At 36.5% G+C, this 62,942-nt stretch overlaps 4 protein-coding genes and 1 long non-coding RNA gene across 19 annotated transcripts in view; 4 read left to right on the top strand and 1 right to left on the bottom strand.

The window, feature by feature from the left end:
- The first annotated feature begins 1,000 nt into the window (after positions 1–1,000).
- LOC136237651 (uncharacterized) lies at positions 1,001–7,799 on the top strand. Its single transcript, XM_066027868.1, has 3 exons — positions 1,001–1,139; positions 6,422–6,605; positions 7,655–7,799. The coding sequence occupies exons 1-3, from the start codon at positions 1,001–1,003 to the stop codon at positions 7,728–7,730; spliced, it is 399 nt and encodes a 132-aa protein (XP_065883940.1). The 3' UTR covers positions 7,731–7,799.
- A 143-nt stretch (positions 7,800–7,942) lies between these two features.
- On the top strand, positions 7,943–10,870 carry LOC136238786 (zinc finger MYM-type protein 1-like). Its single transcript, XM_066029383.1, has one exon. It carries the CDS (start codon positions 8,026–8,028, stop codon positions 10,642–10,644), a length of 2,619 nt encoding a protein of 872 aa, XP_065885455.1. The 5' UTR covers positions 7,943–8,025; the 3' UTR covers positions 10,645–10,870.
- Positions 10,871–18,053: 7,183 nt separating this feature from the next.
- LOC136238940 (uncharacterized) lies at positions 18,054–40,526 on the top strand. Of its 3 annotated transcripts, XM_066029654.1 has the most exons (3): positions 18,064–18,158; positions 33,250–38,393; positions 38,499–40,526. In XM_066029654.1, exons 1-3 carry the CDS (start codon positions 18,098–18,100, stop codon positions 40,383–40,385), a joined length of 7,092 nt encoding a protein of 2,363 aa, XP_065885726.1. In that variant the 5' UTR covers positions 18,064–18,097; the 3' UTR covers positions 40,386–40,526. The 3 variants fall into 3 exon arrangements, 2 of the variants coding, with proteins under 2 accessions (XP_065885726.1, XP_065885725.1); XR_010693296.1 differs by lacking the exons at positions 33,250–38,393; positions 38,499–40,526 and adding an exon at positions 18,442–18,602 and having other exon boundaries at positions 18,054–18,158; XM_066029653.1 differs by having other exon boundaries at positions 33,250–40,526.
- Positions 40,527–59,049: 18,523 nt separating this feature from the next.
- LOC136238046 (uncharacterized) overlaps positions 59,050–62,942 on the top strand; it is a 7,805-nt gene continuing 3,912 nt past the window's right edge. For 3 of the 5 annotated variants that reach the window (XR_010692735.1, XR_010692734.1, XR_010692733.1), the window contains exons 1-2: positions 59,053–59,294; positions 59,562–59,617. This is a non-coding gene — a long non-coding RNA (uncharacterized lncRNA). Of the gene's footprint in view, positions 59,295–59,561; positions 59,618–59,677; positions 59,776–62,942 lie in introns of all 5 variants that reach the window. The other 2 variants (XR_010692737.1, XR_010692736.1) reach the window with 2 other exon arrangements.
- Positions 60,739–62,942, bottom strand: part of LOC136238045 (uncharacterized) — a 5,080-nt gene continuing 2,876 nt past the window's right edge. For all 9 annotated transcript variants that reach the window (XM_066028365.1, XM_066028356.1, XM_066028357.1 and 6 more), the window contains 3 exons: positions 62,526–62,716; positions 62,381–62,468; positions 60,739–61,171 (listed from right to left, as the gene is read on the bottom strand). In XM_066028365.1, coding sequence (XP_065884437.1) covers positions 60,844–61,171; positions 62,381–62,468; positions 62,526–62,688 — 579 coding nt within the window. In that variant the 5' untranslated portion in view covers positions 62,689–62,716 and the 3' untranslated portion in view covers positions 60,739–60,843. The remainder of the gene's footprint in view (positions 61,172–62,380; positions 62,469–62,525; positions 62,717–62,942) is intronic.

The following is a 62,942-nucleotide window of genomic DNA, read 5'->3' as shown; positions in this document are numbered from 1 at the left end:
AACTTAAACTGAACTTAAGTATATTTGCAGGCATCTGAGGAGTTTCTACCAAAAACAATAGCTGGCTTAAGTGGCTCAAACATTTTCATCCATACTCATCATGAATACAGGCAACTCCTTAAGAATCAATCACCATGAATTCATGGAACACTATAAACCTGTCCACCAAATTCAGAAGATGAAGATGGGAACTGTGTCCACAAATGTAGCTATGCGAAACACTGCCTCCCAATGAACTAGCACTTGTGCACCACTCAGGTACTTGAGTGTACAGGCAAATTGAGGACTAGCAACCCACAGGGTGACTATTTAGCTGGATTGAGACTGCTGAACTCAAACTTCCACAATGACCTAAGCAAGACAAGGACAGTCAAATGTTAGCTTTCCCAGGCCACCTGATCACCACTGTACAGCTGGGTAGACTGGAGTAATGTAAGTAAATTTCTCACTCAAGGAAATAATAATACCAACTGGGCATCACTGACCTATACTACCTGGCTGTGATGACACACACGTGCATGCATGCATACGTACACACACTACTCAGTTTTGAAGCATATAAATTCCTTTTTAATATATCTACTGTAATATTAATCATATTTGTGGTCGAAGCAAGTTAGGGCAGATTTCATATAAAAATTTGCAACTACCAATAGCACCTTTTTATCATTAGATGCTTTCCAATGTTTATCTTCTTGATCCTTGATCTTACTTTCACCCATGTGACCTATTTAATGCATGCAGTTACACTTTTTATAAATAAATGATGAAATATGAATGTTAATGATTTATTTGTAAAACTAAAATTATATGATACAGGTTAACTGTAGCTACAATAGTGGGAAGCATTACAACCACATAATAAAGTATTATATATGTAATGTATTGTTGTATAAATATTTTGTGAAAACAATGTTGTTTGTAATTTTCATTATCAATGACTTCTGAGTATATAAATAGATTAGTTTTCTAGATCTCCATATGATAAGTCTGATTAACCATGATGATATCAAGGATTATGATTGCTGTTGTACTAACTCTGCTCTTCAAGATTGCTACAGTACATATGCTGGACACTGGTACACATGCTCAAGAGGTCTCAATCAGTTCTGGTATCACTAGCAGTGCAAGAGACCAAGGTGAAATTCCCTGTTGTATTGCTAAAAATAAATTATTTTATTCAATTGTTGATGCATTAAGTAATATTACTAGCCATACCATTATCAAACTGATAACCGAGATCAAGCTGCTTACAAGTGTGTCATTAGAAGGTCTTGAGAACATAACAATACTTAGACAAGGTTATCCTACTTTGGACTGCAAAAATGTTGGTACTTTAAAGTTTGTCTCTTGTAATAATGTGACAGTCGAAGGTATAAATTGGAAAAGATGTGGTTCAAGTAACAATCAATACTATCCAGCAATTAAATTTCATAAGTCATCAAATATTACAGTGAAAGGTTGCTCTTTCCAGCACTCAGTAAGAAAAATTATTGTACTATCAAAAGTGTCGGGAAGTCTGCGCATTAAAAATTGTAAGTTTGCAAACAACAATCATTATGAGGGTCATGGTACAGCTATACATTACCTTTCTGCTTCTACATATCATATTCTAAAAACATTGCTAATTGAAGACTGTAATTTTACAGACAATGGCGCCGACAGAGTTGTTGGAAGTGTGGTCTATGTTGCTAGTCCAACAAACAAATTTCATAGTAATTTAATCATAAGAAACTCAGTCTTTAGTCGCAATAAAGGAGTACCCATTTACATTTCACATCACAGTTTGCATATTCAAGGTGATGTATTGCTAGAACGCAATATAGCAATCAGTGGTGGAGGAATTTTCAGTAACAACTCAACAATGACATTTCATGATCAGTCCAACATTATCTTTTTCGCTAATTCAGCACTGATTGATGGTGGAGCGATCTTCCTTACTAATTCCTGTGTCTATTTGGAAGCAAATTCAAAAGTGAAGTTTGGAGGTAACTGGGAAGAATCTAGTGGAGGAGCTGTATTTGCTGTGAACATGTCTCACATCGTATCTGGGAGAAGCTTAATAGTGGCTAATTCATATCAGAGAGAGTTTGGGAATTATGAAGGTATTAATGACAGATTTCTTGCCTCACACCCAGTGATATTAAATATCAGTGATGTAACAAAAGATGTTAACCTACCTAATAGTTCTAGTGGTATCTCTGATGGAAGCTCAACCATGACTTTTATCAACAATAGAGCACAAAATGGTGGTGCTATATTCCTAGCACACCATTCTAATCTGTCATTTGGCAGAAGCACAGCAGCTATATTTAAAAGCAACTATGCTAAAATCATTGGAGGAGGAATTCGTTCTTTCAACAAATCCACTGTCTATATTCATGAAAATTCAGAAGTGATATTCAAGGAAAACATTGCTGGATTTGGCGGTGCTATACATTCTTCAGTTTATTCTAATATCATATTTGATGGACACTCTGAAGTGAACTTAAACAACAATAGTGCTACTAATGGAGGAGCAGTGGTCTGCAATAAACGTTCTATCATGAAATTTAATGGAAACACAATGGTGACTTTTAAAGGTAATAATGCTAAAGAAAGTGGAGGGGCAGTATGTACTAGATATCATTGCATGGTTTTATTTGGTGACCACTCAACAGTGACTTTTTTTTGACAATGTAGCTAAGTATGGAAGTGGTCTATATTCTAGAGATTATTCTGTTGTGTCATTCAATGGAAGAACCAGAACTGACTTTAAGAATAACCATGCCAAGCAAATTGGAGGAGCCATTCGTTCCTATAACCACTGTAATGTTTCATTTGATAGAGTCAACAGTGATATTTATGGATAACAGAGCTACACATGGTGGGAGTATAAGTGCGGCAATTTATTCCAACATATCATCTGAAGGAAAATCAACAGTTGAATTTAATGGTAACATTGCCAGGGACAATGGTGGAGCTATAAACTCAATTGAGAACTGTGCCATCACATTTTATAACTTATCATCACTGAAATTTATAGGCAACAGAGCTACACGTGGGGGAGCTGTAAATTCGGAATATTTGTCTGAAATAAAATTTGATGGTAACTCTACAGTTACATTTAGAGGAAATGATGTCAGCAGTAATGGAGGAGCTCTCCACTGTCATACCAAATGTATCGTCTTAGTTACAGAGCATTCTGTAGTAACATTCAGTGACAACAGAGCCACAGATGGAGGAGCTGTATTTTCTTCAAATTATTCTCAAATAACATTCAGTAATAGGTCAACAATAAAGTTTTTTGAAAACAGAGCAAACCAAGGTGGTGCCTTGTGCACTAAACTATATTCTAATGTATTATTTGATGGAAAGTCAATGGTCAAGTTTTACAATAATAGTGTACATAAAAGTGGAGGAGCTATCAGTTTTGTTCAAAATTGCAATGTGATATTTACTGGAAATGCAACAGTATAATTTGTTGACAATGAAGCACAATATGGTGGAGCTGTACACTCCACAGATTATTCAGATATGTTGTTCCTTGGAGACTCTACAATAATATTCAATACTAATACAGCAAAAATTGGTGGGGCAATGTACTACAAGGACAACTTGTATTTGTTATTTGAAAATAGCTCACGAGTAAAATTTTATCACAACTTTGCTACAGACGGTGGTGCTTTGCACTTTGGTAACTCTAATGTTTAAATCACTGGAAATTCACTAGTATTGTTCTATAACAATGTAGCTACTCGAGATGGGGCAGCTGGACATTTGTTTTCTAATGCTCACATTGCATTTAATAGAAATTGTTCTGTTAGTTTTAGAAACAATGTAGCAAATCAAAATGGTGGGGCTTTGTATTTATTTGACAACTCTACAGTGCAGTTTAATGGGAACACTACAGTTCAATTTCAAAGCAATACAGCAGTGAAATCTGGTGGTGTTTTATATATACATAGGCAGTCAACTGTCTTATCCAAAGAAAGTTCTATAGTATACTTTCGCAACAGTAGTGCCAGATGGGATGGTGGAGCTGTATACTTATCTATTCAAAGTCTTATTTACTTTGCTGGAAAATCTGAAATATTATTCCTAAGAAACAATGCTAGGTCTTATGGTGGAGCAGTGTATTTGAGAGATGAGGTAAATATAAATTTTGCAGGAAATGCAATTGTTACATTTTACAACAATAAAGCTAAAAGGAGTGGAGGAGCACTATACGCCATTGCAAATTCTGATACTACCATTAGGAGTAATTGTATTGTAGAGTTTGTTGGTAACAAGGTTACACAGTTTGGTGGAGCAATGCAAAGTGAAACTCACTCTGACATTTCAATTAAAGAAAATGCTTTAGTATATTATTCAAGAAACATTGCTGAATATGGTGGTGCTGTCTCCATCTTGCAATCTAGTTTGATGCTATCGGATAACTGTTCTTCATGGTTTAGCAATAACACAGCTATGAAGAATGGTGGGGCTATACATCTAGCAAGTGACTCTACTGTAGCATTCAATAATGACAGTAATATTACATTAGATGACAACACTGCTAACCAATTTGGAGGAGCTATATATGGAAATCTATATTGCAAGAGACGAAGAGTAAAATTCTGTTCAACACTGAAGAAATTAACTGTAATAATAACACAGCCCTAAAAGGTCCATTTGGTTACATTGACATACCGACATCCTGTTATGGTGAGTGTTTAAAATACAGTGTCATGGGAATTAGGAATGAAACTTTTCGATGTAGTCAATTAAGTTTTATTACTCCTCCCAGTAAACTAGAACTCAGCAATCCAGCTATGTGTATTGATAACAATAATAGCACAATTTGCAAAACATACTTTATTAAAGGTATAATGCTTGGTCAAGAACTTATAACTGATGCCTGTGTAAGGGACCATTACAATCAACCTACTGATGGGACAGAGTTTGTTGCGACTGGCAAGGATCAAGATCATTATTTGGATGGCTCCAAGTCTGTATTGATATTTTGCAATGTACTTGAAGGAATCAGTATAGCAGGGAACAAAGTTGCTCAAAGAAGTAACTTTTCAATGACTATCACTTCTCGAGATGGTAGTAAATCTGAATTAAAGGCAATTTCTACCAAATTAGTAATTGAGCTATCACCATGTCATCCTGGCTTCTACTATGACAATAAAACACACAGATGTGTATGCTACAATGGTACTGACATTGTGTCTTGTTCAGGTGTAACATCTTTCATTAAGATAGGTCACTGGTTTGGTAAGGTTAACAGGGAATCCACCATATCTATCTGCCCGATCAATTATTGCAATTTTACCTGTTGTGAAACAACTAATGGATTTTATCACCTCTCACCAGTGAGATCAAATCAATGTAGTTCACACAGATCTGGTGCTGCTTGAGGTAGCTGTGAGGAAGGTTATGATCTCTCATTTGATTCTGTAGAATGTGTAAGTGTTAACAACTGTACAACCAAACAGACTGTACTGGTAGTCACATTATCAATTATATACTGGATAGTCATAGTTATACTAGTGTTCATTATGACATACTATCATGTTGGGATTGGTTACTTGTATGCTATTACATACTATTACAGTATACTGGATGTTCTATTGGGCCAAACTTTGCATATGTCGAGATTTAAAGGATTATTTACAATCGTGAGTGTCATGTCCAGTATGGCTAAAGTCACTCCATAATTTCTAGGGCAGTTTTGCTTCGTACAAAATATGACTGGAATTGATCAACAGTTTATTCACTATATACATCCACTAGCTGTCACCATTATTGTGGCAATAATCTGTCAATCAGCAAGGATATCCTACAAGGTTTCAACATTTGTGAGAAAGGGCCTAGGGGATTATCCGTGTTATATGTTTCTTACTGTTGTTATCATACACTTCTGTGGCAACACCTTCATTACTGCTATTGAGATCACTGACATTTATCAACATTGATAAGGTTTACACTTACCTGTCACCTGACATAGAATATTTTCATGGTCATCATTTACCATATTTCACCATAGCAATATTATGTACACTAGTGATTGTGATTGGTCTACCACTTTTGCTTCTGCTTAAACCATTTCTCAACCACAAGATCAACTTTATAAGGTTCAAGCCATTGCTGGATCAATTCCAAGGATGTTACAAAGATGCGTATCGTTCATTTGCAGCTTATTACATGATTTGTCGACTGGTTATTATTTTGATCATCATTGCTAGCCCTTCAAATAACAGCATTGCACAATTTATATTGATCATTGCAAGTACTCTATTGGCACTCATTGTAGTTGCCTTGAAACCATATGAAAACAAAACTCTGAACTGTTTTGATGGTTTCATTCTGCAATTAGTGACTTTACTTTCAATTGTTCCACTGCTTACTACCTTTGATCAAACATTGTTGTTATCATTTATTTTCACTGCAATAGGGCTACCACTAATAATTTTCATTGCCATGGAAGTTGTGATAAACAAAGACACTGTCAAGAAAGTGATTTTATATTGTAGTCCTAAACCTGCTGATACTGTGGATGACAATGTGGAGGCACCTGTTGGTGAAATCGGTGTGATAGTGGATGATAACATGAGGAGAAATGCTATTATATGTGAAATGTAAGTAGTTTAAGTATTGGTATATGCATTTATCATTTTCCCCTTAGTAGCATAAATCATTTGCAGCTATATATACACCTTAAGAATTTTGTCCTGGTGAATATACATAAATCAAAGCTGCAATATATTCGGGTGTAAATTGTATGTAGTAGTTATATGAATGTTGCTTTTTAGGGTATAAAATGAATGAGTGTTTTGAGACTGTGTACTCAGAAAATTTTAATTGTGTTTAATATACAAAGGTTTAAATGTATGCAGCTATAGCTGAATCATTTGTTGAACCAGCATATGACATAAAAGAACTATCTACAACCCTAAAGTTCATTAGTTATACTAATAAAGAGTGGTCACAAAATGATTGAGAAGGAGCATAATAATTATAGACTATTTTGTTTCTCATTTAACTCCTATTATCATTATGCTACGTGTACTTGATCTGCAGATGGCACTGGTAGAATTTCCTTAGCATCATATATATATATACATATGCATCAATACCACGATGACTCTATATTTCTAGGCAGGTGTGCATTTGACACAAATCTGACTTGCAGATACCAATTGTAAATAGTAAACAATCTATCTGTGATTAATATTGTTTTAAACATCATTTGATATAACCAATCATGGATGTCAAATCACTAATCAATTTTTTCAGTTTTTAAGTCAGTCTCTTACAAGTATCCAGTGATATGGTATGTATCCGATATGATAGTGTAAATGTTTGCATTTATTGAATTTCACATGCCTGGAACTTATAGATAAGTACAGTATGTACGTACATACATTCGAGAGTTTTATAATGTGTTATACAGTGGAACCTCATTTATCTGAACACCTAGTGACCATCTAGTGTTCAGGTAACCCATATTCAACACTTTTGAAAACAATAAAACTTATGAAACTTTAACTACTCTTATAAAACAACTCACTACTCTAATAGAATGATCATTTCCAGGGTCAGTTAACTGAAGCTTCTGAATCACTGAAGTTCCACTGTATATGCATAGCTTTTGTTTTGTTAACCATTAATTTTTCTATTTGTGTAGTAGACACTCAGAAGCTGATGATATTGCTCACTACCGTGAGAGTTTTATGGAAATAATGGACGAGATTGTAGACTGATCTAGTAGTATAAATCTGAATTTGAAAGTGACAAAGTAACAATATGCACATCTAATCTTAAGAGATTCTATTAAATGTTCTGTGTATTCTTTGCAATTGCATAAACTTTTTGCAACGTGTATAAATAGCTATAGTTTTTGTACATACAAGCTCTATAGCTTGTTTTGTGTAGAGTTGTCACCACATACAGGGGCGTAGGAGCCACAGGTGCGCCGGGTGCTGGCGCACCCCTTTGATTTTAGCACATATCACGTGATCGTACATCACGTGATTCTTTTTGTATTGTACCCGAGTAATGGACAAGTGTCAGAGACGTATCGTCGAGTTTGTGGCAAGCAAGAAGAAAGCTGCTAGCACAGGTGCTAGGCCGAACAGCACAACCCAAGTTATAATCATCGATGATTCCGATCGAGATTCCGATAGTCAAGAAATGGATACAATTGAAGCGACCACGTTTTCATCCGTTTCCGCTGATGTTCCGGTTCGACAGTTAGACGAAGATTCGGATGAAGACGTTGAAAATGAAGAGGAAATACAGCTGATCCCACAGGTTAGTGCTGTTACACAACAATCACGCGAACAATTAAGCGAAGAAACGGTGTCTCAAGTGGACTCTCCAAGTAGTAATCTTGTAGGCACGCCGGAAATTAGTATTAGTGTAGCAAGGAACACAGCTTCTGACAGTGCCACTGTTTGTAGCACATCAGATGGCTGTGGTTGTGTTGGTTGTAGTGATTTAACTAGGCCAAACCAGCCATTGGATGTGTCCAAATCAAAATGTATGCAATCACATCTTAGCAAAGAAAGGCAGCTAGGGCAGAAGAAACAATACAATAGATCCATACAAACATCCTGGTATAATAAATACCCTTGGATTACTGTCTGCACCGGTCGGTATAAAATATACTGTAGGATCTGTTGCTTAGCAAAGCAACACGGACTATTGTCAACTTCAGTGCTTAAAAATTCATCATTTATCGGTGATGGATTTGGTAATTGGAACAAAGCCCTTGAAAGATTTCACATGCATGAAAATAGTGATATGCATCGTGAAGCAGTAGAGCGGCTTCAGTTGAGGGAGTCTAGTATCCACATTGGCTGTATACTAGACACCAGAGCTGCTCCTGAGCAAGAATTTCACAGGAGCATGCTTCTAAAGTTGTTACGGGCAATCAAATTTTTAGGAAAACAGGGTTTGGCTATTAGGGGTCACAATGAAAATGCAGAGGCTTTTCAAGGTAATCTGTACCAACTTCTCCTGTTACAAGCAGAAGATTGCCCAGGCATGAACGAATGGCTGAGACAACGTGAGTACATTTCACCAACAATTGTAGATGAGCTAATAAAATCAATGGGGAAAAGCATTCTCAGAGACATCATAAGTGAAGTCAGTAGTGCCCCATGGTATGCTATAATTGCTGACGAAGCCACTGATGTTTCAGGTACTGAGCAAGTATCTGTATCAGTTCGTTGGGTTAATAATTGCTATGAAGTTCATGAAGACCTCTTGGGCTTGAAAGAACTCCCTAATACTAAAGCCGTGACCATCCACCATGAAATCAAAGATGTGCTGATGAGATGTTCGTTGTCTATTTCTCAGTGTAGAGGGCAGGCTTACGATGGAGCTAGCAACATGAGCGGCATAAGGAATGGGGCCCAGGCACTATTCAAACAAGAAGAACCTAAAGCTCTTTATGTTCATTGCTTAGCACACAGTTTAAATCTATGTGTACAAGATGTTTCTAAAAAGTGCAAGCTTCTCCGAAACACCCTGGATTTTATTTATAACTTGGTCCAGCTTATAAAATTTTCTCCTAAAAGGCTAAACCTTTTTGAAACTTTAAAAAGCGATGTGACAGTGAACACAGGTGAAACACTGCCTTCATTGAGGACTCTCTGTCCAACTCGATGGACTGTGAGACATGGGGCTATAGCGAGTGTTTTAAAGAATTACAAAGTATTGTTAACTGCTCTTGATACCATACAGGAAGGGCATGATGAATATGCTGCAAAGGCAAGCGGGCTGTTAAATCGGATGGAGCAGTTTGATACTTTTTTTGGCTTAAAACTGGCTCACCAGATATTTGCTCCAGCTGAGCAGTGCTCCACCAATATTCAAGCAGTTAACATTACTGTTCAAGAAGCAATGAAGGCTGCCAATGTGCTTATTTCTCATCTTCGTTCAATACGAAATGAAAGCACATTTAATTGTTTTTATGAACGTGTCATCCATGAGTCACAGTCTCTGACTGCAGAACCCAAGTTGCCTAGAATCCACAAATTGCCTAGAAGGCTGGACCATGGGTCTTCTGCACCTCATCAACACTCGTGTACAAGAGACATGTATCGACAAACTTACTATGAGGCCATTGATACAGTATCAGAAGAAGTTAAAAGGCGATTTGATCAATCAGATATCCAATTGATCCGAGATATAGAGACCCTGTTGCTAACATGTGCTAATGGTACTGGTACAGACTCGTTGTCTCAGGCTTTAGTTAGGTTTCTTGAAGGAGATGTAGATGTCGAGCATTTGAAAGTTCAGTTGCGCATGCTGCCTGATGCGATAAAAACTGCACTCAATGGTACCATCAAAAGAGTCACCAATGTTAGAACTATAGCAGATGCCATGATGCAATCAGAAATTTATCAAAATATGCTCTGTGAAGTTAATAAAGTTCTTTTGCTATATTTCACATTTCCTGTGACTACTTCCACTGCTGAAAGATCATTTTCAAGTCTCCGTAGAATTAAAACTTACTTGCGGAATACGATTAGTGCCTGTAAATTGAACAACCTGTTGCTTATGCATGTTCACCAGCATAGAACTGATAAATTAGATTTAGTTTCAATTGCGAGGGAATTTATATCTGTCAACTCCAGAAGAATGAACTATTTTGGCAAAACAATGTAACAAACTATTTTGGTAAAACAATGTAACACTCTATTCATAATATGTAGCTACTTAGTTTTATTGTGTGTATTAACTTTCCTTTACAGCATGCATTCTCAATGCTCATGTACATAATGCCATTATACCAGTAGCTATACTACATATATATATCAAGTCAGTATTAATTCCATTGATTTTATGTTGTAACATGTTCAGTTTAATCTAATTACATGAATTTTATGCAGTATTTTTGCTATAATGTCGTCAGCGTCTGGGGGGCTGCGCCCCCCAGACCCCCTGCGGGTGAGTCGCCTCCAGCCTCAGCACCCTTGCCCTCAAAATCTTCCTACGCCCCTGACATAGATACTATCTTAATGTATTTATAGTGATGTTGAATATGTAGTCCATGCTGTACAGTGTATTAGTACATTTTTGATGTAACTGTGGTCTGTGGATATATAAATACTGCAAATTGTATTAGAACAGTCACATATGTACAAGAATTCATGTGAATATATAAATGGAGCTAAATCCAAGATTGTTTGTATGTATGTGTTGAAGACTCTCCTGAAAGCTTTGACATGCATAATTGCACCTGATTTGAATGACCTACTCAGTGGACATCCTGGGCATACAAGGAGAGGTCTGTATGTACAAGTAAAGATTCAATATGTCTGGTTGTGGCACTAAATTCATAATGAGAAAGTATCTTGATAAGCTGCAGTCTTCTCCAGTGATTCTGTTTGGTTTCAGCTATGTGGATTTCGAAATTATTATACGATAGACTGAAACTTTGATGTGTGTGTGTGTGCGTGCGTGTAAGTGTTTTATGAACAGAAGATCATGTTGGCTTTTTATCAACTCAGTCTGCCATTAGGCAGAAGGACATCACCTTATGGTGGTCTGCTATCTAGGTCCAGATGTGTGTGTGTGTGTGTGTGATTATGTTGCATTAACTATGCTCATGCATGCATCACTGGGGTATACATACTTATGCTTGCAGTCTAAGAAACATAGATCACAACCATTCTGCTTATCTATGGCTCAATAATCTCATGTTGTAGGCTTATCTATGCATGCTGTCTAAATGTCCATATTTAATTTATATCATACATTACAATCAAAAAGAAAGAGGCCCTAGAACCATAACAATACCTTAATGATTTTTAAAATTGTATTTACAATAATTATGTTTACTTAGTGAGAGAAATAACAGTATTTGTAACTGGACAATTTTGAAAGACTGATCCAAATTGTACATCAATACGTAGTTTCAAGATAAATGATGTTTGCTTTTTAAACAAAAGAAAATAAATCCTGACTGCCTGGCAGACTCCTGTAAGCGTTCAAGCATTAATTGGATGGCTGCAGATTCAAGGCTGCCCAGGTCCAGTCATGGATTCTTTCTCCACCGTTTCAAACATAATGACCTTAAACAGGCTGCAGGACCAGGTGTTCTACAGACCTTCAGTATTTGTGCTGTAAAACCTTTAATAATAACAAAAAAATGGAATGCAAAGAATTAAGGTAATTAAATCCATGATAAATTTTTTTGTATCTCTTGGCTGTAAGCCTGTGGTGTTGGCCATAGTTGAATTACACCTATCTGAAGGCATCTGTGTGGCAGAACTTATTAGGTACAATCAAGCTGAGATATTCCTCCAAAGCAACCCAAAACACTTTAAATCAAACCTTACACCTACACTGACTGACTAAATGAATGAATGAATGAATGACTGACTGACTGACTAAGCAACTGTCAAATAGACATGAACTTCAGAAATACAATAATTTTGATGAATAATGCAAACATTTACTGATATAAGCAACAAGCTCAGTGGTGTAGCCAGGAAAACTTTTTTACCAAGGAAAAGTTTAGCTATACATTGACCAAATTGAGAGGGTCTGCTTCTGACTCAACTGATTCACAAATACTTTCAAGTATGGGTGGTACAGCATTTGTAGGTTGACTATCTGGTTGGATAGAGGAAACTGTTTCAGAAGACTCTGAGTGTTTTTCTACATGTCATAAGCAATGCTCCAGTATAGCTAGTTAATGCTATACAGTATACCATGCTTCAATTATTAGACTAGTTTAATTGCATGCAACACAACTTACTCCAGAGATATTTTGAGTGGTCATGCAGGCCATCCATGGACTGCAACAGAAGTCATAATCATGCACACTACTTTTTTTTGATCTGGTGTGATGTTTAAGTCAGAGATAATTATCTCTTTCATGTGATGCTCAACTGCATGTGCTAAGCATGTCAAGCTAGGGAGCCTGGGGGAATGCTCCCTCAAGGAAAATTTTGAAAATATATACTTTGAAATGGCATGTGGAGGTTATTTTTTTGATTGTAACTGCTAATGCATGATATGCATGATCAATTAGCTCAATGTAATGCCATGCAGTTGACTCATTGGAACTTTTGAAAAATAATGTAAAGATAATAAATGTAAATGATCAACAGTGTAATGAGAACAGTAGCTATCATCTATATTGAATGCTCTATTAGAGTATATTACAATGACTGCTCTATTAGAGTATCTCGATCTTTTCAGTTCAAATTCAAGCCACACAAAATAGAATCTATGGCTGTAGTACTAAGCGGGCTGGAGCCTATGGTGACATAGTGCTGGACTACTTTTCAGCTACTGGGGTACAGTAATGCTGTCTAGTAACGTTTGAGTAGAAAATCCGGGGTGCCAAAACTCAGGCCTGCTCAGCCTGTTGTCGGGCATTTTTTTACCGAGGCAGCTGCCTCAATGGTAGCTACGCCACTGCAAGCTACTGAAATCATAAAGATTATCAAACAATTTAATAGAACATAAATTTATGAAAACTGCAAAATCATTTTAAAGTCTGCATTATTTTAATCTAAACTACTACAAAACATGTGCTATCCATTCCCAGTAAAATGTCAAATCTTAATGTAGCAGAAATCTTGTTTCAAATTGTAATCATATCTTGGTCATCTCAAATGCAGTTTAGTATTGAAGTCCTTAAATAATAATTCCTACATGTGTATGTCAATAACAAAAGCCAATTTCTGCACCATGATATTTTATGATCATTATGTGGCACTATCAAAATACTCAGTGTTGGGCAAGTTACTTTGTAAAAGTAACTAGTTACATATTACATATTACTTGCAACTGAACTATTTAGTTACAGTTACATATTACCCATAAAATAAAGTAACTATAATAATATTACATGTTATATTACTTTGTGTCCACAGCCTTAAGCAGTCACGTGTGAAACTACCACCTTATCACGTGACATGATTTCGTTGTTGGGCAATGTGCAAATCTTGGTTATAAGTAAGAAGCTGGTGAATAAGCTTCATTCAGTAGACTTCATTACTTTGTAGTGGCTAGTCGTTACTCAGTGGATTACTAACGAGATTAGTAACTTCGTTACTTGTAGTAATAATATTACGTAATATTAGACTCGTTACAGTAACCATATTACTTAGGTAACGCGTTACATTTGTAAGTAAAGTAACTTGAGTTATATTACCTGTTTTTATAGCGTATTTCGTTATATTACTTAGGTACCACAAAAGTAATAATATTACGTAACGCGTTACTTCCAACACTGAAAATACTGCTCATTAGCCATCATATGTTACAGTTATCATGAGGGACCACAAAGGAGTAGGCGTGGCCCACAAAATAATATCACCCAAAAAACAGCCTTAATTTCTCCTGATGATGATGAGGCAGTATTGGTTAGGTAAAACTAAGCCCAAACAAGCTTTCTGATTGACCCGAAACGTTTTCAACAAGTTGCTACAGAATTTTTAAAATATATATTTAGCTAACCGAATTTTCTAGTGACTGACTGACTGAGTAACTGACTGATGCCTTCAGACAAGCATAACTCAATAACGGCTAAGGCTACGGGCTTGAGTTTTTCACTGTTCAACGTTGCTTCGGCCCGACAGGTGCCTTTTGGCATACCGCAGTATGTACAATGCATTCTTCATGGACTAGCCAGTGTCCTCCTTTATATCCCATTCATCTTTGCTGACAGCGAAAAGTGTCGATTTGGTGATAGCACATGATGGCTTCCCTTTGTAGTGGAAATCATCCTTATTTGTCACAGTGGCTATTTTGATAGCAGAGGCACTTTTCAAACAGTTCTTGATTGTGTAACAGGTTGAACATAGCCGACAATGAAGCGTGATGGATAATTCATCTTTCGGATGATAATTATTGATATAACTGGGGCACATGGCACCATTTCTTTCTTTCGGTATACGTGGATTGCAGAGGTGCTTTTCAAACAGTTCTTGATTCGAAATGCTGCATAATGGATTGAACATAGAGCTGTGAATGCATCAAGTAAAAATCAGGAATTATTCACATCCAATATTTTTTTCCCTTTATTTAATAATATCACTACACAAGGCATTAGGTACATAGTATTAAGTTTTGATGTAATTTTAATGTAATAATTGATGGCATCATGTAAAAGTTTGACTACGTACATACATATTTTATTGAAATTCTTTATCAAAATACAAATGGCAACAACTTTCATATGCTATAGTGCACAGACTTGAAATAAAGTTCAACAGATTTGCTACATCATTTACAGCAAGATGCCATTTAGTTTTGTTGATAGGACTAACCATTCCAAAGATATGAATATGTGTAAACAATGTATGAACTTTGAGGTAATGAAGGACAAATTAACTTCAAGAACTTTTTCTCAGGATTTCTAAAACGTGTTTTATTCCTGAAATTTACTTGATGTGTTCACAGCTGACAATGAAGCATAATGGATACTTCACTTTTCAGATGATAATTGGGGCACGCGGCACCATTTCAGATGTGGTATGCGTGGGTTCACCAGTCATAATAATTATTTACAAAAAAAGTTAACAAACAAGTACACAGAAACATTTGGAATTTTCAACTAGAGTAGAGACCATAGCACGTTGATAAAAAGTCAGTCACTGAAACCAGCTGGAGTGGTGCATGATATTAAATCACAGTAAAACAATAAGAAATATATATATCCCTATGTGCTGAAGATACCATAATGGAAATGCACAGTAGGGATATAACACTTCTTATTGTTTTACTGTAATTATCGTGCACTACTCCAGCTTGTTTCAGTACTTTTTATCAATGTGCTATGGTGCCTACTCTAGTTGAAAATTCCAAATTTTTCTGTGTACTTCTATTATAAAGAACAGAGTATTAATGCCACAAAATAAGTTTCAGCCATGAGTTTGATACTATTATTGTGGTGGTACATCAAATTAATGTATGTGTGTATGTAAACTAGGCTGAGTTTTTTTAAGAATAGAATAAGTAATAACAAGAGTTTATAATATACAATATTAAGGAAGAGTGTCAAACTGCCAATATAGCCTGTACAAACACACTGTGTAAAATTAGACTTTTCAAAGTTTTGATCCAATTGACACATTTACTGGTGGAAGGCAAGTGTTGATATGTGTTGAGATGGTGAAACCTTTGTACAAACCAAGGTGTTGATATTCTATCTTACCCAGTGTATTTGGTCAAGAGTTAATAATGGGAGAGGAGAGTATCTAACGCAATAAAGAGCCGTTACAAATGATTCGGCGTGATTCAAAGGGCTTCTCTCCGTAAACCTTTGTAAATTATCGAATACCATACAGGTGAAAAATTACTGTGATCGTCACGTCTGCTTCATGCGCCAGTGCAGCCGTATTGTTGAATATCGTTTGCAGTAGTGTGGAGAAGAAGGTAAGTGTTCAAGCAAGAATTCTCACATGGCGGAATCCGTTACGCCCAATCGTGCGTATGCTTTTCCAGCAACTTCGAGGCTTTTTGTGCGTAGAGGCGAGAAAGACGACAGATACGAGGACTTAGGCAAGGAGGGAGATAGAGGTGAGGAAGACGATAGAGGCGAGGACTTGGGCAAGGGGGAAGATAGAGGCGCTACTGCTTTCATAATCTTAACCAGTTCAGTGCGATTCTTCTTCGGCAGCACCTTATCTACTCGTCGCTTCTTTTTGCTTGCATTGTCCGGCGCTGTCTTGCCATCACCACCATTTGTTCCTTTTCGCTTGCTGCCTCTCTTTGTTGAACGCTCTTTTGCACACGCTTTACTTGCACTCGACGCCATAGTACTTAGTTGATACTCACGTGTGAACACATTCGATACCAAGTATTTTTATTTGCTAATGCGTGCGCCCTTCGTAAATACTTTCACATGTTAACACATCTGATGGAAGCCCTTTGAATCACGCTGAATCATTTGTAACGGCTCTGTATTGCGTTAGACACTCTCCTCTCCCATTATTAACTCTTGATTTGGTGGAATGTACTCCTGTTGGACACTCTCTCTTACTACTTTATATTATGTACTCTTGGTAATAATGACCCGCTTCAAATGGTCCAGAGGTACAAAATCTTTGTTATTAATTTATTAAGGCTTTACAGCACAAGTGCTGAAGGTCTGTAGTACACCTGACCTAGTCCTACAGCCTGTTTAAAGTTGTTACAGAAAGTGTGCTTGAAAAGGTGGAGAAAAGAGTGACTGGACCTGCGCAGCCTTGAACCTACAACCATCTGATTAACGCTCGAACGCTTACAGGAGTCTGCCAGGCAGTCAGGGTGTTTTCTCCTTGTCAATTTCATGTATATGTATCCATATATATGAACTCTACAGAGTGACTTATTATCTCAAAGTACCCCATGTGGAACCAAGTTTATTTATTACTACTTAATACATAGACTGTAAAATTACAATGCACCATCTTCCATAAAAAAGTTGAATCTGTTCAGAATGTCTGACTAGCAACAAACAGTCAGGCCATATATCTTTGATCTATATACCATATTAATTATCATATTAATAACTATGTAGCTAAAGTGTAGAGAATTAATATTATGTTGTTAGAATTTCAATTTCTAGATTTCTAGTTCAGTTGTATATACATGTATCAATGATTTCTTGTTCCACTACTTTTTATTTCTACAATTTACAAGATCCAAGCTGCTGAACAAATATAGTAGGATAGACATATGTATATCACATGATTTGTGTCACATATTCAGCAATAGTCATGTGCATGTGAACCTATAACTCTGAAGGAAATCAACAGAATTCATATCATAATAATGAACACAATAGGAACCATATAAGTGAGATCATGAAGAGTTACTTATAGTCTATACATGACAATAGAAATGCACAAAAGAATATTCCCCTATAGTTGTGTAACTACACATTTCTTTAGTTAGTTTGCATGTACCAAACCCTGTATTTATTAATATTGTTGAAACAACACGGATAGACAGTCACACAATGTAAACAGAATGTTGTGCAAACACCAAAACATTATAAGGCTTTATGATTGTATGGATTCACAGGATATATAAGAACGCTGGTTAGCCAGACCTACTTAATTCTAAACATTGTATTATCACTAATGACACATCAAAGAATTTATCCCTCAACTACATGATGGCTGATGTTAACTCAGTGTTCACATCTCTGGATACCATCAGAACATCCAAAGAAGGTAATTAAATTTTGCAGTGTTAAAAGCTTTTACGTTGTTTGAAAGTACAGAAGTAGCTAGTATATACTTTTTAGTGACAGCTATATATAGCATAAATAAGATCTATCTGAAATGGAAACACAACTATATGTGTAGAGCAAATAAACATGATTATGAATGGATGTGTGCGTATTTCATAATTATCTCAAAAAATGAATGCAACTATATTGTTATGCTACTATAGGTGTATACTTGCATGTGAAGTTGTTGATGTGGATTAGATTGTGTATTTTGTCATAAACAGATGTCATGCAGAAGAAATTTAGTGGCTTTATAGAGTCAGAGACCAATTGGTTATGCATATCATACGTACACTAAGTAGTGCAGAAAAGAACTGTCATAGTATTGAAAAGGAAGGACTTACTTGTGTATTTGGTGTAAACAACTTCCATTAATATACTTCCTGAGACACTCATTTAAACCCATCACTGACCACAAATCCTTGTTATCATGGTTCACCTGCATAGGCGTAGCTAGCACCTTGTGGTTAGGGGGCTAGGCAGTGGTAAAGATAAAATGATGGTTGAATATGCAAAGCATGAGAGAAAGCCTGCTAAACTCAGTAGGGGATCTGGGGGCATGCCCCCGGAAAAAAATTAAAACTGAAATAATTGAATTTCAGTGTATTTTTAGCAGTAAAAATCATACCAGTACTTACTTGTGTAGATTACACTGCTGAACACAAAATTAATTTTAGAGGTGCTTATCTCTATCATTACTAAAGTGTTGCTGAGGAGTTGGGTCTGCATGTAGATAGTTTCATAACTACTTTATGGATTGCTGATTGGTTAGAATGGTGGTTATATAGTAATCTGAATTGCTGGTGGTAGGTAGATTGTTGAGTACTTTAGAGATAACTTGAAATGGCTAGCCAAATTATTTGGGGGAGGGGGGGGCTATACTCCCACAGCCCCCCCACTTCCTACACCTATGAGTCTTGTAGAAGGCAACCTCACCATAAGCTTCTGCTTGAATCACATGGTGGTCACTAACTGACCAGCATATTGTGAACACACATGCAGTCATTTCCATAGTTACCAATCTTCATAATAATAATACAGATGTCTTGAGCTGATTACTGTTGTTGGCAACTCAATATGAAGTGGTTTTAATGTTGGGTCGTTTGGCTGTCTATGGTGAGTACGGTGACAGTGTTGAATCTCAATTGTGTGGCAGTATGACATGGACAATCCAGTATGCTTATGTTTAATATGAAGATCAGTTGACCTGTAACAATATATTTGGACCTCCCAAAAAAGTGGACCCCCTGGTCCACTTTTTCTTGGCCCCTATGAAATATTTTATCCCCCTACAAAATTTCTTATTAACGCCATTTGCACAAAGTCAAAGTGGGGGGGGGGGGGGGGGGGGGGGGTCCAAATATTTCAGCTGAAATAATCGATCCTCCTGTGTATATTATCCTTGCCCTTACCTGTTGCATTCAGCTAACCTGCACCCCAGTTTCTTTTAGTATTATGGAACAGTGACAAGCATAAATTGTCTAACTATGCAAGTTCTCTTACGGGCTGCCTCTGCCAACGCTTTGGCCACTGCTGTCAATTTTCAATATCGATCCATGCAATGTGATGTGAAGTGCTTATTATTGTGTAATTCCATCTTCCTTACTACATTTAACATTTTAAATGGTTGTCCCCTCGGCCTGTCTCTTAAAGTCATCAGAGATACACTTACCATCACAATAAGGTGCTGCATATTCTAGCTACAAAATGCATTGAAATTTTGCTAATTTTTAGTAGCTAGCTATATATATGCAGACCTACAGAACTTCCAAGCTACGTAGCTACTGAATCACCTTAAAATAATTCCAATATCCATACTAACAACATGCTATCACTCAGATATATTATTCAATTCACTACTATGAAAATGTGAGGTTAGAATTGACTTGCCCTCTGGACTTTGTACATCATAACCAGGGGCGGATCTAGGATTTTTTGAAAGGGGGGGCTAAGCTGGACAGGGACATAGGTATAGCTAGCCAGACATTAGAAGATACCAAGCCTTCTCACAAGGCCCTGTGGTAAGATTCATGTAGTATCCATGCATGTTAAAATTAGCTATTTGGAATAATGACTAGCTACATTAGTGTGCTTCATGCCAGCCTAGAGGGTCTGGGGGCATGACCCCCAGGAAATATTTGAAAATTAGGCCCTCTGAAGGTGAATCTGAGAGTGTTTTTAGCAGTTTTTCAGTGGAAAACAATGGAATTTCAGTTTATCAAAACACTTTTAGTTTTCCATTAAATCAAGACTGATTGCAATATACATTGAGTAGTTATCAACTTATCATTACATGATAATCTTTTCATTTGTAGCTACCAAGCATTTAGATATAGCTAGTATATACCATAATGCATCAGCTCCTCTTCAACAGCCTCAACAGTCTTTCTTACTGCGGATAAAAATGGATCCCACTGGAAGGTTGGGGGTGGGTTGTTTCACAAGTCATAAAATTGGAATAATTGTGGAAAATGCTTACCCCAGCCTCAACATCAACAGATTCAAGGCAGACTCTCTTTATGGAACACTAGACTATCATCTTCTAATATAACGACCATCTGAGATTCATCAACATTGGGTGACTATGAGTCAACTACACAAGTCAGTCCCCCACGATCAAACGAAGCCAGATAACAGGAGAAGCCTTTGTGGGATAATGTGTGGAAGAAACATGTATAGCTAAACAGAGGCAGAAACATGTATAGCTAAGTAGTAGTGATGTTGAATGTCACAATTATTAGCATGCATGCTCCTTAGCCTAGTAACACTTTGTTAATCTTAGCACCAATAAAGTGTACTGAAAAGCAGAATGCAATGAAGGGTACTAGTAGCTATTAGCTAGTCCACTGGAAATTCTTAGCAAATTGCAACTATATTTGCATTTATGGGGTTTCTGAATTTGCTGTTGTGATAGTCAACTTATTTCTAGATCTGCCGGGTTACGAAGACTGATCTATAGCTAGCTACAAATACCAGCAGTCCAGCACCATAACCCACAGCATGGGGTCATATCAGAAGGTAACTGATACCGATTTTACATTCATAGACAAAAGTGCTATAGGTACCTTATAAACTTGCAAGAGAGTTGGTAGCCACATATTATAGCTATATACTAAAGCTGATAACTCTGACCAATTAAACCAACTAACACTTTTTGAATCATATAATAAATAAAAACCACACTAATCACGTCTGATAGCCATAGTGGAAAACACTGCTAATTATCTGAATAAAACAAAACCCACAATTAAAACTTTTGTAACTAAAGATGCAACCCACAATCGAAACCTTTTCTTGAAGAACTCTTGATGAAAAGGAAGCTAAACTCTCCTGGGACAGAGTTGAACAATAGGTATAGTTACATAGACATTATTTGTGTTGGTAGTGATGCATAATTCCTGAAATAAGTCTGCTTTTGATACATATAGAAGAATTAGGGTTTTATTGGCCAAGTACTAACTTAGAAAGGAAAGGGGGGGCTACAGCCCCCTTAGCCCCCCCCCCCCTACATCCGCCCCTGATAACAATCAGCTCTTTCCAAGAAACAATCCAAAGTAGAGTACCTTCAATTACTGCAGAGATTTAAAAGTATGAGACAAATGAAATTACTGTAACAGTGCTTGGCCACTACCAGCCAGTCTCCGTGAACAGTCAGCTGAATGCTGCCTGTATATAATAGATTTCATCTTCTGAAAGAATTTTCTTAGCTCAGTCAACCAAAGAGTGGGTGGACTCAGCCAACCATACTATATTATTTTACTGATGTAGCTGAAATTTATTTTTCTAACCACATCATGCCCACAGAGGTCCTTTATGTTGTGGTCCTGTTTGGTCACATGCGTCCAAAAATTTACCTTCTATTTAATTCTTTTTGTACACACTCAGCATCATTAATTAATCAACGGTGGCACCATTTATCAATGATGGTTTCATCTCTTATATGTGCTGTGGGAATGTGGGGAGCAAATAATTTCTTTTGAAATGTTTTATTCCCCTTTCTATTGACTTTATTGACTGTAGGGAAATTCACTTGAACTACTTTAATCCTCCTTTAAAGGTAAGGCTATGCTGCAAGGGAGCAAATAACTAGTTTATTTGAAATATTTATAGTTACCTCCCAGTTTGCTAATCGGTCTGTGCAACACTTCTTTACTGCAACACTTCTTTACTATAGTCATACGCGTTCACCTGAGCCCCTGCCAAATATAGTAATATCAAAGAGGTGAACATGTGTTCACTCCCAATGGTTTTGTACTGGAACAAGCATGTTTTCATGTTGTAAGCATGTTTGCGCGTCTGAATCGTCCATGCATACTAAATGTATGGGATATTTTTAAAGCCTCATAACTCACTTGTTCTTACCGTATCAAAGCGCTTTTTTGATTAACAGTTCTGGCATTTAAAGGGCTTCACAGTGCTACTAAATGTTTGGGCAGCTGGCCCATGTAACAAGTCAGAGTTATTAACAAGAAAGGAGGGCTCAGGTGAACGCGAACAGACTATACTAGCTACAACGTACACATGACTAGGCTAAGATACTTGACAATCGTCTAAGCTCTCACTGTGTTTTCATTGACTATGTTAAAGCATTTGATTCTGTTTCCCATGAAAGACTGTTGAAACTGGAAACTTGTGGAACCCATGGATTATGGTTCTGTTCATTCCTCGCCACCTGCAGACAAAGAGTTGTCATCAATGGTCATTATTCTGACTGGAGTTATGTATTTTCAGGTGTTCCTTAGGGATCCATTTGGGTCCTGGCTCTTTTGTTCATTCTATATATCAATGGGCTTCCCTCTGTAGTGAAGTCAAAGATTAAGATATTCGCTGATGATATCATCCTTACAGAAAGGTAGCAACACACAAGGACTGTGTATTTGTAGAGCAGCATAGCAAAATATTGTGCACTTTTTGCAGAAAGCATGAAACTTTGCACATAGTTCTTGCCTACCATGAAGTGTATGTTGGGATAATATAGCTAGACAGGGGGGATCAATTATTTCAGCTGAAATATCTGGACCCCTTTGAATGTGTACAAATGGTGTTAATACTAACATTTGTAGGAGGGATAAAATATTTCAGAGAGCTCCATATATTTCAAACATTTTTGTTCTGGGGGGTCCAAATATTTCGATATTTTTGGACCGGGGGGAACCAAAATAGGGGGTCCAAATTGTTCGTGATAGACCAATACAACTTTTACTCTACCTAGCTACCTGGCTGTCATGACCATGGCCAAGTGTACACATAGATTGCAAGCTAGTTCAGTTTTTCTATGTAAAGGGTAAATTAATTGTGAATGGTCTGATTAGTGGTATTTGAAAGTAGTACATCAATAAGTATAGAGCAACATTTGGTATACCTTGTAATACAATCTCCATGATACACTGAAAAATTCCTGCTGATACACCAAAAGAAAGATCGCAGAGAAGACTGTGTATACAATAAATTGAATAGTAGAATTACACTTATTAACAATTATGTAATAGGGAAAGCCCAGTCTCTGCCTGGATCAAATTGACAGCAGCTACTGGACTCTCACGAATGAACCTGCCAGCAGAAGAACGAGAACCACGTAGACATCTGATTTCTGAGCATAATAAAGAAAATGACAAACAACATCTAATCAGTCCCATTACAGTAGCATAGTGATCACTGAAATGAGAGAAGCTAGACGTTTGTATAATACACAATAGCTTGATCAGTCATTCCATCCCTTGCAGAGAAGACAAGAGGAATAAAGGTGCCTTGCTCCGCCTCACAAATTCAAGTTTCATAAGCATGCTTCTTCATATTCAGCTCATGATGACAATAAATGGACCTTGGAGCAGTTATAGGCGCATCAGGATTGAACACTTCAACATCAACATAAGACTTTTCACATCTACCACCCAAAAATCCATACATAGCAACATCTAAATGTGCCCTGTCTTCCATTTTTAGGGTGGCATGATCAAAATGTTCCCCAGAAGGGAGCTGTAAGTAATAGGCAATTCTCTATATTGCTTTGATCCATCAACTAATGGAAATTGCTGGTATGCTTGGCTGTGGAAAGTTTTAAAAATTTTCACCTGCAAGAGTGGCACACAGATCCTCTACATATGATTGTTCAGATACTTTGACAGATTCTATTGTTCCCTCAGCTACTAAGCAGTCTTCTTTCTTAACTTTGTCATGCAGTAATATAGGACAACTTTGTAAAACTTGTTTTGAGCTTTAAAGGAAGTCTTTACTTGAAAGCCTGTGAGAGATCCTATAGCTACACCTTCTTCAAAAACTTAAAAGTGTCTTTGCAAAATAGCAGCGATTTCTTTCCAGTCTAATTTGACCATCTGAAGCCAATCATATCCCTTCACTGGCAGCGTAGATAACAGATACTAGTAACATTTACATCAACAAAGCCCAAAAGGTAAAAAGACTTACCAACTAAAGTAAGCTAGTAGACAGCTGCAGTCTGTATTCAGCCTGCCAAGGACCTGCATATAGGCTAATCTTAATGGACTATAGCTGGCATAGATTAGAAATATATAGACTATCTAACTCGTCAACACTGAAAGTTGTTTCCTTGTAAACATAAAAATATTTAACTATTAAATATTTACATAGCATTCCACATAGTTAAGTTGACAGTGTGTAGAATTGGGAAACTTCACCTGCTGCCTTAGGATAAGAGTATTTTGATTGTCTAAGATATACAATACACAATCGTTGATAAATACAGTACAACCAGTCACAACCACTGAGATATAAAGTACAACTACACACAACCATGTCTAGTGTAGAACCAGTAGCTTCTACAGATTGCATTTTTTCTGCCACATATTACAGGTTTATAATTACATAATGTATTTACTTATTTTTATTTTAAGTTTAATAAGGTTTTACAGCAAAAGTGCAGAAGGTCTACAGGACACCTGGTCCTACAGCCTGTTTGAAGATGTTGCAATTTATATTAATTTTCATGATGCATGAAGAAAGGGGAGGAACAATGTTGCAAATAAATATTATATTGTAATATCCAATCCGTGCATTCCTTCATCAGGTATTTTCATTGGTTGTTGACATTCCCACTTTCCGTTTACCTTTACAATTTTTAGAGCTCAGTACCCTTTCAGACCAGTGTTTTCGTTGGAGGTTTCTGATGGGTATGACATATACCAAATCTAAGGATTCTGGGACAAATCCTTACACAGATTTAGAAGAAGAGCATTAAGGAAATTCTAAGAGTAGTTAGCTAATTCGGAACCCTTCAAATTTATATAGAAGAGCTTGATTTTCTATTTTTAATTATAAAGACTAAGGAGGACCTCATGCCCACATGAAAAGTTAGACTTTAGAACTAAGTGCTATGATAGAGATTTTCATTTTATAATGTTATTATTGGTATAAATATTATAAGTACAGTAACTACTATGATTTGCTTTTGTTCATTGTTGTAGGTACCATGCAAAAATTATACAAGTTTTTGCACTATTTTTTATTAACTAGCCAAAGACTCCAAGCACTGACTGTGGCTTACTGTCTATTGGCTTCCAACTAATGAAATATCAATAAATCTGTAGCTACAGTGTAGCTACCTGTGCTGCAAAAGATCAAGATACTCTAATTGAGCAGTTACAAAAAATTACTTGTTTAAAATAATTTTCATTCAGTGTGCTAAATCATATGAATTTTTTATCAGAAATCTTTTGCATGAACTAAAGCAAATTACGGTACATTCACAAGATATGGAATGTGATTGTTCTATTAGAGCATAGCAATCTTTTGTGCCTTACAATTCAAGTATGGACATGGCACTGGTATATTTGGAGTATGTAATTGAAGCTGGTTACTATTTAAGTCAGCATCAAGGGGTCGTCAATGCCCACGCAAACTTCTAAATTGTGTCCCAAGTATTTCAACACGTATTTCTGCATTATTTCAATAAATATTTCATGTATTTATAATTGGATTTCTCAGATAGTGTACGAGAGTCCCAAGACGTTAGCTACCCCTCGGTCAGCATGTTATTAAAAATTCAACGGTTCTGTGTGGTATTGCTGATTCCTGTTTAATCCTTTAATTCTATCTTTAGCCATGATGAGTATAATTCCTTGACATTCTTCACTGCCAATTCCATTCCTTGTATCATCCCTAATGTTTTCTGGAATGTCAAGTCTTTATTCTATTCAGACAACAAGCAATGCTGAATAACTACAACATTGTTGATCCCACGTGGTCTCTCAGCATGGTCTTGAGGAAGGGCTGCCATGTCTGAAATCTGACCATTAGGCCATTAGATATGCAACTAAAGTCTACAAGTAAGTGTAATAGCTTTAAAACCATCAAGATGATAGTTATTTTTAGAGGTTCCTATTGCGTATGAAGATGATGGAGTAGCAGTTTCAAGTGATTTTGCACTAAAATGAGTGATTTGTCACTAGTATTGTTTGCAATGAGTACTTATTTGAGTGTACTAAATTAAAGAAAAGCTTGACTGCAGCTCATCAATTAATATTAATTTAAGGCTCTTCCAAAAGGGGGGTTCCATGGAACCCTTTAAACCCCCCTGGATCTACCCCTGCTCATAGTTGTAATTCTTTGCAACAGAATGTAATTCAGGTTCACGGGAGGTAACTAATTCTTCTGGTTTTTGAAAGCTTGTGTGAAACCTGAAATGTTCAACTATTCAGGAGCAAAATGTGAAAGTTTCTCAAGCAGTTGAGGATACATTTTTCCCCCAAGATTTTCTAGGATAGACAAATTAAAGCTTATATTTGCTGATACCGATGACTGAAAGAAAAATGCTTGGTTCTTGGGTCCTGTTTGCTACAAAAACATGTCAGTGTACAATCTGATAGCAGAAACTTTGCCAATGCTATCTCCATCTTTGTTTGTCAAAAAATGTATGTAGTATTAATAATCAAGACCAAAGGATCATTTAACGTACAAAACTACAAAGCAATAAACACAGCAAAAATGGTGTTCTAATACTACCTACTAGTGTAAAAATAATTTTCAAAAATTAAAACGTGGGAATAGAGATCGCTGAAAAAAGTAAAGAAACAAGGTTCAAACAAGCCAGCATGTTAAACACACAGAAATCTCTATTTGGACTCAATGGATATGGTATAGCTAGAGACTAAGGAAAATGAGTAGTTTTATATAAATAGGGGCAGATAAGTACTGAAAATAATCAGTAAGCACTGAGAATGCTTCTGTATAAATGTTTATTTGAGTCCAAATAGAGATCTGTGTGTGTTTAACATGCTGGCTTGTTTGACCCTTGTTTCTTTACTTTTTTCAGCGATCTTTATTCCCATGTTTTAATTTTTGAAAATTATTTTTACACTAGTTTGTTTACTTTTTATAAATCCATTTATGGATAGCTAACATGATAGTAAGAGGTGCTGATGGTGCTTGATATTACACAGTACTAAACATGTATATCAAGTTAGTCATCATGTACAGTAGCTATTCAGTAGTCAGCTAATATTATCAGAGTTAGCAAACATGTTTCCATACTATTGAATGTACTTTGTACTATACAGCTTTGATATATTCAACTATAGGCAGTGTATAGCATGTTGTGGTCAGCAATAGTATGGCTTCTGATTTGTGCAGCTATGTGATCACAATTAAGTCAAGTATGCAGTGGTACGCAACAACATTGTTGCTCTGGTACGAACCTGATATACTGTGGTTAAATATTGAAGGTTTCCAAATGAACTTGTTACATAAGTAGATTGGATACTTATTAACACAATTAACACGTTGGTTACCCTTGCAGAAACTAAGTCAGAAGATCAATGGCAAAGTGAACCTACAAGAAGCAAAATTGCTTGAGAATGGGTGTTATCATTGTAATATGCATTTAAAAATAGGTCATGGACGTGAAGAAAGACATAGGAAGGAAGTTATGTAGTTTTTATCCCCAAAAAATACTCACATTTTGCTCTAGCCCTGTGAGAAAAAATAATAAGATGAACAAAATGGCTTAAAATGGCAGATTTCAGTTCTTTAAAAAAAGTACTTTTATCAAGTCCTTTTGACTTCATCTTTGCTAGTGGACCTAAACTTCTTCCAAATTAACTTCTAAGGCTTCTTTTGAGGTTGGAAAAAGTTTATAAGATGTTGTTTAGTTAAGTGTTCTATTAGGATTTTGGAAAAAATATAGGCGATCTCTATTATGAGCCACTACCGTGGTTCATGATGCTAACCCTGTCTTTAGTCAGTATTGTAACAAGTATTTCAAAAAACTCCCTAAATTGTGAAATGGCTACTCTATGAAACAGTGTCACTCGTGTTATATCTCACTATTGATCTCCTATTCCTAGTCCATGAAACCTTACAACCACAATCATTACACCTATATGTGTCAATTACAGGAGATCATGTGTAGTGCATGCATAAGTCTGTGTGTGCTATCAGTGTTACATCGCCCCCTCCTTCTAAGGAGACATCTCGTCTTCTACACAACTTATCAGAACATAGTCACTGTATCAAGAGGGTGCTCTGTGTTCTCTCCTTGGATATCTACTTGTACTTGATATAGATGATGTAGTAGCTGTCTCCTCTGCACAGTCTTCCAGTGTCCTACCAGTTATATTATCATCATCAACAATTTGTAGATTCTTCCCAAATGGCGGCGATACTGGCAGTTCTGGATTGCACAGTCTGTTAGATGCTGGTGCCTCCAGGTCACTCTGGTGTTCTTGATTCAAGCGTATATTCTTTGGGCACGGCTTTAACCGATCAAAATGGACAATTTTCCTAGTTCGCCTTCCCTGCAGCTGTTCTATTCTGTAGTTTGCCTCTGACAATTTCTTAACTACTCTGTATGGACCTGACCATGGATGGTCAAGTTTCTTGCTTGGTTCTCTCTTGCCCATGAGGGAATGTATTATATAGCCACACATAATCCCCTTTCTGGTAAGACCTTCCATGAGCTTTTCTATCATATATCTCCTTCTGCCTTTTATGTTTGGTCAGAGAGTGTTTTCTTGCCCATGCAATGCTTAGCCCATCTGCTTGCCAAAAGTGGCTGCATACTCATTTGGTGACTGTGGAGCATTGTTTAGAATTGCTTACATCACATCCACTGGGATACGTGCCTGACAACGAAACATTAGGAAGAAAGGGGTATAACCTGTGGAAGCCTGCACACTCATATTATATGCCATATATACCTTCCTTACATGTCTCTCCCAGTGAAGTGGGTTGTCTTTGGCACAGTATAGATAACATAGCTAGCATGGTCCTGTTAAATCTTTCAACTAGGCCATTACTTTGAGGGTGATATGGGTGATCCTAGTTCTATGTATCTGTAGAAGTTTATGTACTTCTGCCATGAGCTGGAATTCAAATTGCTGGCCCTGATCAGAGTGCAATTGCTCTGGTGCAGAAAATCTGAGGAAAATTTCATCCACAAGCTTCTCTGCTATGGTTGATGCCACCTGATTTGGTATGTGAAAACTTCCATCCAGGGGGAAAAATAGTCTGCTACAACCATGATATAAGAGTTTCCACTATCACTTTCAGGAAAAGGGCCCACTAGATCAACAGCCATTATTTGGGTTGGGTATGCAGTAGAAATTGTTCCCAATGGTGACCTTGTTGGACTTCCTAGAAGTACAAGTGGCACAGGTCTGATACCAATCTCGTACATCATTATATTGGCGTGGCCAGTAAAAACGTTCCTTGAGTCAATGAAGTGTTTTATCCCGTTCCAAGTGCCCACCTACAACTCCTTCATGGAGGTTTTGGAAAATCTCTTCTCTCAGTCATTCTGGGACAACTAGTTGCAATTAGTTCAGATTGTCAGAGAGATGTATAAACTGTCTGTATAGCACTCCACTTACTGTGACCAATAGTTCCCACTGTTGTAACAGTCGACAAAAAGCAATGGGTCGGCTCTTTGCAAAGTTGGTAGAAGGTTGCACATTTGATTCCTTAGCTTGAAGTAACTGGCCGATATACTCATCAGTCAACTGCATGTCACGCAACTGCTGTGGGGAGTAGCTACATGTAATATCACTAGATGTAAGCATCCCTACTGGTGTACTACTTGTATGAAACTCTCTGCCACATTGCTGACAGGGCAGCCTTGATAAAGCATCAGCATTCGAGTGCTTTCTGCCAAGGCGATGTATAATGGATAACTGAAATTGCTGCAGCTTTTCCAGCCATCGTGCCAGTTGTCCTTCCAGGTTCCTAAACTGCTGGAGCCAGGTAAGGGCACCGTGGTCTGTGCGCACTGTAAACTCTTGCCCGAGTAAGTACTGGCAGAAGCACTGAACAAAATGTAACTACAGCAAGCAGTTCCTTGCGGGTTATGCAATAATTTCTTTCAGATTTAGTCAGTATCCTACTAGCATATGCAAACACATGCTCTACTCCTTCATCATCTACTTGTGACAGAACAGTTCCTATACTGATGTCACTAGCATCTGTATCAATGATAAATGATCGTGACCAGTTTGGCATAGTAAAGGTGGGAGCTGAAGTGAGACATTGTTTGAGGTGATCAAATACTGCTTGACAATCAGTGGTCCATTTAAATGTGGATTTTTTCTCTGCGAGCTGATGCAGAGGTTTAGCATGGGAAGCAAAGTCCTTCACAAATCTTCAGTAATAGTTGGCGAGACCTAGGAACTTTCGTACCTCTGCTCTGTATTGGTCATTGTTCCACTTTACATGTCTTTGATGGGTCAGGAGAAATTCCATTTGGAGAAATGACATGGCCTAAGAATGTTACTTCTCGTTGTAAGAACTGGCATTTACTTGGGTGTACCTTTAGACCTGCTTGCTTGAGTCATTCAAATACTTGTTGCAAGTTAGACAAATGCTGATCAAAGGAATAATTACCTACCACAATGATATCATCTATATAGACAAGACAACTAGTCCACTGTAGGCCAGCGAGAACTGAGCTCATTAATCATTGGAAGGTGGCTGGGGCATTACACAATCCAAACTGCATGATATTGAACTCATAAAGACCTTCTTTCTTGCAGAATGCAGTCTTGTCACGGTGCTCCGTAGCCACCTCCACCTGCCAATACCCACTCTTGAGGTCAAGGGTTGTGAACCAAGTTGACCCTGCCAAGGTGTCTAAAGTATCATCTACTCTTGGAATTGGGTATGCGTCTTTCTATTGATCTTGCGGTAGTCCACGCAGAATCGTGTAGTCCTATCTTTTTTCTTGACTAATACTATGGGGGATGCCCATGGACTCTAATAACGTTCCTTTGCAGCATGTCTTGCAATAATTCATGTACGTACTTTCTCATGGTGAGGTAAAGGAACACGCCTAGCCTGCTGGAGAATCGGTTTAGCCACACCGGTTTCAATCTGGTGCTTCGATACATTAGTATATCCCAAATCATTATCACCCTTGACTAAGATATCAGAGTAATGAGAGTGTACTGCTAAGAATTGCTCCTTTTGTGCCTTCGTCAAATCTGCAGCTAGTGGTGCCTGTAGAGGTACTTCTAAACACTCATAATCAACTTTTTCTGACAGTGGCTCAGCAACTGCACTAATACTGGCCTCTGTGATAAGTTCTGCTGTGGCCACTCTTGTCCCCTGGTACAGACTTACAGGCATTACACTTGTGTTAGCAATTCTTATTGGTACACCATTTTCTGATGGAGTCACAACAGCCCTAGCAACCGGCATCTTATCTAAATTCCTTCCCTCAATGAGCCACGACCCCTCCTTTACTGGTAATCTAGCCATTATTGAGCCCTAGGCTTATGTCTACCCTTCCTGTCCTGAGATGGTTACTGTCTAAATTCTTCATTGTTGGTGTGAGCCTTGTGTAAGCTAGAAGTAACTGCTTCAAGGTCCACTATCCTTTCATGGAGCTGCTGTAGAGATTCTGTTCAGCACTGCAATTGGTTAATGGGCTGCTCGTTGCTACCAACCGGGAGCAAGGGAGTTTTGTGACATTCACTGGATTGGGCTACTTGGGCACCATATGATTTGAGCTCACGGGTTGCCTGTACTGCTTCCCTTACACTTTTAGGCCTGTGCTGTCATACTGCAAGCAATATCTTTGGTGACTTGAGCTGTGCTAAAAAGCAACTATTCCAAGTCCATGAAACCTTACAACCACAATCATTACCTTTTTGTGTCAATTACAAGAGATCATGTGTAGTGCATGCATACGTAAGTCTCTGTGTGCTATCAGTGTTACACTATAATGAGACAAAATGGACCTCAAATCTATATATGACTCCAGTGTTATTATTAAGTATGTAAAAGGCAATACCTATGTATCCTGCATGAGTGTGTGCATTGTGTGAATTTTAAACAATCATACATATTATCATGCCTGTAATTATCTAGTCTGTTCTTAAAGGTATTTAGTGATTCAGAATTTACTACAGTACTTGATAGGGTAAATTGTCCCAATTATTGATCACTCTCACTGAACAATTTCTTCGGCTGAGTATACAACTGTACTTGAGAATGGTTTGTATAATTTAAAGTTGTGGCCCCTTGTGCTGTTACATGTTGCTGGATGGAGAAGGGTGGATGTGTCCATGTCAAACTGATTGTGTAAAAGTTGGTAGGTAAAAACCATGTCACCTCTCATACATCTGTATTCCAAGGATGGTAAGTTTAGGGATTTTAACCTCTCCGAGTAAGGCATGGCAGCTAGTGATGGAACAATTCTAGTAGCTCGTCTCTGGTCACATTCAACTCTCTTGATATGATGATATCCTGGTTATAAAAGGGTCCCCAGACAAGATTACCATGGCCTAACTAGTGACTTATATAAAACTGGTAGCGTGTCTGTGGTAATGTTATTCACTGTTGATGCCTGTGGTCTGTTTTTATTTGAGCTAGCTCAGGTAAAATGTTTGGACTATTAGTTCCAACACCAAAACATAGATGGAATGCAGTCAGTATTTGCGTATAAATTATGTTTAGAAATTAGATAGCACATGCGTGTGTATAATTATTATGCTATTTTCCATAAGTACATATCCCTGTACCAGTGCACTTACTTATTTGCATAATTTATTTTGTATTTATGCATGTAGCTTCTGAAGTTAAACCTAGATTAAAGGATTTGCATAATCTTATTACCCCACTACATGCTGTGCGGTGGAGAGAAATTGGAAATCATCTGGGATTGCAAAGTGGACTACTGGACATAATAGATTATGATCAGCAACACAAAGCTGAGGATTGTTGTAATATGGTTTGGGAACACTGGCTTGATATGGATAGTAATGCTTGTTGGAAGAAGGTGCTTGATGCCATTGATGTTATACTGTTGCCTAAACGAACACTGGGATCTAATACTGCTTCCTATAAACATGATATTTCACCTGAAGCAACAAATATTTTGCAGCATTTATATAAGACAGACAGATATAAAACTACTGAAGATGACTGGCCACCTTACCAACCAGAACATTATGCTAGTGTTGCACTTATACATCACAAAGATAAGCTTGCTACAACAAAAACTGTAATTTCAGTAGGAATAAAGATGCATGGAGGTGAGATTGCCAGCCAGAACACTTTCAGCGCTAAGCAGCCACAGGTTGCATCAAAACAAGGAGCTTCTGACGCAAATGATTACTTCAAAATATGCCACACAACTAAAGATATATCAGAGATATTTACTCCTTTAGTAAATTCAGGTGAAGCTCCGAATATGGTACTAATTGAAGGAGCTCCTGGAATTGGAAAAACTATTTTATCAAAGGAAATCGCTTTTCGGTGGGCTAATAGTGAACTACTCATTCATAAGAAGGTGTTGGTTTTAATGTTCCTGCGTGATCCAAATATTCAAAAAATTTCTTCTTTTTCAGATCTTGCAAAATTTATTGCCTGCTCACATGCACATAATCAAATGGTGGACTCTCTTACAAATTATTTTGAAAACTCAGCTGGTGAAGGCATGACAATAATATTTGATGGGTATGATGAACTTCCCAAAGAGCTAAGACAACATTCCTTTGTTGCTGACCTAATCAATCGAAAATATTTACCTCTGTGTGGCCTTGTAATCACATCTCGTCCCACTGCTTCAGCACACCTTCACAAAATAGTTGAACGCAGAGTAGAAATTTTAGGGTTTGCAGAAGAAGATAGAAAAGAGTTCATCTATCACAGCTTACAGGACAACCAAGCTGATGTAGAAAAAGTCTTAAAGTATTTGGAAAACAATCCCTTTATCAATAGTCTTTGCTACATACCATTAAACATGACCATCCTGATTTGCCTTTTTAAAGAATTTATAGAAGTTGATGGCTCTGGTCTACCTAAAAATCAAACAGAAATGAATAACCAGTTTGCTTGTATGACTGTATCTAGGTGTATAAGGAAGGAAGGAGGCTCCATCCTCAGCACAGATTCATTATCCAGACTGCCACAGCCATATAAGAAACAAATACTGCAGTTATCAAAGCTTGCTTTTATGTTCCTTAGAATAGACAAAATTGTTTTCAGCTTATCAGATATTAAGTCAGAATGTCCTAAGTTGTTGTCAGCAGTAGAGAATTACAATGGTTTAGGATTAGTAAAAGCTGTGCAATACTTTAACACTGCTAAAAATTGTGAAGAAATATCCTTCAATTTCTTGCATTTTTCGTTGCAAGAGTTTTTGGCTGCCTATTACATTGCTTCATCATCTAACAGCACACAAGTCCATATGCTTGAAGAATACTTCTGGGATAGCCGGTATCTCAATACTTGGATTATGTATGCAGGGTTAACTGGAGGTAATTCTCTAGTACTTAAACATTTCTTATCTGGAAACCGCTTTATGTGGTTTAGCAGGCTCTTTGGAGTACAGCAACTAGCACATGATATGATCAATGATAAAATTAAATGCCTTCACTTGTTTCAGTGCTTTTTAGAAGCTGGCAATGACATAATGTGTCACAAAGTTGGAAATTTCCTGCACAACAATATCATTGACCTTAGCAAACAACCATTGTTGCTGAAAGATCTAATAACATTAAGTTTTTTTCTGACAAGGTCATCTACAAAAATCTGGAAAATTTTAAATCTGTCAAACTGTTTCATTGGTGACTCTAATTTTCAAACATTTGTTCAGCTAATTTTGGAAACTCATCCTAATGCACTGCACATTGAAATTGTAAATATCACTAATAATTTCTTGACAGTGGATTCATTACCCGCAATCCACAGTTTAATTCATTGCTTAAGAATTGATAAAATAATACTGTTTGAAAATGACATTCCTAATACTATTATTGCTGAATGTTTCTTTAGGAATGGTTTAATGACAACTGCTCCACTTTTTATTATAAACAGCGAAGAGTGTGTCATCAATCCAGAGCAAAAAGTTTTACCTTCAAAAACAAACCTTGAAATCTACTTAAGCGGTTGTTGCTTAAAGGAACAGATTATAAAGGGATTCAATTCTGCATGCAAAATTTATCTTTGGAATACTAGATTTGAGATAGGGATGATTAGGTCAGTCCTGGACATGCGTGCTTCATTGAAGATCAGTCTGATTGAAACAGAATTGCAAGATGAAAATATCAACAATTTAGCTCAAGGGCTTCAGATTATCAATTCACAGTTTTGTGCTACCGATGACATTGATTATATTTTAGCATCCGAAAGAAAGTTGATTGTGTATAAAGCAAATTACTTGCATATATTTCCATCAGTTATTTTGCCACAGCTTTCAAGTATACAATTAACATTCTGTGAAATTACAGCCGAAATAATAGATCACTTTGGAAAGATTCTTGTTAATAGTACTAAGCAATGGGAGTTAGTTGAGTTGATACAATGCAACATTAATGATGAATATTGGATGGAATTGGTTCATCATCTATCTTGCAGCACTACTAAAGTGTACATTAAACAACTTAACCTTTCTAACAATCATCTAACTTCATCTGTAATACCTGGATTTCTGAAGTTACTACAGTGTTGTATCATTGAACAACTAAATTTATCTCAAAATTTGATATCAGATGTAGTCTTAAATGAAGCCATTTATTCTAAAATTCTCACTGATGGAGATTTAGCAAACTTTAATTGTAAAATTCCGCTAATAGTAACTAAAAATTTTCCAGCTTTAAACAATGAAATAGATCATTGCTCAGTAATTTATGCAATCAATTGCCAAATAAATAAAAGAATCGGTAAAATGTTTGAAACACAGCGTGTGATAAACAGGATTGTTCTTTTTAACAATAACATAGGAGAAAGTGATATTGACATTATCGAATCACTCATACATTCAAAGTATTGTGTAAAAATGATAATGTTTGAGGTTGGGTTGCAAGATGTTGTGGCTGCAAATGTTACAAAAACACTGCATCAGTTACAGCATGACAATTACTTGTTTGAAGCAGAATACTTTATTGCATCAGAAACAATGCTAATCGCTTCAAGAATCACCGAAAAGCAGTTCATTAAATTTGCATGGCAGCAAAACTTGATGGCTTTATTCAAAGTAATGCCAACACAATATAAAAACAATAGTGGATATTTAGAGAATGTTGTTTTTAACAAATGCAACCTTTACAATATGCAACTTGAAAATATCTTTGATTGTATTCTTAAAGATAAGGGGAAGATATATTTAAAAGTACTTGATTTATCTCAAAGCTATTTGACAATAACTTCCCTTGGTAGCATAGTTAGAGTGCTCAGATATTGTGCTCTTGATCAACTGATAATATCCGGTATGTCAAACCATATGCTTTGTGATGCCATTACTAGTAGTATACTCATGGAGCTGAATTTACTGAACTTTGACTTAAGAATTCCATTGATCATTATTAATAGTGAGGAGCATATACAAGATGCAACACAGCAGAATCTAAGTATTACTGAAAATATTTTTGTAGTAAATTGCGAATACAATGAAAATATTTACAGTGTTTTTGAAAGAATTTTAAATTGCCATAACCATCAAGTCTCATTCAGATTGTTTTTAATAAACAACAGTTTACAACTCTGTGATGCAGATGCAATCACTTCTACTGTACTAGCAGCTTCTCAAGTACACATAAGTCTGTTTGCATTTGGTGTATCAGATGCAGTAGGAATAAACTTTATGAACAAGCTAAAATGTACTCATAACTTAGCACAAAATTGCATAAGCAACAGTGGAATTTTATCAAATATAGATCTTACAGTAATATCATCAACAATGTTAATAAGTCGGAGAGACACACAAGATGATTTCATTGCTTCAGGACAAAAGGTACACATGTCAAATCAAGCATTTACTTCTTCATATTTAAATTCATTGGCTACACTAATGCAAGAGGAGAGTTTAAAGCACTTGGAGACTATTGACATATCTGGATGTAACATTAGTGATGAATGGTTCAAAGCATTTTGTTATACAATTGTTAGTAATAGATTGAAAAAGTTAGATCTTTCTAATAATAAATTGACCAATGCTAGCGCAACCACCATTATAAAGCTACTCAGATCTTGCGTAGTTGAAATCCTTATCATTTCTTACAACTTCATAAAAGATGAACAATTGTGTTTTGTCATTTATTCACACATCTTAGAAGGTGTCCTACAGTTAAAGAACTTTGCAGTTAGCTGTCCACTAGTTATTATCAACAGCAAAGAAAACCTCACAAATGAAAACCATGACATGATTTCAAGCTCCTTAAATTATGCATATGCTTTCTTCGTAGGCTGTAAATTTAATGAAAGTGTGAAACATATTTTTAAAACTATTTTAGAAAGTCAAGCAGAGTTATACAGGTTAATTCTTATGGACAATAATCTGCAACTAAAGGATGTTGAAATGCTTTTATCCATCTTTAACAAGTGGTCACCCTTAGAGGTCTACATTCTTGAATATGGAATGAAAGAAGATACTGCATCAAGACTTGCTAAAGAAATACAAAAGTTTTTAGGGGACACAGATCAGGTTGATAAGATCACCAAGAAAATTATGTACATTTTACATTCTAAAACTCAGTTGCTATCTAACGATGCTCCTACATCATTAATTGTTTCTGCATTGACAAGTAATTCATCAATAATAACTTTACAGGTAAGTAGCAAAAGTAAAAGGAAAGTTCAAGTTAAAAGAATATTACCAGTAATATTAAGTTCATCTAAGAAGTGGAACATGATTGACTTCTCATTTTGTAATATTGAAGAAAGAGACTTTAAAGTATTGTCAGTTATTTGTAGGGAGTATGTTCAAACAAAGGTAAGTTACATGAATATGAAACGCTCAATGCAAGTTACTCAAGTAAATACCCTTAACTTTTCCCACAATTACACATCTACTTCTGCATTTATGTACATTTCACAGATTGCTTCAATCCTCCGAGTACAAAATATGATAATATCTGTTAAAACACCAATTCCAATAACAACCTTGTGCCTTAAATTTTTAATCACAGCACAAAGCAGGGATGAAACTGAGTTAACCAACCTTCATATGGTGAATGGTAATGATATTCTTGTTGCCTCTTGTGACTCTTGTATTGCTGACATGATATATCAGAAGCTTGCTTCAGCAACAACTAGGACCAACTGTTCAGTGAATAGCTGGAAATTGTCATGTGCAAAGAGTTTAGAAGATCAAAAGCTTGTAACTTCAGTATCATTGGTCGATAATAACTTTGATGCTCATACTTTACTGCATTGTATTATGGCTTTCAGCTCACCTACTGTGGACATGTTTGTGCAAGAACAAAACTTTAAGCATGAAAACCAAATAATTGACTTAAAATTCCACTACTCTATCAAGAGTTGTGATGAAGAATTCTCTACTCGCCAATACAGTACAGTTGAAAAATCCTTGCATTCAATAATGTTTCAACTACCAAACAGTAACAGAAAACAGACCAACACATTTACAGGAAATATGCCAATGGAGTTCATTTTGAATTTGGCCAATGATAAATCCATTAGTACACAATTGAGACAGTTTGTTATTTCAAATACTGACATATCCAACAAGCTAGCATGTGAAATTGCTAAAATTATCAGTGATAATCCTAAGGTTGAATACATTGAACTTAGCAATAATAATCTTCAGGAAGACGGATTTATGAAAATTGCAAAATCTTTTAAAGTGCTTAAACATCTGCAGTCTTTAAATCTAAATTACAACAAAATCTCTGCTAATGTAGTGGAAATCTTGTCATACATTATAGAAAACGCAAAATTATGCCAACTCAATATGTCTCATTGTAATTTAGGAGATCATGAAATGCTCACTATAGTGAAGTCATTAGATAATACTAATACTATATCACTAGCAAATATTGATTTCTGCTCCAGTACCATCACCGATGTAGCAGCTTGTTTCTTATCATCGGCATTGTCAAACAGCCCCTCATTAACACATTTAAACTTATCAGGTTGTAATTTACAAGAAAAGGGCACTGAATTAATTTTATCTGTACTGAAATTGGGTTCTTCTATCAAGAGGCTGGATTTAAATTTCAATGTGATATCCCACAATGCTGCTTCTCATATAGCTCAGTTTAAAAATGTAGTAGAACATCTGGGATTGTCTAACTGCAAGTTACAGTATTCAGAACTCCATTTATTGGCAAAAGCTTTTGATGGCACCTTAAAGTCACTTTCTTATAACTATATTTGCATTAGTGATGTTATTGCTAAAGGTATTGCTACACTTTTAATGAGCAGTGAATGCTTTGAACATTTAGAATTGTCACATTGTGCGATAACAGAGCACAGCTTTGCCACAATAATGAAAGCACTTTCTCAACAAGAGCATTTAAATTACTTAGACATGAGAAGCACGACCTTTCACATTCGAGAAATAGCTTACTTTACTGGGATATTATGGTTTAACAGTAAATTAGAATATCTGGATCTTTCAAACTGTTCTTTGAAACAAGAATTTTTGATCAAAATATGTGAAGTATTGGCAGAGCATTTTTTACTAAAGCACTTTAATTTGAGTCATAATAAGCTGACAGATGAGTGTACGGTTAACATTAATGAGGTAGTTATTAGTAATTTGCAGTTACAACATTTATCACTGCACCATAATGCTCTGACATTTAATGGTGTACAAAATATTGTCACGACTGTGATTAGAACTTATGATTTGAGAGAGTGCATTTGTCTACAGCTCAGTGATAATCTACTTCATTCTGAAGAAATCACATACATTAAAGCATTAATGCCAAAAAATGGAACAGTTCAGCTATATTTGTAGAGATTGTTTAGCTATAATTAATGGGTATATAGCATTCTGTAAGTATGTATATACTGTATGTATAGTACGTAAAACCATTTGTAATGTACCTTATTGAAAATGATGTGTATGTTTTGTTTACCATGATATTTTGGTATATATAGACCCTAACTTTCTGCAAAGTTAACTGTAGCCAATGCATCTATGTACATACAGATTATGAATGTTCAGCTGTATGAACATTCATAATTAACATTCATAAGCAGAAAGTTATAGGGTATGCACATGTAATATACTAGTGTAAAAATAAATTTTAAATTAAAACATGGGAAAAGAGCTTGAGATCACTGGCCAGCTGAAAAAATAAAGAAATAAGGGTCAAACAAGCCAGCATGTTAAACACAGAGATTTCTATTTGGACTGAATAGATGTGGTAGAAACTAAGGAAAAAACAGTAGTTTCTCCATAAATCGGGAAGAGAAATACTGAGAATGCTTATAAGAGTACAAATAGAGATCTCTGTGTGTTTAACATGCTGGCTTTCTTGACTCTTGCTTCTTAACTTTTTTTCAACAATCTTCATTCCCATGTTTTAATTTTTAGAACTGTTTTTACACTAGTTTGCTTACTTTTTATAAATCCATTTATGGATAGCTAACATGATAATAAGAGGTGCTGGTGGTGCTTGATATTACACAGTACTAAACATGTATATCAAGTTAGTCATCATATACAGTAACAGTTAAGTAGTTAGCTTTTATTATCAGAGTTAGCAAACAGCAGTGTATTGAATGTACTTTGTACTATAATATAGCTTTGACATATCCAACTATAGGCAGTGTATAGCATGCTGTGGTCAGCAATAGTATGGCTTTTGATGTATCATATCTTGTGCAGCTATGTGATCACAATAAGTCAGGTACACAGTGATACACAACAAAATTGTTACTCTGGTATGAACTTAATATACTTTGGTTAAATATAGGTAATGATATATATAGGTTTCCAAATTAACTTGTTGAGATGAATAGATTGGATACTTATTAAGACATATTAACACATTGGTTACCCTTGCAGAGACTAAGTCAGGAGATCAATGGCAAAGTGAACCTACAAGAAGCAAATTTGCTCGAATATGAGTGTTATTATTGTAATATGCATTTAAAAATAGGTCATGGATGTGAAGAAAGACATAGGAAGGAAAGTTATGTAGTTTGTATCCCCTAAAGTGCTCACATTTTGTTCTAGCCCTGTGAAAGAAAAATAATATGAAGATGAACAAAATGACATATCTCAGCTTTTTCAAAAGTACTTTCATTGGTTCCTTCTGACTTCATATTTTCCAGTGGACCTATACTTCTTCCAAATCACCTTCTAAGGCTTTTTTAGTAGTTGGGGGAGCTTCCTAAGGTGGTGTTTAGGTGTGTGTTCTATTAGGATTTTGGCAAAAAAAAACATAGGCGGCCTCTATTATGAACCACTACCATGGTTTATGATACAGAGTTCAGTTGAATACTCTAATAGAACATATACCTGTACTCAAAATACTCTAATAGAGCAGTCATTTCCAATTATGGGTTGAATAACTGAGGTTCTACTGTACTATTTCTTGTTATCTTTCAACCTATATAGTGTTGTGGAACAAGTGCCTCATTTACACTCTTATACCAGTTAGTAGTAACGTTACTACACATGCACATGCATATGTGATTGCTGTATCTTCCAACATTAGCTTCGCTTAACAGGTACGTGTGATCAACTCCTTCTGCAAAGTAATTGATATCTTTCTCAGGGAAACAGGGGATGATGCCATTCAAAGGAATTCTAATATTTTTTTTTGTAAGTGGTAATTGTATACAGACCCATTATTCATCTTCAAGGATGAAGGAATTCTTAGTTACCAGTTCATTCTTTAGCTTAATTATTCCTAGATAGTTTGTTGCAAAAGCTTACTTAGATCACTGGAAGTGCAATACTCATAGTTTCTGCATAGGAGACCACTGTATCTCCTGGCATACTAAACCCATGCATACAGATTTTGAGCAGATTGAAAAGTGACGCATACCATACCAGGTGTGTATCAAGACACTTTCCAAATGACATGACTAAGTAGTCACAACTCATGTTAGTGGGGTACCCTGGAACACAAAAGCAAAGGGAAACACTAGGCTACTGTGGTGGCAAATTTGTATACATGTTTGACTCACTAACAATTTGTAATGCGAACACCATTCACAATGGACCAAGACACACACACGTTGCATTATCAAAATTATACCCCACCAGCTAATTCCTCCACTTGATTAAAGCTTAAATTGTTTTTTTTTAGATCAGTTTATAAAATTATCATCATCACCTCAGGATATGTAGCACTTATGTTTTCATGTCTAAGTTATGTTTGGTCAATCAGTTGATATATAATTATTAAAGAATCATCATGCTAATCATGCATGAATCTTCACAGTACTCCTTACTATCAGCTAGTTTTCAGCGTAACTCGTAATTGTTGAGGCTTTGTCTAGTATATACTGGTAACTTCAGGAGCTCCAGAATGCATGCATCAGGAAAACTACATAAAACATCAAAAGTACTATCCCATTAAGTTCATTAAACTCTTTTGATAATATTTATCTATTCATTGTTGCGCATATCTTGCAGTTTACGTATTGGCCTGAGTCAAATATTCTCATTGCTCAAAATGCTTTTAGGAATTTCCCAAAACCTTCACCTATTATACTCTTCAGTGTTCCCATTATGCTTACATTATGCTCCTAGGTTAGTAACAATTATCTTGGAACATTCAATCAGTGAATGCTTTATTAGAGTATTCACTGCAAGTGACTGTTCTAGATCTATTAGAGAGTATTGATCTTGGGATGTTCTGACTCTTATATAATTCACAGTCATTATACAGGAATGGTACTACCAATAGACTGCCAGCATTAGGGTGCATCAATGATGTAGTAGAAGCAAAGCCATTAACAGTTATGTATGATGTACAATACTGGTTGGGAGTACTGTACTTCTGCTGTGCTTGGTAGCTACTTCTAGCTCTGTTTGTACTGTTGGAGATTTTGTTGAGAATGGTAAATTCAAGGGCTGGGTGATCTTTCTGATGGTATTGTCTTTCTGTTACCCATAATAGTGATAAAACATGGCACAGAACAGCTAACTAGTTAGACTACCTGAGCACCCTAATGATGTATAATTGCAACAGCACTATAAAGGACTCCTATTACTGTACTGTAGAAGTAGCAAACTGAGTCATTTAATTTACATCATTTCGCTTTATAGCTAATTTCTACATTGTATCACTCCTATTATAGCTTGACCTGCTAATTTTTAGAGCATCTATTCACCAAAGTAATTTACCTTTAGATTTAAAAACAGCATAGGTTACACCATTGTTCAAGAAAGGTAGTAGGAGCACTAACATCGATTATGTTGTAAACTATTGGAACATATTTATCCCAATAATAGTAATGTCACATCTATATAAGTTCACATTCACCTGAGCCCTCACTTTTTTTTTAGTAATTTTTGTTACATGGGCCAGCTGCCCAAACATTTAGTAACACTGTGAAGCTCTTAAAAGCTGGAACTAGTAATCAAAAAATGCTTTGATACTGGCAATAACAAGTAAGTTATAAGGCTTCAAAAATATCCCATAGAATAATTCAGGAATGCAAACATATTTACAACATGAAAACATGCTTATTCTAGTACAAAACTATTGGGAGTGAACATCTTTGATATTACTTTTTGGCAGGGCTCAGGTGAATACATAAGATCTATTAATCTTCTATCTTCAGTGTACAATTTGGTTTTTGAGAGAAGCACTCTGCTGAGTCACAACTGCTTTAAATTTGCACAATATATGATTTGTCTTGAATTTGAATCACAATGAAACAACTGATGCTATATTTCTTGATTTTTGTAAAACCTGTCACAAACTAAAATTGGAATTATTATAGTATTAATAACTCCATTTTACGATGGATCTCTTCTTAGCGCTCACTTGTAAAGAATAGTTTGTAGAGGAAGCACCTCTGATCCAGTTAATGTCACCAGTGGTGTATCACAAGGAATAGCTTTAGGTGCCCATTATTATTTTTAATCTATATAAAAGACTTACCAGACTGTATTTTATCCTCCTGCAGCTTATTTGCGGATGATTGTTTACTATATAGAAAGATAGAAACTGATTATGACCGCAGAGCATATGTATGATTGCAGCAAGATCTAATTATGGGCAAGATTGATTGATTGATTGAACCTCACGGTACTGACGGTAGTTGGCAAAAGCCGTTCTTCCCCACCAGAGCACACATACAACAATAAACACAGTACAAAATACAACCACTAAACAACTATGTTACACATACAATAATATAAAAAAACCATACTATACAAGCTTTTATTTAAGTAAAAGTCCTTGACAGAGGATAGCTATAATTTCATCATAATTACAAGTAACACATGTGGCATCAGTGAGAGAATTCCACCAATACGTGGCAGAAGAATGGAAAAAGTTTTTGATGGAGGAGAGATGATAATTTTGCAGGTTAGCAAAGCTGCCCTTGCAACATGCATGATAACTACGTTGTGGTCCAAGTAAGATTGGTGGATTGAGAACCAAGCATGGCTTACTGTTATTGTGATAGTAACAAAACATTGCACAAGTAAAGTAGATTTATTGATCAGAGACAAGCAACTAGTTTAATTGTTGACGATGCCCTGAAATGTGATCGCATTTCCTTAAAGATTTAGTGACACAAAAGCACCTGTGATTGAAGGTTAATAGCATTCAATGTAGACAAATTCAAAGTAGCTAGTACAAATATCACTCAAAGTGAGACATCTCTTAATTCTTTATAACAGCAAACTCAAGCAAGTAACTGATGCCAAATATCTTGGTGTTATTATTGACTCAAAACTACACAATCATTTAATCAACACATCAACATGACTTACATTGGTTTGATAGACATCTATTTTTACATTTCTGTGGCAACGGTATAAGTTATGTCTATAAGGAATGATAAAGTAGTGTTAGATTTTTGCAAGACTTATCCTAGAATATGCTATAATGACATTTTTGCAAGACTTATCCTAGAATATGCTATAATGACATGGGATCCCTATGCCCAGAGAAACATCAATAATATTGAAGCTATCCAACATCAAGCAGCAAGATTTCATGTCAGACTTTTCAACCTATAGCAGTGTCACTGCTATGTCATCTAATTTGAAATGGAAAACAATACATCACAGAAGGAACATAACAATAATATTAATGCTATTTAAGATCCTACACAACTTAGTTGAGCTATGTTTACCAAGCTATATAACATAAAATACCAGCACCACCAGAGATCATGAATTTAGACTGTCCATAGAATCACAGTACTTACAAACATAGCTTCTTTAGAGACACCATTCCAAAATGGAACAATTTCATAGGAGTATGAACTGTTGAATCATGATCATTTACTAGTCTGTTATGACATTGCACAACTATGAGTTCTTGCAATTATTATAAATAATAAAGAGAGATGCCATGAAATGTTGCTTGGAGATGCAGGAGTCACATCAGCTCTTATAGGGCTTCTTTAAATATCTTTGGTCCCAGAAATGTGCCAAACTGATTTTTTTTTGGCATGAGCACTTATACTGAAAGCGATAAGCATGCTAGACTGAAAGGATTAAATGTCCACTATATAGTATCTAATCAAAAACAGCTAAGCTGTAAAAAAGGTGCTGCCCCAAAAAGGCCATGGTGAAAAAAGATGTGAAATCCAAGGTGGCGGCCAAGAAATGGCTGTGATGGTAGGTTAATGGTAAAAATTTTAATAACGACAATTCAGGTGAATTTGGTCTTGGCACAAAATTCATCTGAATTGTCGTTATTAAAATTTTTACCATTAACCTACCATCACAGCCATTTCTTGGCCGCCACCTTGGATTTCGCATCTTTTTTCACCATGGTCTTTTTGGGGCCGCACCTTTTGTTACAGCTTAGCTGTTTTTGATTAGATTTCACTTCTTTTTGTGTTTGTATACCCCAAAGCCGGCCATAGGCCGGCTTTGGAGATTTTCTTTCTGTTACCACAGGAAGAAGAAAAGATGAAGCAGATGTTAAATACTTTAAATGTTTTATCAGTAAATGTACGAATTATATATATATATATATATATATATATATATATATATATATAACACATATATTACAGAACACTCTACATGGTGGTTTCTTTATAACTGAACACTCTACAAAGTGACTTCTTGTAGCTGATATTTCTACAGGGTGATTTGTTTGTAGCTGAACTCTCTACATGATGGTTTCTTCGTAGCTGAACTCTCTACATGGTGGTTTCTTTGCAACTGAACTCTCTACAAGGTGGCTTCTTCTAGCTGATATTTCTACAGGATTTGTTTGTACTGTAGCTGAACTCTCTACATGATGGTTTCTTTGCAGCTGAACTCTCTACAAGGTAACCTCTTCTAGCTGATGTCTCTACAGGGTCACTTGTTTGTACATGATGGTTTCTTTGTAGCTGAACTCTCTACAAAGTAACTTCTTCTAGCTGATGTCTCTACAGGGTCACTAGTTTGTAGCTGAACTCTCTACATGGTGGTTTCTTTGTAACTGAACTCTCTGCAAGGTGACTTCTTCTAGCTGATCTTTCTACAAGGTGATTTGTTTATAGTTGAACTCTCTACATGATGGTTTCTTTGCAGCTGAACTCTCTGCAAGGTAACTTCTTTAGCTGATCTCTGCACAGGGTGAATTGTTTGTAGCTGAGCTCTCTACAAGTGACCTCTTCTAGCTGATCTCTCTACAGAGTGATTTGTTTGTAGCTGAACTCTCTACAGGTGATTTGTTTGTAGCTGAACTCTCTACATGGTGGTTTCTTTGTAACTGAACTCTCTACAAGGTGACTTCTTCTAGCTGATCTTTCTACAGGGTGATTTGTTTGTAGCTGAACTCTCTACAAGGTAACTTCTTCTAGCTATTCTCTATACAGAGTGACTTGTTTGTAGCTGAACTCTCTACATGATGGTTTCTTTGTAGCTGAATTCTCTAAAAAGTAACTTCTTCTAGCTGATCTTTCTACAGGGCGATTTGTTTGCAGCTGAATTCTCCACAAGGTAATTTGGTTGCAACTGAACTCTCTGCATGGTGATTTCTTGTAGCTGAGCTCTCTACAAGGTGACTTCTTCTAGCTGAACTCTCTACAGAGTGATCTTTTCGTAGCTGAAACTCTCTACAGGGTGATTTGTTTGCAGCTGAACTCTCTACATGATGGATTCTTTGTAGCTGAACTCTCTACAAGGTGACTTCTTCTTGCTGAATTCTCTACAGGGTGAATTGTTTGTAGCTGATCTCTGTACATGATAGTTTCTTTGTAGTTGAACTCTCTACAAGGTAACTTCTTCTAGCTGATCTTTCTACACAGCAATTTGTTTGTAGCTGATTTCTCTACAGGATGATTTGTTTGCAGCTGAACTCTCTATATGGTTTCTTTGTAGCTGACCTCTGTACAAGGTGACTTCTTCTAGCTGAACTCTCTACAGGGTGATCTTTTTGTAGATGATCTTTCTACAGAGTGATTTGTTTGCAGCTGACCTCTCTACATGATGGTTTCTTTGTAGCTGAACGCTCTACAAGGTAACCTCTTCTAGCTGATCTCTCTACAGGGTGAACTGTTTGCAGCCGAACTCTCTGCAGGGTGATTTAAATGCTCTACAGGGTGATTTCTGACTCTCTACATGATGGTTTATTTGTAGCTGAACTCTCTACAAGGTAACTTCTTCTAGCTGATCTTTCTACAGGGCGGTTTGTTTGTAGCTGAATTCTCTACAAGGTGATTTATTTGCAGCTGAAATCTCTATAGGGTGAATTCTTCTAGCTGAACTCTCTACAGGGTGATCTTTTCATAGCTGAACTCTCTCCAGGGTGATTTTTTTCAGCTGAACTCTCTACATGATGGTTTCTTTGTAGCTGAACTCTCTACAAGGTGACTTCTTCTAGCTGATCTCTCTACAGGGTGATTTGTTTGCAGCTGAATTCTCTACATAGTGCATAGTTTCTTTGTAACTGAACTCTCTACAAGGTGACTTCTTCTAGCTGATCTCTCTACAGGGTGATTTGTTTCTAGGTGAACTCTCTACAGGGTGACTTGCCTGTAGCTGAATTGTCTATCAGATTAACTGGTTGTAGCTGAATTCCCTACAGAATAACTTGCAATGTAATATAATTCTTTGATGGAGTAAGTTATAAACGTAGCCGAATGCTCTATATTAGGGTGACTGTTCTATTAGAGTATCTCGATCTCGCATTTGCAACACGTAGTTGGCTTTCGAACAGTGGTTTGTAATTCGATTCTTCTGTACTACAGCAAGGACTTTTTATGATGATTATTCCAGCTACACACCGATTTTCTGCTCATTTCTCTAAGCGGTTTGCCTGGTAGGCGTGAAAACTGATAGTTTTTTAATTTTACGCAGATAATTGGTAATAACTCCGTGAATGTTCATCGGATTTCTACTAAAGTTGGTACTGAGATCCGCCTTAACGAGCCCTTCAAGTGTGCCAAATTTCAACCTGATTGGAGAACGCATTCGTGTTTTATGGCGGATTTTGCGAAGTGTGCGAAATGAAGAAGTACATGTAGAAGAAGAAAAAAACCAAGAAATTAAAACGAAATTTTGTTCGCTCGTATCTCGGAAATGGCTGGACCGATTTTCTTCAAATTTGGTATGTAGACTCCCATAACTGGCCGGCAAGTCTGTAGCAAATTTGGTTCCAATCGGATAAGGGATCACAGAGCTACATAGGTGTGAAATTTCGTTTTCTTTCTTCCTGTTAATATACTCACGGTGTGGCGCGCCGGCTTCTTGGGCCGCACGACACACTATCGTGTGTCTTGATATCTACAGGTGTACCCTGTTTCCCTCTATGATCCTTAATCAAATTTAAAATTCCTAATTTTTGTTTGTTTACTTTTTTGTAACATAATGATTGGTGAACCCGTGCATATCACATCAAAGGAAAGAATGGTTTTTTCATCTGAATGCATGCTTTAACTATCAATTACTGACTCAAAAGTGAAGTGGCCATTACACTTATACCACAGTATGTACAATGCATGTATTATGGACTTACTTTTGTCCTTCTGTATGTCCCATTTTTTTGCTGACAACTCAAAGTGTTAATTTACGGTAGTCCGTGATGGTTTCCCTAGATTTGTATATGGGAAACGTTCCTATTTTCCATGGTAACTGGATTGATTGCAGAAATGCTTCCATTACCGTTCTTCATTTGTAATCTTTTGTTATTACTGGACAGACAGAATAACTAATATGTCCAGGGGACCATCCCGGAGTTAGTTACAAAAACCAATAGTCACAGCAATAAATCATGCAATTTAACTAAAAACTGTTGTTTCAATGGGTAAGTTATTCCAATCATTTGTTGTTCTGGGAAAAATTGTATTAATTAGTTCTTACTGAAGGGGTGATGAAATGAAGCGGATGTTGGTGGCGTGTAGGATGGAAAAATATGGAGGAATCTTCAAGGCCGAGTGATCTTTAATGGAGTTATAGAACATTTTTAGTGTTGAAATCACGTGTCGCTGTGATAAGGTGGGCCACTGAAGGTCTTCAAGCACAGATGTAACACTACTGTAGTTGGATGTTACCCATCAAGCACCTTGTCTTTGTACCATTTCTATAGAATGAATAGAATTCTGAACGTGTGGGTCCCATACTGATTATGCGTATTCTAGGGTAGGATGGACCGTGGTAATAAAAGCCATACGTTTGATATATTCATTGTACAATAGTAAAGACTACATCTAATAAAGTTTAGCATTCTTGTGCCTTTTAGAGCAATATTTTCTATGTAATGCTGTGTAACGGGCTGCCAAAGGCACCTGTAGGGTTGAAATGACGTCAAACAGTGAAAAATTAAACCCGTAACCTTAGCCATTATTGAGTTACGTTTACCTGAGGACATCAGGTAGGCAGTTTGTCAGTAGAAAATTCAATTGAATGAAAAATTTCGTAGCAATATACTTGAAGCATTTAGGGTCATACTGAAGTACTTTTGAGCTTGGTTATACCTGACCAATACTGCCAAGGTGCCAGGAAGGTATTGTGAAGCTGGTTTTTGTGTAATATTTTTGGCCAAAAAGCCCAAACCTCCATGATCCCTAATATACAGCACTACCATACTGTATGATTACGATGTGTTCACAGTTTTAAAGTACAGCACTAAGAGCAATAAAGCAATAGCTAGATACTTTTCTAAAGTGAACACACTATACATTATTACACATCCAGTATATTATGTAGGGATTATGTTATGATGCAATGCTGTCAGTTAACAAGATTATACACACATGTATCAAAGCCTAAATGGGACTTTGCCAAGAGTAAATACTACATACAGAAACTGCAAAATAATTATTAGCTATGTGTACACACTGTAAAGCATGAAGTAATACTTGTGTATGCATGTGTAGATATATATCCATTACATGTATTATGTATGTATGTGTCATTTATTACTACAACTACTTTGTAAATAATCAGTCTTCAATCTCACCCATCACTTCAATGAAGGAATCACGATAGTGAGTAAATTCATCATCACTGTCAGACTCCTTGCTACAGTTAATGCTAAAAAACACAGATGAGAATTATTACTATATACTTCCATGTTATATTATATTTGCTGGAGTACTTATTATGATTTTTAAAATTAGCCCACTTTTTTTCAAATTTCATAGTTAATACCTTCTTATGCCACTTCTCTATGACATGCCTGTAAACAATGTCAAAGATTAATTCTTTTGTTTGTGGCATTCTTTGTGCAATGTGATGTACATATTTTGTGAACCATGCAGGGCCACCCACAGGAGGTTGGGGGGGGGGGGGGGGGGGGCAACTGGGGAATTTTTCCCCGGGCCCAGCTTGAAAGGGGCCCCAGGATCCCCATCAAGGGTCCCTTGAATACCTGTTTAAAGATCGATATACTCTAATAGAGCAGTCACAATATTCTTCAGAGGAGCAGTGTAGCAAGCTTATAAATAAGGAGATATGGTTGGTGAGGGGCAGCTATTGTCATTGTCAACATGTAATGACCCTTTATTTTTTTTTTGGTCTTTGACCTACAATAAGGCTGAAGTTGTGATTCAGATTGGAACCCTCCCTGCCCCTGGGGCCCCTCTTTAACTCTTTGCCCAGGACCCCTAATTATTTCTCTGGGTGGCCCTGGAACCATGTCACCACTATCTCTCCTAGTCACAGATAATTTATATTTGCTATTTATCACTTACGTATATAGTTACCACTTATGGTGTCAATACTTACTTTTCACAAATATAGGCATTCTTCCTGCTGTTATCATCTATAACACTATCAACAAAGTCTCTCATTGGTAATTCATTGTTGTCATTAGTTGTATCTGATTTAAGAGGTATACGTGTAAAATGTTCAGTGATTTTCTTGATTGTGCTTTTGTAAATGTAAATTTCCATTATCAGAAAAGCTATTAGTGGTAGTATAACCAAAATGATGGTGAATGCTAGCAACAAATCTGGATCAAAACTGCCAACAAGTGGTATCATTGAAATCACAATTAACAACTGTAAGATCAAGCCATCAAACATGTTAAGAATTGTACTTGAGTATGGCCTAAAGGTTACTTGTATTGAGGCCAGTGTGACATTAACAGTGATCAACAGATACTGGGTGTTGTCATTAGATGAATTAACAATGATTATCAGAATAATTACCAGTCGACATATCATGTAATAAGCAGCAAAACTACGATACTTGTCTTTGTAACATCCTTGAAACTGATCCAGTATTGGCTTTATTTTTGTAAAGTTGATTTTGCTATTCAGGAAAGGTTCAAGTAGGAGCAGAAGTGGTAGACCAATAACAATCACTAGTGTACATAATATTGCTGTGATAACATATGGTAAATGACGACCATGAAAATACTCTATGTCAGGTGACAGGTAAGTGTAAATCTTATCAATATTGACAAATGTCAGTGATCTCATTAGCAGTAATGAAGTGGTTGCCACAGAAGTATATGACAATAATAAAAGAAAACAGATGACATGAATAATTCCCCTGCTCACAAATGCTGAAATCCTGTAAGATACCCTTGCTAATAGGCATATCAATATTAAAATTATGGTGATAGCTAGTGGATGTGCGTAATGAATAAACTGTTGATCAATTCCACTTAGATGCTTCACAAAGCAAAGTTGTCCTAGAAATTGTGGAGTAACTTTTGCTATACTGGACATGATGCTTACAGTTGTAAACAATCCTGTTGAGACATATAAACGTTCACTTAGTAGAATATCCACCACACTGTAGTAATATGTAATAGCATACAGGTATCCAATCCCAGCATGATAGTATGTCACAATAAACACTAGTATAACTATGACTATCCAGTATATCACCGATAATGTGACTATCAGTACAGTCTGTTCAGTTGTACACTTACTAACTCTTACACACTCAACAGAATCAAATGATAAAGTGTAGCCTTCCTCACAACTACCACAAGCAGTACCAGATCTGTGTGAAAGACATTGATTTATTCTTTCTGGTGAAAGTTGGTAAAATTCACTGGTGGTTTTACAACATGTAAAATTACAGTAATTATTAGGACAAATGGCCACTGTAGTTTTACCATCAACTACACCAAGCCAATAACTTTCCTTGATAAATGATGTGCCATCAATACAAGTTATGATGTTATTATCTTTGTGGCATATGCAACTTTGTGTCTTGTTATCATAGTGGAAACCGGGATGACATGGTGATAATTCAATGGTTAGTTGAACAGAGAATGTCTCCAAGCCTGACTGACTGAGGGAGTATGAAGCTATGGCCATCGAAAAGTTTTTTGTTTCTTTAACTTCATTACCTATTACCCTAATTTCTTGCTGTGAATCACATGATATTTGCACATACTTTGAGTCAGCAATTCGGTGGTGTTTATTAGTACTACTTATTAAGAATTGTGTAGTCGCAGCTGGTCTGTTATAATAGTCCAAGACACAACCATTGATTACAACTTCCTGACCAAGCACTATATTCCTTATAAGATAAATATCACAATTTATGTGATTGTCATCATCAACACATGCAGCTGGTTCATGTAACACTAGTTTATTTGGAGAAGTAGAGATGTATTCAACTTGTCTACAAGATGTTACAGTGGTACCTACTATTATGCTGTTATTTACGCAGTGATCATCACATGATGAAGGTACATGTACATAGATATTAGCACCAAAAGGAGCAGAGTTGTTGCAAAATTGAATTCCTGCGGAAGTAAAATTAATGGATGTTCTATTAACCTCCTCTGGTAATTCAGCATATAAAGCTCCACCATATCGATCAGCAATGTTACTATCAAATGCAATAGTTGACCTATAACTGAATACTGTAAAGATGTTATCGGTAAGGTGCAAGGCACCACCATTTTCTGTAGCTACATTGTTTGCAAGTATAAGTACAGAATAGTCTTCAAGTGTGATCGACATTTTACTAGCATGCATACCTCCTCCATATAAGGCACTGTTCTTGATTATTGTCACATTTGATTTCTCTGTAAACGACACATTAGAATTGTCAATAGACATTGCTCCACCATACCTGGCAGCTGTGTTGTTAGTAAATGTCACTACAGTATTTCCACCAAAACCTATGTAAGAATGATCCCTAGGCCAATTGCATACAGCTCCTCCACGTTTTAGTGCTCTATTATTATAGAATTTCACTATTGAGTTTTCATGAAATGATAGATTACTATTGTGAGTAAAGTATACAGCTCCTCCATAAGTAGCATTGTTTTTAGTAAATGTCACAAGTGAACTACCTCTGATTGATAGTTTAGAATTATCCATGGTGTGTACAGCTCCACCTTCTCCTTTTATTGCTCTGTTATCACTGAATGTTACATTTGAGTTATCATTTAATATGATGTTGCAATGTAAATGACAACAAACGGCTCCTCCTTCACCTGTAGTGGCTTTATTCATTTTAAATATAATTTTTGAGTCTCCCATAAATGATATATTCAAATTATCAAAACCATTCAAAGCACCTCCGTTTCTGTAGGCAGCATTTTGAGTAAATGTTGTTGTTGAGACATCATCAAATGATACTCTACTGTTATTATGAGAATGGATAGCACCACCACACTCCGCAGTGTTGTCTATAAATGATACATATGAGTTTCCATAAAACATGACATGTGAGTTATCTTTATTGACTACAGCTCCTCCATATACTGTTGCTTCATTATTGTAGAATTTCACTGTTGAGCTTTCATTGAATGATATGGCACTATTGGTAGTATAGTACACAGCTCCTCCATCCCGCCCAGTATTGTGATCAAATGTTACTGTTGATTCTCCACTGAATAAAGCTGTAGTAGATCTATGCCATGCTATAGCTCCTCCATATTCAGCCCCGTTACTATTAAATGTTGTTATTGAGCGACCTCCAAATGAGATTAAAGAATTAAAATCTAACCTCATTGCTCCACCATATGTTTTAGCACTGTTGGCACTGAATGATACATTTGAGTTACCATTCAATAGGATATTGCAATGATCGTTACAACAAACAGCTCCTCCTACATGTGTGGTGACTTTATTCTTTTTGAATATGATTGTTGAGTTTCCTAAAAATGATATTTTAGAATTAACATACACAACCAAAGCACCTCCTTGTTGATCAGCAGTGTTTTCTGTAAATATTGTTGTTGAGACATTGTCAAATGATAATCTACTGTTAGTGTCAGAATGGATAGCTCCTCCATGCCTAGCAGTGTTGTTTATAAATGATACATATGATTGTCCATAAAACATTACATTAGGATAATTTCTAGTTTGTACAGCACCTCCAGCTTCTAGTGCTCTATTATTATAAAATTTCACTGTTGAGTTTTCATGAAATGAAATATTACTATAGACGACACAGTACAAAGCTCCTCCACTCCGCCTAGCAATATTATGATCAAATTTTACCCTTGATTCTCCACTGAATAAAGCAGTAGTCTTAGATTCATTCCATGATATGGCTCCTCCATAATCAGCTCTGTTACTATTAAATGTTGCTATTGAGCTATCTCCAAATGAGATTGCAGCATTATCATCTAACTTCATGGCTCCACCAGATGCTCTAGCACTGTTGTCACTGAATGTTATATTTGAATTACCATTAAATAGGATGTTACAATGATTGTTACAACTAACAGCTCCTCCATCACCTGTGGTGGCATTATTCCTTTTGAATATGATTGTTGTGTTTCCCATAAATAATATACTTGAGTTACCATATACACCCAAAGCACCTGCATGATCAGCAGTGTTGTTAGTAAATGTTGTTGAGGCACCATCAAATGCTATTCTACAGTTAGTATGAGCCACAACAGCCCCTCCAAAGCTGGCAGTATTGTTTGTAAATGATGCAAACGAATTTCCATGAAACAAAACATAAGAATGATAATTAGCATACGCAGCTCCTCCATGTCCTGCTGCTGTATTATTATAAAATTTCACCGATGAGTTTTCATGGAATGATGTAGTACTATTGATACAGTACATAGCTCCTCCATCCCACCCAATATTGTGGTCAAATGTTATATTTGATTCTCCACTGAATGAAGCAGTAGATTCGTACCATAATATAGCTCCTCCATATTCAGCTCTGTTGTTTGTAAATGTTATTATTGAGCTACCTCCAAATGAGATTACTGTATTATCATGTAACTTCATGGCTCCACCGTATCTTTCAGCACTATTGTTATTGAAGTGTACTTTTGAATTTTCATCAAATGAGATGTTGGAAAATTCACTGGTAAAGATAGCTCCAGCATCAAGAGAGGCAAAATTATTGATGAATACTACCATGGTATCATCAGTAAAGGAGATAAAAGACAGTGTCCAAGAGTAAATAGCACCACCATACTTATTTACTGCTGAGTTGTTTGTAAACATTACTTTTGAATTTCCTTTAAAGAAAACCTCCGAGTTAATTTGGTAAAGAGCTCCACCAGATCTTGCAGCTGAATTATTACAGAAACTCACATTACATTTGTCATCAAATATGACAGTGGAGCTGGTGCTATAAATGCCTCCACCATTTTCAGCTTCATTTCCTTTGAACAATACACTACCATAAAGTTGTAGATTGGTATGGGATAGGTAAATGGGTACTCCAAGGTTGCTGACAAATGTGGAATTTTGTAAGTAATTGCATCTAGGATATTTGTTGTTTAAGGCACCAATGTAAACAGTACTGTTAGCTGGTCCATTAGATTCAAAACTGTTGTCGTCAATTACCATCATTGATTGGACAGTTGAAGACAAGTAATATATGGCAGCTCCATGACCTCTGTGTTTATTGTTATGTGCAAAGTGACAATTTTTGAAGTACACAGTTCCTGAGGTATTTGATAGTACAGCAGCTTGTCCCATTGAGTAAAGAAATGAACAATTTCCAAATACAACACTAGATGAATTGTAAACCCCAATAGCCGGTTTATCCTTTGAACCACACTGCTCCAAGTTAAGTCCTTCAATGGTAACATTGTTGCAATCAACAAACTTCACTGCTCCAATATCAATCATTACATTGTACAGTGGTAGAATTGGTGCATCCAATAATAGAGATGTTTTCAAGATCTTCCAATGTAACTATGGAAGACAACTCAGCAACCTGACTTGTAATATTGATAATGTCATTACTAGTGGCGTTTTTAAGGGCATCAACAAGTGAATAGAAAACAAAATCTCCAATTGTGCAACATTGAAGTTCAACCTCATCACTTTCACTTCCTGAACCACTGGTAACATTTGCATCACCAGTCCAGTTAGCAGAGACATTGATTTCAGGCATGGATTCGTCAACATTCCAGATGAAAAGTAGCAAATGAAATAATACTTTTATTAAAAACCCCATATCTTATGTAGTATTTTCACTTAGCTAGCTACAACATATCATAGCTACTGGCTACAGTAGCTACAGTTTAGATGTTCTTTATACTCTTGGAAACCTGATAAAATTAATGATAGTACGTAATACCAAGAGTAAATTTTTCCATTATTTACTCTTGGTAATACTAGTACGTAATACTAGTACGTAACTTAGCTATTACGAACCGGGAATTTCAGTTCCGTTTGAAAATTATACTGTTTGCTAGGGTCCGCAATCCGAAAACTCAACTTTCACAAATCGATCCCCCTACCATTGTGGGATGTTCATTGTAGTATCCCATTGCTAGATCCACCATGAAACCGGAGGCACGGTTGTTGTCTTCACAGAACTATCGATTTTAGTATTTCGTGAGATGCAAAAATTACTTTTAAAACTTCTGGCTCCACACAAAGAACAGGATAGAACTTGCTGCTTAGCTAGATATTATCTAGAGTTAATGTAGTTAAAAAGTACGTACAGTAATAAGCAAATGATTCACTGGGTTCCCGGCACAGGGTTGCTTTCTCTCAAAAAGCAGAAAACGAAACACGAATTTTCGAATTCAAACTGCCCTACCAGCCAAGACAAGAAAAGCCAACTCTTCCTCATAGTGATGTGATAAGGTTGGATGCATAGTCTGTCTATGCTGTTAGTTTGGAAAGGATCTGAGACTTCTCACCATCTGGGTGAAGAACGTCAAAATTTTCGTGCATCATTTCAAGGGATTCTCTCAATGGTACTAAAGTGCTTTCCGGTACTTCTGATGCCACACTGGTCACTTAATTTTGTTTAGAATGATGATAAATGATGGTTCAAAACGTTTGGTAGTAGTAGTAGTTGGTGTTTCTGTGATTTCATATGATGCAGTATACCAGCAGCTCACCAGGAGCTCCACCCAGCTCGAATAAAAAATGAAAGATTTTGTGCATTTTTCAGTTTGTTTTGGGATGTTTTGCAGCATAATGGTGATGTAGGGTGATCTAGTGAAGATTTGAAGCTGCTGTGGAACGTTAGAGGTGAAGTCAAATTTGGACGATTTTGCTGCCTCCCTTGATGCATAGCTTAGAGCGAGGCGTGGAAGCTGTGGATGAAACAATAATTGACAACCGCTATTATCAAACGTTCAGGGACATCTTTTGCCATAGTTTTAGTCTATAATTGATGATTGTTGTGGCTGCAGAAGCGCTGGAAATGGGTAGAATTCGTAACACAATTCTTTGTTGCTGCAAAAAATTTTGACGCTCGTCACCCAGATGGTGAGAAGTCTCAGATCTTTTCCAAACTAACAGCATAGACAGACTATGCACCCAACCGTATCGAAATACTATGAGGAAGAGTTGGCTTCTCTTGCCCTGGGTGGTAGGGCAGTTTGAATTCGAAACTTCGTATTTCTTTGTCTGTTTTTTCAAAGAAAGCAACCCTGTGCCGGACACCCAGCAAACCATTTACTTATTTCTGTGCGTAGTTTTCAACTACAACAACTCTGGATACGATTTGGCTAAGTAGCAAGTTTCATCCGGTCCTTTGTGTGGAGCACGAAATTTTAAAAATAAATCTTACATCTTGTGAGATACTGAAAATGATATTTCTGTGAAGACAACAATTGTGCCTCCGATTTCATGGTGCACTGTTAAAAAGCCTGTGCGCATTTCACACCCAAAACGTATGCATTTCATACGGAGTTGTTTTAGTAAAAGGTGCGAACTTAAATAGTATGCATTACACGCTAAAAGAGTAAGTATATCATACGAATATGCGATACTGTCAAGGTATGAACCGCTAGAATGTTATGCATACCACTACCCATCAGTGATAAGCGCCTCTTACTAGTTATTTGGGTGCGCTTAATAAGCCATTATGTAGACGCCTCAAGCAAACTCCATGAACGGGAGGACGATCTCCAAGGTGAGTTCTAACTCCACTTCGTTTACTTTGTAGCTAACCTCGTTCGTACTGGCTCGAGTTTGTATCTAGCTACTACTGTTCATCCGCGTTCATCTGCAGACTCGAAACAAATTGTATAGGGCGCGAATCTATGCTATCTATTTAAGATCACTTGTATTTGTTTATTATGTACTGTTTTATCTTATGCTATCTATGCTTGAACAGTCAACGTTAACAGTAAAGTTTTTGAATCTTATCCAGTTTGTATTCTAATTGTTTCGTTTTCAGGTGCTTAGTGAAGGAAGAAAAGACGGATTTCTACTACAAGTACAAATATAAGACTGGTAAGCACTAATTTAATATACCTGAATCAGCTTTTATTAAATGCACCTGTGGTCCCACAGGGGCGGGATCATATTTGCTGTCTTTACAGTATAAGTTCAGATTTTATTTTGATGCGGCAAGATATTACTTTTGCTAATCACTGCCTCTGCCCAATTTGGTTAGTTGGGACATAACATTGATAGATACATAACATTTTCTACATGCTAAAAGCATTTTACAATGTCACTAAGATTTTCTTGTTCTTCCAGTAGACTTTGTGACAGATATGCTCTGGCAATGAATTTGTATTTCTGATGAAAGTAGCTAGCTTAAAAGTAATAGCCATAAGATTGTATGGGTTATTTTAGCTGATTCTAAAGGGAGGGAGGCTATACCAACTTGTTTAAAGCGTTTCGGGGCAATCTGAAAGCTTGTTTGGACTTAGTTTTACCTCACCAATACTGCCTCATTGTTGTCAGGGAAAATTAAGGCTGGTTTTTGGGTGATATTATTTTGTGGGCCACACCTACTGCTTTTGTGGTCCCTACTATACAGTTACTATCGTCAAGAGTTAATAATATAGAGAGGAGAGTGTCTAACGCCGTATAGTCCTGTAACAGATGATTGCACAGAAGTTAAACGGCTTCTTTTCCGCGTAACGACAGACTGGCTAGTATATTTTCGCATTTAACCACAAAGGCTATCCCAGACACAAGGGCGTGCGTTCAACTCGATGTTCAAGTTCACCACAAAGAGCATCGCTCTGTTGCGTAAAGAAGTGTGGCTGTTAACCTCGAAGATAACTCTGGGGGAGAGCGTCTGAGAAACCAATAAACACTGAACCAAAGGCGGAGTATTGCTTCGAATTTTCACTGCGTCGCCATGTTACCCTACCTTTGAGCATTCTTCAATTGAAGGAGCACTGTTCCCTGTACATACAGCTCAGTCTTTAGTTCAGTCTTCGAATATTCTCGAGGATTCATCACGGTGCGGCAAAACTAATTGCAGTAAGGAAACGAACAAATACTAGAAGCCTGTACATTACACGGAAAGGAAGCCGTTTAACTTCTGCGCAATCATCTATTACAGGCCTATACAGCGTTAGACACTCTCCTCTCTATATTATTAACTCTTGCTATCGTATTGTATGATTAATTGGTGATACAATTATAGCATATATCAATTGTTTCAGCAAACAGTTCATATGTTGACACACATACATATTTGGATTTTGCATGGACTTAATTTACTCAATAACATCATATTTAACTGTTATAAAGCTTTTGTCAACCAGATGTTGATTAAATGACTTACTCATAGTAAGTGGGTGGTAATCAGCCAAATCCTGATGCTTACAAATTATGTGTGTATGCTTCAGTGCGTTGACTTCATAGGAGTTGTAGTGCTTGTTAAAACAGTTTGTGATGAGTGGTTCAATGATGAACAAGCATGTATTTGATTCAGTTATGATGATGTCAAGTATCTTTCCAAAGATAGGCTCATCTTCACATAGAGTGCATATTACAACAGTTCCCTTAGAATAACTGGTGCCGTTGTATTCTGCATATGAAACCCTATGAATTTACATCACAAATTAACAGCTGAGCAATGTACAAATTACTTTCATAGTAGTATCAAGAGTTATCTCTTGGTATTTAAAAATGACCTGCATTTAATTACATTTTGTTTGCAGAGAAATCAATGGTTTTACTGTTTGTTTGTTTGTTTGTGTACACAGCTAGCATGAAGCATATCAACTTAGAAGTACAGGGAAAAGTAGCTTCATAAGGAATCACAAAAAGTAGTAAAATGAGGGAGGTTGCCTATACACCTCAGTGGATGTTTAATCCCTATAGCCTTGACTGATAGTATGTTCACGTTGAGTTGAATCCTCAAAAACATTTCATAACTCATGGATGTAATTACACATGATCTTGAAATTTAGCTCATTTGTAGTACTGCTTGACCCGCTAAAAATATTTCAAAATCTTTTTGTTCAAATGTTTGACATAATATTTACTGCCAATTAAAATTTTTACAATACATTTCCTATGTGGAAGCCATATAAGTACAATGTCCAATACAGCCCTTTCCTAAACTTGTAATGGAGCCAAACTGTACATGTCTGTTGTTGACACCATTGCTGTTACCAATAATCATCTGGTTGGCTGAAATGTTAACTCTGTTGAGAAAAAATCCACTTTTAATTTTTAGCTGTTTTTCAGGATTCAGCTCAATGTGAACATAAGGGATAAAAAAATCACAACAGATGAAGGGGTGGGTTGATTCTCGAAGGAGCTATGTTGCAGACGATACTTCCCTGACACTTCCGTAGCTTAAATCTCGCACTGGAGTTGCCATCATAACATCTCACATAGTGTTGCTGTTACTGCCTTGGCTACTGCTAACCACCCCAACTGCTGACTTGATTTTACGAGGCCACACAAAACGTGTGTAATGCAGTCATTAACACCATTCAAAACTACAAAGGAATATGGAAATACTCCTGGTGGTGTATGCGTTCATTTTATATAGGCCTATTGGGCATTAGATACTTTCCCTCCCTACTATTATTAACTCTTGGTATTGTTGTACTGTATTATAACTAGGAAGTAACAATTGTCATGGCATGCAATATGCTGTTACACTTTAGTGTGTTGTAACATTTGGTTCAAGGCAAACCTCCTCTGACATTGAACTTGGGTCGTGAGATAGTATTCAAAAACTAAAACTCTACGATTCCTTCAGCCCTAAAAATCTAATGAATTATGTACAAGTAGTACCTTTGCAATAAGGAAGTGAGATGCAACTCTGCTGAGTATTGTAAAAGATCAGACCGGTATTCAACATCATTCACTGTTGTGCTTGTTGCTAGAATTAATAAAGTGATATATTAAAAGTAAATTACATAATTATGTAGTTGTATACCTGTTCCGTATGCAATGTCTGCTCCTAGAAAGTTTGTGCTGCATGTCATCTTATAACACATGTAACGCTGGTGCCTAGTGGCAACAGTCTTCCCAATATTTGTAAAGTTACCAAGATTCTGGGCAGTTTTCTTGAAGTACTTGTGCTTAGCTTCGTATCTCATGCACCAGTTTCTAACAAGTGGACCGCATCTACAAAAGTCATGTGTAGCAAGTACAGCATTGTATATATGTAAAGTGCCATAATAAAGAGGATGGTTCAGATATGTGCTTACATTAGCATTGTCATAATACATCTAAATACTATTATAGCAAACAACACTGAAAGTAACCTTATGTAACCTTGTCATGTGTGTACATAAAAACGTCTGGTAACATTCATCAGTATTTTGTTGGCAAGTTGCTTAATGTTTTCCCC

This window comes from Dysidea avara, chromosome 11 (assembly GCF_963678975.1).
Source record: "Dysidea avara chromosome 11, odDysAvar1.4, whole genome shotgun sequence".
NCBI classification, from domain to species: domain Eukaryota; kingdom Metazoa; phylum Porifera; class Demospongiae; order Dictyoceratida; family Dysideidae; genus Dysidea; species Dysidea avara.
This window is presented reverse-complemented; position numbering and strand designations above follow the sequence as displayed.

Bases quoted from the DNA above. Each gene is read 5' to 3' on its own strand.
- LOC136237651 (XM_066027868.1), top strand. From the start codon at position 1,001: ATGATGATATCAAGGATTATGATTGCTGTTGTACTAACTCTGCTCTTC. The intron at 1,140-6,421 runs GTGAAATTCCCT...TCACTGCAATAG, and splicing joins TAGCAGTGCAAGAGACCAAG to GGCTACCACTAATAATTTTC. The intron at 6,606-7,654 runs GTAAGTAGTTTA...CTATTTGTGTAG, and splicing joins AATGCTATTATATGTGAAAT to TAGACACTCAGAAGCTGATG.
- LOC136238786 (XM_066029383.1), top strand. From the start codon at position 8,026: ATGGACAAGTGTCAGAGACGTATCGTCGAGTTTGTGGCAAGCAAGAAG.
- LOC136238940 (XM_066029653.1), top strand. From the start codon at position 18,098: ATGATGGCTGATGTTAACTCAGTGTTCACATCTCTGGATACCATCAGA. The intron at 18,159-33,249 runs GTAATTAAATTT...TTATGCATGTAG, and splicing joins CATCAGAACATCCAAAGAAG to CTTCTGAAGTTAAACCTAGA.